The 52219-nt window shown below is 43.0% G+C and overlaps 1 protein-coding gene and 1 pseudogene across 2 annotated transcripts in view; both read left to right on the top strand.

The window, feature by feature from the left end:
* The first annotated feature begins 1932 nt into the window (after positions 1 to 1932).
* LOC310770897 (signal peptide peptidase-like 2A) lies at positions 1933 to 30313 on the top strand (annotated as a pseudogene). The gene is made up of 17 exons: positions 1933 to 2135; positions 3311 to 3421; positions 3766 to 3948; positions 6573 to 6662; positions 6819 to 6952; positions 9325 to 9483; positions 9575 to 9671; positions 10175 to 10276; positions 11928 to 12009; positions 14477 to 14555; positions 15258 to 15314; positions 20880 to 20933; positions 22588 to 22687; positions 23352 to 23432; positions 25786 to 25946; positions 28959 to 28992; positions 29761 to 30313. The product of its transcript is annotated as a signal peptide peptidase-like 2A (transcript).
* Positions 30314 to 32902: 2589 nt separating this feature from the next.
* The window catches only part of LOC310770896 (transient receptor potential cation channel subfamily M member 7-like), a gene marked incomplete at its 3' end in the record, with an annotated part of 25765 nt that continues 6448 nt past the window's right edge, over positions 32903 to 52219 (top strand). Inside the window, exon 1 of the mRNA XM_083663595.1 lies at positions 32903 to 33018. Coding sequence (XP_083519721.1) covers positions 33016 to 33018 — 3 coding nt within the window. The remainder of the gene's footprint in view (positions 33019 to 52219) is intronic.

The raw sequence follows: 52219 nt of genomic DNA, 5'->3' as shown, positions 1-52219 counted from the left end.
GTTAAGAGAGCGAGCTCCGACCCCCAGTAAAACAGCAGGAGTAACGTTAACTCTAGCCCCATAACATGACGCCACTGTACTTACTGTAGCCTACAGCAGTCAGTAAGTACAGTAAGTGGCGTCACGTTAACTCCAGAGTGTCCCTACTTAAGCTTAAGCTTAGTTTTCATTACATGTAGCAGCATTTAAATACAGTACTGCAAAATGCTGCTGATTAAACTGGTAGCTTGTTGGCTACCCCGCTAGCCGGGCGCTTCAGTATGAGTGAGAAACGCTCAGACTCGATAACCTTACCTTTAGTAATTGTATCTTCACTATGGCTCGTTTCATAATGTAGCGTTGTGATAAACCAGGCGGAGTCCGGATATAGTTACCACACTTTATTCCGTAAAACACAGAGGGGAACTACTGTTGGCCGTAGCCCACGCCAAAACAAACCCGAGCAATAATAGTCTCTCTCCAAGAACACACACCCGTCTCCTTCAACTCTCACTGGCACTCTCCCGCTTCCTCATTCAGCACACCAAAACAATCCCTCCCTCTCTCTCTTAGCCAATCCCCGGCGGGCTTCTTCCCGCGACCCGCTCTCATAGGTGCTAACATGACTGACAGGCCTCTCAGCCTCTAGTTTACCGTTAATCCCCGTAACGTTCAAGTCCCTCCAAAACTCGTAATAAAGTGCATGCACAGAACATTGCATTAACGTGTCAGACTTAACCATAGCAGTTATCCCATAACTCAGTCCGTTACAATAACTTCTGTCGCCATTTCAGGACAATGCTAAGTTACCAACGAAAATACATAAATAAAGTAAAAAGTTGCCAACGCCTGCAGCCTGTCCACGCCAAGCAAACACTAGCAGTGCACTCCCACAACAAGAAACCTCGCGCCAAGCGCCACACGGCTTGTTTTGTAACTAGCTACTCCCCTCTGCGTTGTAACAAAATTCTAACAGCTCATTGGTTGATATTTCCATGTGACACACTTTAGGTCATGCGGAAGCAGTTGCGGAAACCATAGATATGGCGGAAACCAGTTCGAGGCATGGCCGCTCTGTCCTGCGTAGCGTACGGGAGCGTCAGCGTACCTGATCTCTCCTTTGACAGAGGAGAGCCCATGCGGAGCCCATGGGGGAGATGCGTTACTGAGGCAGGAAGTCAGAAGAAGACCCGCCCCCGTCTTCCGGTGGCCTGTGCTGCAGTGTTTTCGTTCCCCCACAGAAATGCAACAGTAGGCAGTCGCTACGATTTAGAGAAAAAATAAGAAGCATGGCCATACCAAACGAAGTTTTTTTTTTTTTAGCTAACGTTACCCAGCAAACATCGTCTTGACCGCGACGTCACCAGACGATATAATTGTGGTTTGGCATCTTACTCGCGTCGCCCATGTTTTCTAAACGGAACACAAAATTGAGCGGAATATTTTTCCTGGAGCACAGCACGGTCTTCCGCCCATAGCCGGAAAACTCGGAGTCGGAGCAAGGTTTTTCCATCCAGGCTACGTGAAACAGAAAGCAGTGGGTAACCGTGCATTCCTTTGCACTTGGAATTTTGAAACAAGACCTATGACAGGGAGAAGTGCAATTCAAGACGGAATTCCGAGTGGGAAACTTGGGCAGCAACACTCTGACGTCACAATCAACATGGCGGCGCACAAAGAGACACACACGGTGATAAGTAAGCAGTTACTTTTTCACAAATGTTTCACTTTGTGTTATGAAACAACTTAGTTGCCATTTCGATTCCCATATAGTTGATTTGTGCTTGATCGAAGCATGCACAGCGGTAGCCTTCTAGCGTCCATGTTTGCAGGCATCCACGCAGTTGGAACGCAGAGCGGAACATGGATATTCCGACCCCCGACTTTGAATGGAAGGCAGCAGCATGTGACCATGACGTCCTGTGCCAATACAGGAAGTAGCCGAGCAGCTGCTAGCCCGCTACCGCTACTAGTCATAACAATAATGATTATGATGAGTAACATTAAGTTAATCAACGAGGTGAATTAAACGATTTTGCGTGTCATAAACGTGGATTATTGTTGATGCTGCGCGAATCGGTAAAAAAACGAATGTTACCATTATGGCAAAAGCTGTCATGATCATCATTTTATCAGTCATTTTCTTGTCATCGAAGGTAAGTTGAAAGAGGAATAACGTCAAGTCAAACTCGGTCGACAGGCCTAACGCCTGAGAGTACTAATAGCTAGCTAATGTTAGCTGGTTAACTAGACTTTAAATCCAAATGTTCTGCCTGTTGTCATTTTTGTTTATGTTGTATGCATGGTTTTTTGAGTACGGTTAGTGAAACGTTAGGGTTTCCTGGAAACCTGAAAAAAATCATGGCATTTCAAAATCTTTGTTTTCCAGGCACTTTAAAAGTCATGGAATTAGTCAAATCCTTGAACCCGTAGGGAAAGTAATGGGATTTTGTTGTGACTGCACATGAGTGCTTCTTGTATTTTATGCTATTTTTTTAATGGAAAAATTCACGTTTTGTTTGAATAGCGTCCATGTGAGGCAGTGACTCTAAGCACTAAAATCCAATATAAAGAGGTAGCCCTCAGGCTCTTTCCATGTTCATCTCAAAACTTCACTGTAGTAAGAGCCCTCACACTGAAAGAAAATAAAGTGGTGTGTCCTATTTGTCCAGTGTAGTAATAATTTTAATTTCTATTTATTCAGAGCCACCTCACATTACATGGAAATTCGATTATGGCTCCTGGAAAAGTCATGGAAAAGTAGAAATGTTATCCATGAAAATGTGTGGCAACCCTTAAAGTAGTTTTACATTACATGCCAAACTGAAAACACCATTCACATTCGCATTCAACTTTTCTGACTATTTCAAATTAAACTAACATGGTTTATATGTAGCCTCAACATTCGACTACCAGTCGTAGGAGTGATACAAGTTTATTACTTTCAGGTGAAACAAATGATACATTTTTATCACATACAATTTTACAAGGCTTACAAGGCTTTCACAAGGCTACAAGGAAACATGACATGAAATCGAATACATTATTCACTTAGTACATGTATCTAAGGAAAAACAGCTAATCGGGGACAACAAACGTCTACTGGAAACTTCAATGATGTCATCTTTGTGGCTTCAGTGATTTGAAATATGTGTGAAGTAATTTCTTATCTGCCATATCAGCTTCCCAGCATCAGCTCTTGTTCACACACTTAGCACCCATATAGTCAGATACTTCCACTTTTTTTTTATCTCAGTAGGTTGGCTTACGTTCAAGTGTAAACACTCAATTTCATGTTGACTTTTACAAAATTATATTTGTCATCCAACAGATAAACTGCCAAGAGGCAATCTTGCACATTTCAAATGGAAGTACAAGTATGGAGTACTGCATTGTTCACAATCGCTCCTGGACCCCCCTGAACGAGACTCTGGACACTGCTGTAAGTTGTTCCATAAGCCTTTGGAAGCCTTCACAGTCACCATACTACATAATGCTGTGTTTCATTAAGTAGTTCCACTTCCCCTCAGTCACTTCCCATCAGCCCTTGGTATGTCATAACAGCATAAGTCCATAGACCGTATCTCGCATGGAGGCCACAGGGAAGGTGGGGGGGGGCAGGTGATTGAAATCGAAAGCACCTATTCTTGTAACATAAACAAGCACTATTGTGGGGCCTACTAACATTACTAGTGGTAAATGAAGTGACACTAAGAAAGAAAATTAAGGAAAACCGCTAATTGTATATTTTTTTTAATTGCCCACTTTTGTGTCTATACTTTTCAGGTGCAGTATCCGCTGGTGAATCTGACATCCACTGTGCTGTGTGACAGGTCTGGGGTGAGCCCAGAGGCGGTCAGGGGCAAAGCGCTGGTGGTGATGCGAGGGGGCTGTGATTTCAGCCAGAAAGCACTGGTTGCTCAGGACCTTGGGGCTACAGCTTTGCTCATTGCCAGCAACACAAATTTGGTATTGCATCTACATTTATCTTTCCTATGTTTAGCGATGCAGCATGCAGGAATGTGATTTTCCTTCCCCCCCTTTAGCATCTCAGTTTTTTTTTATACACAACTTGGATTCATTACAGTTGATCACTTTCCTATAGCCATTATGTCCTGCTTTTTGTGTTGCCCTGATCACAACTCGTTTTATAGAGTATCAATATGCACTGATCTAACATGATAGAGCTACAGAGAGAACTGAGGGGGGTGGGGTGGAGGAAATGCCATGCCAGCTGAGTAGACTTAAAAATTCCCCTCCAAATATAGATTTGACTGTATCAGTAAACCAAATCTAACTACATGTCACTCAGTAGAGCGCATACCTCCGCCAATGCTATACAGGTTGACCTTCCACCAGGGAGCAGTGGGCATCAGTTATTTATGACGAATCCAGGATCTTCTTGCTGTGAGGCAGTAGTGCGAGCACTGAATCCAGCACCTTCTTGCTGTGAGGCAGTAGTGCGAGCACTGAATCCAGCACCTTCTTGCTGTGAGGCAGTAGTGCGAGCACTGAATCCAGCACCTTCTTGCTGTGAGGCAGTAGTGCGAGCACTGAATCCAGCACCTTCTTGCTGTGAGGCAGTAGTGCGAGCACTGAATCCAGCACCTTCTTGCTGTGAGGCAGTAATGCGAGCACTGGATCCAGCACCTTCTTGCTGTGAGGCAGTAGTGCGAGCACTGAATCCAGCACCTTCTTGCTGTGAGGCAGTAGTGCGAGCACTGGATCCAGCACCTTCTTGCTGTGAGGCAGTAGTGCGAGCACTGAATCCAGCACCTTCTTGCTGTGAGGCAGTAGTGCGAGCACTGGATCCAGCACCTTCTTGCTGTGAGGCAGTAGTGCGAGCACTGCGCCACTGCCACACGCAGTGACATCACTGACTATCACAACACCACATGGTCAATCAGCTCTATAGCTGTTCAGTGGCGTTGGGGGTCTCTCTTCTACCAATGAACCAAGTTTTGGGAAAAATTGTACAGATGGAACAGGGCAAAAACTTGACCCCCGTCCAACTCTGTTGGTGGAGGTAATGATCTGTTTCAGTTCAGTTATGTTTATAGCCCCTTATCACAAGCATGTCTCAAAGGGCTTTACATACAGGAGCTGCTACTGTACTGTATGTAAGTAGCATCATCACAGTCATACTACATATATCTACACTAGGGCTGGGTCGGTTTGAACATTTTAAAACCGGTTCGATATTGCCGTCTAAACCGGATCGAACCGGTATACCGATTTTTTTTGTAATTAATTTTTTTTTTTTTTTTTTTTTAAGCAGGGCTCCCGAGTGTGGCCCATAACTGTCTGTAGTGCAACTTCAGTCCACCTGATAGCGATAATACACCTCTAAGCTGGTATTGTCAACCAGCAATGATACTGAATAAAAAGAAGCAGGACACCTGTGTAACAAACACACCCTGTATTTATTTCTCATAACTATTCAGCTCAACTTTTCTTCTAAACATCAAAATAATAAATGAAATAAGACTTCTGCCTATAGTGCAACTTGAGAAAAGGCTAATAAAAACACAAGCAGTGCAATCAGAATGGATTGGCTTACAGCTGAGCTGCCTTATAAACTTCAAAACTCACAAATTCACACAATATAGGGCCTAGGCATGGGTCGGTTTGAACATTTTGAAACCGGTTCGATATTCCCCAAAAAAACGTATAAAAGCGGCTGCAGTTGGTGGCGATAATGCACCTCTAAGCTGGTATGCTGCCAACCAGCACGAACACTGAATACAAATAAGCAGAACCTTTTAACTGTAACAACACACTGTTTTTATTTCTCATAACTATTCAGCTTAACTTTTCTTCAAACATCAACATAATAAACAAAATAAGACTTTTGCCTACTAGTGCAACTTGAGAAGAGGCTAATACGAACAATAGTGCAATCAGAATGGACTGGCAAAAAAAAACTAAAACAAAAAGTTTTTTTTTTTTTTTTTTTTTTTAGGTTTTTTCGGTTCGCACGTGATCAAACCGGTTTGGGCTCGTATACCGAACCGGTAAAACCGGAAATCGACCCATGCCTAATCTACACACAACATTGGTTACATACATCATATCATATACTAGACCTTTTTACTAGATGACATTGCAGTATGACACAAACACAGCATTTGGACTGTGGGGAGGAAACCGGAGCAGCCAGAGTAAACCCACGCAAACACGGGTTGAACATGCCAACTCCACACACACACAAAGAACCGCGGTGGAGATTGGAAACACACAGCTTTCTTGCTGTGAGGTTACAGTGCTAAACCACTGAGCCACTGAGTGTCAGCTTTGACTTCTTTGTTTGCCTTTGCTGCCCATGGGCTGTAAAATGGTAAGAATGTATGACTTTGTTAATCTAACAGGTTAATAATACCTGTTAGATTAACAAAGTCATAAATTCTTACCATTTTACAGAGAAACTGGTAGCATGGCAAGCAAGTTAGCTGGCCCAATAGAAGTACCCAAATGGTGCCCATGGAAAGTACCATACATGTACAGTAAATGACAGCAGCTACAGTACACTACAGGCTAAATATGTCGTTTTTTCGCCCAGTTCTAACCTAGGTTTTCTTCACCTTGTTAATCAGATCACTCCAACAGCCAATGAGTCTGAGTATGCCAAAGTCCACATTCCCCTGGCTCTCATGAGGTACAGGGACTTCCTGCATGCACAGCAGGTCAGTCAGCTATTTCTTTACCTCCCTTTGTGCAGATGAGCATGGTCATCATGACTCATGACTCACTGCACTGCTGTGGATAAATACATCCACCAGATGGCAGATATGTTTGAAGAGTGGCTTCTAAATGTACACGTTGCATCTATGTGTCTGCAGGTGTTTGGTGATGGAATGCAAGAGAAGCTGTATGCTCCGCCTCACTCCAACATTGATCCAAGCATCGTAGTCATGCTACTGATCTCCATTTGCACGGTTGCCCTGGGAGGCTACTGGAGCGGGGCGTGTGAGAGGTGAAATATTGCAGCTGGACATCAGAATCAGAATCAGAATCAGAAAGACTTTAATGATCCCCGGGGGGGAAATTGGGACAAGTTACAGTTGCTCGTTCACATAACACACATAGCATAAAATAAAATACACAGTAGTAATGCGATAGTAAAATAAGCAGAATAAAGCTTCTGGCATACTCTTCGCGCACGCGCTGGAGGCGGGGCTCCACGGAGGGCGCGCGCACACTGCGCAGGCCAAAACAGAACATAGTGAGTGCTCCAGAAATGGCGGCGATCAGTGAAAGGCAGTCTGAATGAAATTGAATGTAACGTTCCCAATTCTATATATTCAATTCTAAAAAACGACCCTCAACATTTGGGAAGGCTAAGCCACACAACTAGTTCGTTATAATCGAACATTATGCTTTTGAAGGCGACTGTACGACGGTGAGGACTCAATCACAGCAGATATCCGCTGATAGCCTACCACGGAGATCTCACAGGCACAGGCAGCAAAACCCGACGCGCTGATAGAAAAATCTCCGTGGACGCGCCGCGCTGCGCTCAGGTCTCGCCCCCCGACACGCCCCGTGCGATGACGTCATAATCGTCGCGCGCTCTATGCGCTTGGCTGGGCGCAAAGAGTATGCCAGAAGCTTAAGAAGAAAGAACACAACGAGTACGTCTAACCTACAGTTGTTAACACATTGACTGCCAGCCGTTTTTTTTGCTGTAGGTAGCTTCTGCCAAGCCGTTTTTTGAGGATTATGGCTCATTTTATAAGAGCCGAGGATTCGTTTCAGCTTGGACTTTGTGAACATACAATATCTCAAAAGTACTAATAGAATGTGTACTTTCTCTGTCTAAAAGAGTTAGTTTGTAGAGTTAGTAGTTATGTAAGCATTAGCAGTTGAATACAGCATGGTTTTAGCGTCAGAAAGAATATTCAGAGATAAACGGCTTTTTGTGAAATTGGATAGAACTGTCACTTTAACCATTCATTTTTGGCTCTCTCTCTCTCTCTCTCCCTCCCCCTCTCGCTCTCTCTCTCTCTCTCCCTCCCTCTCGCTCTCCCTCCCTCTCTCTCTCTCTCTCTCTCTCTCTCTCTCTCTCCCTCCCTCTCGAGTTGCTTCAACTCCTCCCTCCGTGGGCGGACAAGCTTGTCACCAGTCAGTGCTTTGCTGCTCTCCTGTGCCTGTCTGGCCTGTCTGCACGGCCGCTGTTTGAGGAAGTCGGGATGGACTCGCTCGTTTGGAGTTTTGGTTGAGAGAAGCTTTTGCGATTCTGGTCATATTTATGCTGCGTGTTTCAAAGTGTGTTCCTCCACCTGTAATCTATTATGTAAATTTGCAATCCCGCATCGCCAGCAATCAGCGCGAAAAGGAAAGCGTTTTCCCCCATCCATTTTTCATGAGGATGGCTGGGGTGAGAATGGCATGACAAGTTAAAAAAATGCTTTCCTTCCTCTAGCCAGGAGAGCACTGTTGCCACTTAGTGGGTCGGTGGAATGGGTTGTAAACGTTCGGTGGCTCCAATAATTATATAAGAGATGTAAAAGGGTTAGATGCACAACCCACCGTCAAAAAAAAAAAATCGATGCCAAAAACGTGTAAACACGTTGTTGGCAGGGAACAGCTGGATTCTGAAAACGTGTTCATACGTTGTTGGCAGTGAATGTGTTAAGAGGACTGAGTTTACCTCCCTGTTTACATTGAGTTCTCCAACCTAACACTATAACAAGTAACAACACTGCTTCTTGTATCACCCACAAATAATCCCAATAATATGTGTGGATACGTTGGACCAGGTGTCTCAAACTATTTTTAATTCACCGGCCACATGCGACCCAATTTGATTTAAAGTGAGCCAGACAAAGAAAATCAATAACCTATAAATGACAATTTCTTTTAGTATAAGGAATTACAGATACATTTTAAGAACACATTTTCACGTAGGGTTATCTCAGCTACCATAAAATGATCAAATCTACTGTCTGTAACTGTACATGACCATTGACAGCAACTGTGCAATTCTCTATAGTCAAGGGTAATGAAAACAGTTGACCATTTATTGATGAATACAGGAAATATAGGCTACTTAATATTTAACTTGCTCCTGAAATCGGGTACCTCTTAGCCTTCACAGGTGTATCACATTGGATTGAAGGACTTCTCAGTGCAATTGTTACACTTTGCAAAGTCATCCTGTGGGCCGGATTGGACCGTGTGACGGGCTGATTCTGGCCCCCGGGCCATATGTTTGACACCCCTGCACTAGACTTACTGTATGTCAGCATAGTGGATGAGTGTTGGCTTTTCATCAGTTTTGCAAACACTGGGCATGAAACGCATTAAAAAAGTGAATAGATGTAATGTTTTTTCTCTTTCTGACAGAGACCAGTTGAGCAGTGGTGCGGCAAGCGGAGGAAAGGGTGAAGTCAAAGCAGACAGCGGAGACATTTCACTTTACTCTCCTCTCAAAGTGGTTATCTTTGTAGCCCTGATGTGTGGGATGCTAGTCCTCATGTAGGTACTTCTTCTACAATGTACTTGGTGAGTGGGACCAAAAACCGCTCTCAGAAATTCTAAAGAAGTAATCATTTCCGGTGTTTTCTTAATGTCTTTGTTTCCCTTTTCCCCCTAGTGTACATCATTATCGCCATCTTCTGCCTGGCCTCCGCCACAGCGCTGTTTAGCTGTCTGGACGCAGTGATGGACAAGATGGGGTGTGGCACTGTGAGGTGTGAGCACAACTCTTTAAAAACATAGTTATACCCACACATAGCTTTGTCACAAGTGCCGGTCCCATATAAAATTGCAGATGGTATATTAGACCCACACACAGTATTATCATTCTACAAAAAACTATTTGAGCATTAATTAATGTTAACATTACAACTTTAATAGATCTCTGTCAGTGCCACCTGATGAAGAATAGCTGCATTAGTAAACGTCTTTATGTAACAAATTTTATTCTGAATCCTTTCCACTGTGTGCTGCTTGGTTACTTTGAAAATGGAAATGGAAAAACTTTTATTGTCTTCTCTCCCTGACCAGAAGTAGCTCTGTAAATAGCTTGCGTTCCCCAGCCAAACGAGACGGCCATTATGGTTACATTGAGAATTGTGGAAGATGTGACTCAAGTTTATGAACCGCTGTCTTCTAACTCCCAATTTACCATGTCTGTCTCTGAATCACACTGTGGTCGGCAAACCTAAACTATTTTTGTCTGTGTCTTGTCTAGTTTCTCTATCCGAAATTCAACCTTCTCTGTGAGATCTCTCATACTGGCTGCAGTGTGCGTTGCCGTAGCTGTGGTCTGGGGAGTCTACAGGAATGAAGATAGGTACTTTCTGGGCACACACACGCACGCGCACACACACACACACACGCGGCGTGCATAGCAGAACAGGAAGTGTTGCTTGGTGAATACTGTCTGGGGTGTTTTAAACACCCAGACCACAGCGGTGCTTTTGCTGTTGCAACACCCAGTTCAGCGCTGCCAACTGACTGTTTGGGTGTCTGTTTGTGAAAATGAAAACATTTAGGCAGCCAGCTGAAAACCCATCTTACTAAGAAAAGTATTTGTGTGATATGTTTGTGTCCTACTACTATGGTACATGTTATATTTAGGACATTATGTCCTGATGGACACAATAGAGACACTGCGTAACGCGTCATCATTCAGAAACCACTCCCAAGACGGGGGAAAACAGAAAGCCCCCCTCCAATCCTGGCGTTCTCCTATGTCACGTGCATGGTTGCGTGTTGCAGAAAAAGATCGTATATACGGAAGATGAACACTCCAACTTACTTCCTTGACAGCTAGATCTACATTTTTCTTCTCGCCAATTCTCAATGGCTTCCTTGTTTTGCTCAGGAGTACAAAAAAACTTCACTTGGCGATTTTTTACATTTGTTGTCTGCGCAGCCCACCACACAACAGCTTTTAGCTATGTTTAATTCAAGGAAAATGACGCTGGTGTGTGGAAATGGACGGAGCCTTTCCCCCGTGATAGGCGTGGCCTATTTCATGCAGTGTCTCTATAGCCGTCATTTATCAAGCCAACATACGACAGAAAACTTTATACAGTACATGTATATACTGTGTATGTGTGTGTGTGTGTGTATATATATGTATTTATATATATATATCAGTGGTTCCCAACCTTAGGGTCGCGACCCTAAGTGGGGTCGCCTGGAATTCAAATAGCTGATTTTTTTTTTTTTTTTTTTTTTTTTACACCACACAATTTAAAACTAGGGAAGATGATTAGGGTCACTTGCGATTATTATTATTTTAGTTCTGATTAGTGAAAGTGATAATCTCTCTAAGGTTTCAGTTTTGTTCTCTACCTATGGCGATGAGTGGTAATTGCAGATGACATCCAAACAGTGTCAATGGGCTCACTATCAGATAAGATAGTGACCTTAATTATTATTCTTTTTTTTTTAGATGAAAATGTTTGAGATTTTAACTTTAAATCAGGATTCTGAGAATGAAGTCAGAATTCAGAAAATAAAGTCAGAATCCTGAGAGTAAAGTCAGAATTCTGAGTGAGGAGGGAAAGAAAGAAAGACAAAACGGGGACTCCTGGCTCCTCTTCTGCTGAGATTTTCAAGAGAGAGCAATCACCGCTTCCGGGTTCATTAAATACCAGCCCGCCCATCATTTCATGAGCCAACCCCTTTCTCTTAATGATAATACATAAACAATCATAGCGTCCTATCTGAGAGGGAGAGTAGCGAAATGTCACACTAGCTTGAATTTATAATTTATGATGAGCAGATCAGATGATGCTTTAAAAAAAAATGCTAAAAAGTTAAAAATCATAATAATCTCACATACTGATCTAAACATTATTGAGCCTACACAATGAGGTTTGCTTGTTTGTTTGTGTGTGTGTGTGTGTGTGTGTGTGTGTGTGTGTGTGTGTGTGTGTGTTTATTTATTGTGGTCCTGATATACTGAGATTGTTTTTGTTTTGTAATTGTAGATGGATCTGGATCTTGCAGGACCTCCTCGGCGTTGCCTTCTGCCTCAACTTCATGAAGACCATCTCACTGTCCAATTTCAAGGTACGTTTAAACTGACACCTGATGCTTCACTCCTCCCCCTCTCCTCCCATGTCTTCAACCCATCTTCTCCCTCTTGCTCCAACATGCTTTATCGCTGAAGTGAAAGAAAAATATCCTATTTCCTATCACAGAATCCATTGTCATTCACTGGATCACAGGAATATTTTGTTCCATCTATTGTCAGGGTACATTGGCTCTGACCCTAGTTACAATGTTGCTAAAATAGGGATTAGAGCTTATTTTACTGTTGTAGAATCTCAATTCTAAATGGCTCTGGATAAAAGTGTCATCTTAATGTCTAAAATGCAAAATGTCAAAACCCCACTATAATACACTAGTCCGGAGTTCCTTGCATCACAGAGACAAATCCCTGTACATTTACTGTCATGCGATTCTGATAAAACCCTTGTCAATTAATAATAATAATAATAATTATTATTATTATTATTATTATTATTATTATTCATTTATTTTATAAAGCGCTTTTCCATTGAAAAGCGCTTTATAAAATAAATTATTATTTATTTTGGGCATTATTATTATAATGCCCAAAGACACTGACACAGTATGAGTACCGTACATAGAAAACAAGATAACAACAGGCAACAGATACAACTATTTTCTTTTGGCCAAACTACACCCGCTAGCTGCTAGCTAGTCACAACAAAGTCTGTGCATTATCTTGAGTTTTTCAAATTTATTTTTTTGTGTGCTTCGAGCACTACAAGCCGAGTGCCATCCAGTTCCATTGTATTCAAGAGAAGGCAGGTATCTCTACTGCCGATATCTCCAAAACTCAGGCAACTATCCCAAAACGATATACCGTAGATGGATAAATAGCACTACAGATGAGAAAATATGTATTGGATTTTAGAGTGAGCTGTCCCTTTAATGATGGAGCTGACATGGGGATCAAATGAGAGGGTGGGGTCCAGGATGAAGCCAAGGTTGCGAGCCGGGGGGGGTGGGTGATGGTTGTGTTGTCAATGGTGAGTGAGATGGGTCCGGTTTTGCTGAGTGTACATTTGGTGCTGATGAGAAGAAGTTCTGTCTTGTCACTGTTGAGTTTGAGGAAGTTGTGCGTCAGCCAGGTTTTTATTGTGGGAATGCAGGTTTCGATGTGGGTGAGGGCTGGGTTTTCTGACTGGATTTTGTGCTGATGTAGATCTGGGTCTCATCGGCGTAGCAGTGGAAGTCCAGGTTGAATTTGTGGATGATGTGACCGAGGGGGAGTATGTAACAGATGAAGAGCAGGGGGCTGACGACTGAGCCTTGGGGGACCCCCTGCGTGACAGAGGAGAAGGTGGAGGTGTGACCGGAGAGGGAGATGAACTGTTGTCTATCAGTGAGGTAGGAGGTGAGCCAGTCCAGTACGGTGCCCTCAACACCCAGTTGGCGCAGCCTTTGGAGGAGGATGGAATGACAATGTATCAAAGGCTGCGCTGAGATCTAGGAGTGTCAGGATGTTGAGGGCACCTGAGTCTGCAGAGATGACAAGATCGTTGATGACTTTGACCAGGGCAGTTTCGGTGCTGTGAAATGGACGGAAGCCGGACTTAAACGGTTTGTAGAGGTTATTGGACTGGAGATGGGAGTGGAGTTGGGTGGCGACAATGCGTTCTAGGGTTTTGGAGAGGAAAGGTAGGTTGGAGAGGTTGGGTGGGTTGAGAGTGGGCTTTTTGAGAATGGGGCTGACAGCGGCAAGTTTGTAGATAGAGGGAACGTGATCTTGGGATAGTGGCTGATTGAAGAGGGCGGTGAGGTGGGGGATGATGACAGGGAGGCAGGCCTTCGTCAGAGTGGTGGGGAGGGGGTCCAGGGAGCAGGTGGTTGTCTTGGAGGCAGTGATGAGGGAGGAGTCGGCGGGGGAGAAAGCAGTGAGAGAAGAGGAGTTGGCGATGGAGGCAGTCAATGAACTGTTGATTTGGGAGATTTTATTATTGAAAGAGTGGAGAACGGAGTTGCAGAGATCAGGGGAGGAAAGTGTGTTTTGTCCGGGGGTTGGTGTAATTTCTTGACAGTAGAGAAGAGAGTGCGGGCGTTTCGGTTGGTGCTGTTGATGAGGGTGGAGAAGTGGGTGGATTTGGCAGCTTGGAGTGCATCACGGTAGGAGGAGATGTGTTGTTTGTAGGATTCAGTGTGGACGGTGATTTTTTTCTTTCCAGTTGACGGCCGGTCTGTTTCATGGTGCAGAGTTCAGGAGTGTACCAGGGGGGAGGAAGTGGTGAATGAGACTGTAGAGGTTTTCAAGGGGGCCAGTTTGTCAAGGGAGTCGGAGAGAATAGAGTTGAGCAAGATGGCATGGTCGTCAGGAGAGGAGGGGGCAGAGTCAGGGGGGAGGGCAGAGTATATGGACTGGGAGAATATAAAAATATTTGAAGCCATGTTGTTTTTTTCTTAGGTCTGTAATTGGTAGTGCTGATATAACTCACTCGTATAACCTGTGTCTTTCATCATTGCCTCACAGATTTGTGTGATTCTGCTGAGCCTCCTGCTTGTGTACGACGTTTTCTTTGTTTGTTTTCATCACTCCTTTCTTCACCAAGGTATGAAATGCTCCAATGATGAATCCATAACAAAATCAGCCATATTCTGTATTGTCTTTACCCACTAAGCTTACAGGGGCAGCAGGTTGGGGATGTCACACACTAAGCTTACAGGGGCAGCAGGTTGGGGATGTCACACACTAAGCTTACAGGGGCAGCAGGTTGGGGATGTCACACACTAAGCTTACAGGGGCAGCAGGTTGGGGATGTCACACTAAGCTTACAAGGGCAGCAGGTTGGGGATGTCACACTAAGCTTACAGGGGCAGCAGGTTGGGGATGTCACACTAAGCTTACAGGGGCAGCAGGTTGGGGATGTCACACTAAGCTTACAGGGGCAGCAGGTTGGGGATGTCACACACTAAGCTTACAGGGGCAGCAGGTTGGGGATGTCACACACTCAACTCTCAATGTAAAAAGATGACTGTTTTCCTGCCTTTTCCCAACAATATTTGTTATCCCAAATTTTAAAGTCATCTTGCAGCCAGGTGACGGACAGACTAGAGATTTAAAAAGAGCATGTGATTGTGATGTAATGATTTTGTATTACTTGTACATAATAATAAAACCATTTGTGCAAAAATGATGATATACAAATGGCAGTGTAACAGCTACAGATTAAAACCTACATTGTGCTGTTGGAAAGAAACTCCTCGTATCAAAAAAAAGAAGAAGCTGCATGCTCTCTGTGTCTGTCTCTCAGAATGGAGTGAGCATCATGGTGCAGGTTGCTTTGGGCCCTGATGCATCTGGAGAGAAGGTAAGTCGTCACTCCCCCTGCATTGCTTCCTGTTTTGAAAGGGAACTCCACCAACATTGTCTTATTGATTCTGTAAAAGTGGGTGTGTCTTATATTGATTCTGTAAAAGTGGGTGTGTCTTATATTGATTCTGTAAAAGTGGGTGTCCCCCCCCCCCCCCCATTTTTTTTTTACTGCCTCCATGGCTTTTCAGTTGTATGTACTTACATTTAACATTCAGAATTATGAAGAAGTGAAACTAGACGCATTATATTATTATATTATTATTATTATTATTATTATAATATTTATTGGGTAATATGAAGTTATCTTTGAACCACCACAGGTCTTGTAATTTGATTTGTAATCTTTAGTTTTATCTTTAGTGAAACATCCTCACGTTCCCCCACAACTGGTGTCCTTCCGACCTAACATCCGGTCCCTCACACGACCCAGATTTCCAATGAGGTCATGGCCACCATGCCTCCTCATAATGAATTCTGCTCACTCCCTGTCAATGAGGCTACAGACAGGCTGTGCTCCTCACTAGCCTCCTCTCTCAACAATCTCTGCCCTCTAACATCCAAACTAGGGATGTCAACGGTTAACCGTTAATCGATTAACCGTCGCTAACGTCGTTGTACGGTTATTGCTGTCGGTCTATCAGTTAATATTAACACGTTCACTGCCACTGACGTATTAATACGTCAAAAAAAATCCAGCGGTTCACTGCCATTGACGTATTAATACGTCAAAAAAATCGATTTTTTTTTTTTTTGACGGTGGGATGTGCATCTAACCCTTTTACATCTCTTATATAAGTATTGTACATGTACAACGTGTACAACCCATTCCACCGACCCACTAAGTGGCGACAAGGAAGGAGGAAGGCAAGCAAAAAGCAGTGTGACGAAGCCATTCTCATGAAAATGGATTGGCGAAAACGCTTTCGTTTTCGCGCTGATTGCTGGCAGTGCGGGATTGCAAATTTGCATAATAGATCACGGATGGAACACACTTTGAAACACGCAGCATAAATATGACCAGAATCGCAAAAGCTTCTCTCAACCAAAACTCCAAGAAGCGAGCGAGTCCATCCAGACTTCCTCAAACAGCGGCCGCGCAGACAGGCACAGCAGCAGCAAAGCAATGAGACTGGTGACGCGAGGTTACAGCAGCAGCAACGAGCTTGTGACACGGCCGCTGCGGCCAAGAGGACACACACGGAGGAGTTGGAAGCAACTCTCCCTCTCGCTCTCTCCCTCTCTCTCTCTCTCTCTCTCGCTCTCTCTCCCTCCCTCCCTCCCTCTCTCTCTCTCTCTCTCTCTCTCTCCCTCTCCCCCTCTCACTAGGATTAAACCTAGTGCGTCTCCCTCCCCAGAGGGAGGGAGAGAGAGAGAGAGGGAGGGAGAGCGAGAGGGAGAGAGAGAGAGAGAGAGAGAGAGGGAGGGAGAGCGAGAGGGAGGGAGAGAGAGAGCGAGAGGGGGAGGGAGAGAGAGAGAGAGAGCCAAAAATGAATGGTTAAAGTGACTGTTCTATCGAATTTCACAAAAAGCCGTTTATCTCTGAATATTTTTTCTGACGCTGAAACCATGCTGTATTCAACTGCTAATGCTTACATAACTACTAACTCTACAAACTAACTCTTTTAGATAGAGAAAGCACACATTCTATTAGTTCTTTTGAGATATTGTGTGTTCACAAAATCTTAGCAGAAAAGAATCCTCGGGTCTTGAAAGATGAGCCAGAATCCTCAAAAAACCCCTCTGGCAGAAGCTAACTACAGTAAAAAAAAAAAAAACGTCTGGCAGTGAATGTGTTAAAAAAAAAAAAAAAAATATATATATATATATATATATATATATATATTTTTTTAAACTGCTGTGAAAAACTAATTTTGTTCAATTGTTTGCAGCAAATCGAAATAGGCTATATTTTGGTAAGTTTTTATGCTGCAAAAGACAGTAGGCCTAATGTGAAAAAATCAAAAGAAATAACAGATTGTTGTTGTAATGTTTACATAAACAGGAAATAAAGCTCTCAAAAATATATTTCCTTGTCATCCATATAAGAGCCAGAATGATTTTGGAATGATTACCTGATCAAAATGTGGCAATAAACTTATAAATTTCAGCAAAGCCAACAAAAAATAAAGGCATAATTCTAACACAAAAAGCATTAACATTTCAGCATCTAAATAGACACGCCTTGTTTGGGCATGAGCTCATTGAGTAAATAGACATTTTTTTTTAATATTAAAAAATTATGAATTAACCGATAGGTTAATCGATTATTAGCGTCGGTTAATCGAAAGTGAAATTAACCGAAAATTGACATCCCTAATCCAAACCTTCTCGCAATGACCGACCCCCCCCAGTCCATGGCTCACTGAAGTCATCCGAGAGCAAAGCGCAGGGCTCAGAGCAGCAGAGAGAAAATGGTGAAAATCTAGAGACCCCACTGACCTCAGTGATGATCAGTTTCTCCTTGCATCATTCTCCTCCAGAACAGCTAAGACCACTTACTATCAGAACCCACTGCACTCAAGCAAGCGTGGGTCACTCCGCTGCTCAAAAAAACTACACTCAACCCTGCCCAGGTTGAAAACTACAGACCAGTTTCACTCTTACCCTTCCTATCAAAAATGCTTGAGCATACAGTCTCTGAATTCCTTTCTGAGAACAATCTGCATGACCCAAATCAGTCTGGCTTTAAGCTTGGTCACTCTACGGAGACTGCACTCCTGTCAGTAATGGAGTCTGTGCGTTTGGCTAGAGCTGCTTGTCAGTCCTCGGCTCTATCGCTACTAAGATCTGTCAGCTGCCTTTGACACAGTTAACCACCAAATCCTCCACTCCACACTCACTGAGCTTGGTATCTCAGGACCTGCCCTCTGCTGGTTCAGGTCCTACCTCTCAGGGAGATCTTTCAGAGTGTCTTAGAGGGGGGAAGTGTCCAAGCTGCATGACTTATCCACAGGGGTGCCTCAAGGGTCAGTGCTTGGTCCCCTTCTCTTCTCAATCTACACCACCTTACTTGGTGCAATCATCCACTCCCATGGTTTCTCATATCACTGTTGTGCTGACGATACCCAGCTCTTCCTATCATTCCCACCTGAAGATCACACGGTCTCAGCGCGGATCTCATCATGCCTTGCAGATATCTCTGCCTGGATGTAAGAATGCCACCCTCAGCTTAGGTTAGGTTTTATTTGGTGATTAAAAAGGGCACATCTTGCCAACACACAATACAAGAGAAATTTAAAATAAAAGAATCACCGAGGATGAAAACACGATAAAGCCCAAAGGCTTATTTCCATTGTGGTCCTCATACATTAACTCATTGAGTGCCAGCCACTTTTGGAAAACAGATGCTCCCAGTGCCAGCCCTTTCAGAGCGTTTTCAGTGATTTCTCGAGGCCCACAGAATATTGTGTGATATTACTATGTAAACACCGAACACGCCCAAATAACGATGAGAGTCTATTGTATCATCAGCAAAAAAAAGTTTATTGATATCATTTTCCGTTCTTTAGTTATCAGCCGGAGAAGATAGGTTGTTTTCAGCAAAAACAGACGTTTCAAACTAGAAGCTGAGATAATCAGCCTTTTGTGAAATGAAGCATTTCAAGCACATCACTGACTCTGAAGCTAATATTTTCTGATGTAGTGACACCTCAAAAATAATTTCCTTCAATAAAACAGCGAAAACAAAGGAATTTTGTTTGGCAAAATAATATTTTTTAGCTGCAACCAGCAGCGCCGGCCCCTGCTGCGCAGACCCTACACCTTCTTGCTGGTCTTGATTTACTGCTGGTGGGCATCAGATATTCTAGCTTGTGTTTGCCAACCAATCTGTCCATCGAGCCTGCTGTCTGGGTCAGTGTTGTATGCTGCCCTGCGTGCCCCACCCCTCTCAACTGCAAACTCCTCCTCCGTGGGTGTGTCTCTGGTGGCTCTGGTGGCTCTCTGCTGCGTTTGCTCTGCACTGAAAACCCAGCTTTTTCACAGCGTTCCGCCGTTTTTGTCGCCCGCTCCCAGCGCTTCCAACTGAGAATAATAACAACTCCACAACTAATCATGTGGAGGAGCTATCGCAGCGGAGACGGAGGGGCTCAATTGTGGCAGCAGATTGGCTGCTGCAGGCACAGCTAACGTTATGCTTCATGCATATCGATGCATACCGATGCGGTTTCCGTGTCCCCACGGCTTCTTCTGTTTTTTTCCTCACCTTTCTCTAATCTGGAGAGCACTGTCGCCACCTAATGGGTCCGTAAAATAGCTTTTACACATTCAACATCCCCCATACTTTCACAGGAGATGCATCAGGCTTTGATCCACGTCCCACTGTCAAAAAACGCAATTGACGACTTTAGTCGTCATTGGCACTCTACGTTACTATTTGAATTGACGACTATAGTCGTCATTGGCACTCAATGAGTTAAGAACACCAGACGCATTATAAAAAGAAAAAGTAACGAAACACATCAACAGGCAAAGAGACAGCGACACACAATACAGAACTGATGAATGAGGGGCATGAATGATGAAGGAAAAAAATCCTCTGCACTCTGTGCTGCCTGGTGGCACCTGGGTCTATTCAGACTCAAGCTTGGCCTCATGGCACCTACTCATGTTGTTGTCTTCTGACTAGATCATTGCTTGTGTTGTATAAAGCTCAGATGTACGCAGATTAGAGCTGGGTATTGGTTCAAATTTCAAGAATCGATTCGATTCCGATTCACAAGGTTGCGAATCGATTAATTTCGATTCGATTCGATTCCGATTCGATCGATTTCAATATGTTTCAAAATGTTTTTTGATCTGTACCCTGAATTACATGTCCAGTTATGTAACACAGGGGTTCCCAACCAGCCAAGTAGATACACGGGGAAAAAAGTTGCAGACCTGTTGTCAATTTTAATGGTTTTAGTTACACATATATTTACTCACCAGGTGGTGACAAAGGGTAAATAACAGCCTTTTCATCTGTCAATAAAGACACTTTCACAATTATGCACAGTGATTTGATTTTAGCCTATATAATTTCTAAAAGTAGATATTAATGATCAAACATTTCCATTCATGTAGCCTACAGTACCGTATTTATGTTTTTGTTTCAACTACAAACATAAATAAACGTCAACTTGAAACAATGTTTCAACTACCACACACACAAACACGTTTATTAATTAATTTTTTTTTTTTTTAAATAAAAATAAAAATCGATCTCTGGACATATAAATCGATAATCGAGGATTAAAATAAAAATCGATCAAAAATCGGAGAATCGATTTTTTGAACCCAGCCCTAACGCAGATGTATAAAAGCGTCTGCTAAGTGAAATTGTAACATTGTAGTTATCAAGAAACAACCTTGGTTTCTTGGAAAGTACTGGAAAATTGACTATTTTGCAGATTAACAACCTAAAAGCCAACTTTGGTGTAATTCCCTGTCATGTTTGCACTGGCTTTATTAACAACCTGGCTGATGTGAACTGCTGTGTAGTATTTGCTGTTGATTCCCTGAGCTGACTGACAGACAGATTGACTAACTGTGCGTTGGGGTTGGGTGGGCTCTGTCATAGACGCAAGGTAACATGGTGGAGGTCCCCGCTGAACCCCAGGCTCCCTCTGAGAAAGTAAGGCCTACCTTGTTACCCATCCACTCCATTTTGTACATCCCTGGGTGGGTGGGAACCATCTCCAACTTGAAAAAGGATGAGGGAAAGATTTGTGATGTACTTTTCTTTTGTCTTTTATATTCTACCTTATAGGCTATAGATACACACAGATGTAGACACGTAACGCGCTGGCAGTTTATCTTAATATTTGGTTCTTTCTGAACATGTTATAATTCGTTGACAGCAGACATAATAAAACTTAAAAAAATTAACACGAAATACAGTTGAGACTAATACAAATGCCAAATAGGAGTTTAGATTAGAACTGTCAATTACAAAATTTGTACTTTGAATGAGAAATAAAAAAATCTATGAGTAGGGGACAGTTGTGTTTTTCTCTGATATGGGTATCGACCTCCCCTGATAGCAATGTGAACACAGGCACTGAAGCAAGGGAAAGAAACGACCCAAGACAGTCCTTAGATTCTCACATGATTATCAGGAGGGAGCTCAGCTCATATCCTTTCTCATCTTTCTTCCATGTGTTTGAGAGCTTGTGGGATGTAGTGTCTTGGATTGTGATTCTTTTTTTATTTGGTACCATTTCTTACTTTGGCAACTTGGTAACTGTTTGTCTTTTCTGTCTTCAGGCCTGTCTTTGAATTTGAAATAAACAAATAATAATCACTCCCTGTACCCTATGAAACCAATCAAATCAAATCTAAAGAAGAAATCAGAACTTTAGATCAGTGACAGTAACGTAGCCAGGCGATTAGAGAGCATAGCCCTACCTCTCTCATTCGTTGATCATCTCCAGCAGGCTGTTTCTGATTAACTTCTTATTAACTTTGCCTCAGCTGATTTAGTCTCATACAAGTTCCCATCAAGACAGTTCAACATGCAGCTGAAATAAGAACCAAAGAAAAGTAACAAACATGGCAAGAGATTCCAAGAATCTACTCAATATATCCAAATCTGTATCCACCAAACATTGTTTGCTACGTCTCTTTTGAGAGTCTTTCATATGAAGTATAGAGATTGAACTCTACCACAGTTGCAGTGGTGCTATCTTATGTAGACTGAACAGCACTGCAGTTTTCGCTGTCTCTGCTGTCAGATTCTCCCTGATTGAGTGAATTTAACACAAAGCACAATACGCTCAGATATCATCGTTTGATGTCATTTTAACCAAGTGAAAATGTTTCATTTTATCAGCAGGATTTGTCATTCAAAGTGCAAGTCAATTAAAAGTCAGGCAGCATAAACCCAGCTGTCATTCAGTTCCATGTGCTGATATCATCAGTAGCTTTCAAAGGAACCATTTTCTACTGATTCTAAGGTGGATACAGTATATCGTTTAATTGGGCCCACAAATGAATGTGGCTTAAATATGCACATCTCAAACAAACTTCTGTGAACTAATGGTCCATTTGCTTAATAGCAAACCATGTCCCATCAGCAGCCCAAGAGATTCAGCTCAGCAGGTCATACAAATGCTCCATATTGAGGAACCACTGGCTGAAGGATACATGTTGATGTTACAGGTTGTGAAACGGGACAGACTGAGATTCAAAATGTCACTACGGATGTCATGGTTCACCTCACCTGCCTGTTTAAATAATAGTTAAGAAATGGATCTGATGGGTTGACTCTTGGTGACGTTCCTCCTCAGCTGCCGGTGGTGATGCGTGTCCCACGGTTCTCAGCCTGGGCTCAGAACCTGTGTGGGATGCAGTTCTCCATTCTGGGCTACGGAGACATCATTGTTCCAGGTGAGCTGAATACCACACACCATCAATGCTAACTTCCACAGTTCAAAATACACAGGCAGACTAGGATAGTAAGCAAGACCACATTGACAGCAAGGTCAGTGTTTGATTTATTTCCATTGGTTCGTTATGACTAATTGGTTGGTAAATATTTTGTATATTTTGAACACAAGCAACGGTGGCAACTGTTGTCCAAGTCCTCACAACAAGGAAGAGAACACATGAAACTATACAGTTGAACCCTGCTCCTCCTCAGTTCCTCAACTGCATAGACAAGTTTTCAGATTGTTTACTAAAGAACTAGATGCAGAATGAATACACTCTCATAGAAATGTAGTGTGCCCATATGTAGCCTTCACCAGTGAAGCCTTATGTGTTTATCAAACTTGTGGGTGTGGCTGTGTTCAAAGATGATGGGATCTCATGCAAGACGACCCAACTTCAACTCAGTTCCTGTCATTTTGCCCATGGTTTTCCACGGACTTAAAGCTAATTTATACTAACTGCGGAGTGTCTGGTGTTCGCGGAGCGGAGGCTCTGTGCAGCGAGCACGGCGCTCCGCACAGGCTCTGCGGAGGAACTGCACGGAGCTCCGCGCTCCTCTCAAAAAATGTAAATTTTAACGTGATGGGAAACTTCATCCTCTGCCTCCTCATTGGTCCAACAGGTCTGCTAGTGGCCTACTGCAGCAAGTTTGATGTGTGGATCAACAGCACCAAGAAGGTCTACTTCGTCAGCTCCTGCATAGGTAGCTCACAGCACAACTACACTGCTACTAGTCTCGGCTCCCAGACGTTTGGTGAGCTGTGCCACCAAACGTCTGGGAATTTCACTGTCAGAAACTGTCTGTCCGAGCCCGGCGAGAACCGCCGGCAGCAGACACGCCTACATTTATTATTAGAATTTTATTTGGTAGCGGAAATGCCATTTATCATAGTCCTAACACAGAGCATGAAGCTGATATGCTCCAAACAAAATTTATAGCTGTGGTTTATTTTACAATCATTTTTCCTACCCGGAAGTGGTCCGCTTGCTACTGTGAGTCATCAGCAGGCTCTGTAACATTAGCCTGGGAAGTCGGGTTTATCGCTGGGGGAAAGACCTCTAGCCGCCGGGGCCGGATGAAACACGTCCTATTAACAGGTTATGTTTGTTTCTACGTGATTAATATGTTTCTCCGCAAATGCGACGATGTTTTGCGAGACACCGGTTCTGCATGATAACTGCCCCCAGAAAGCAGGCCCGCCCACAACACTCATGATTGGTTCTCCGATGCAAGGCTTCCAACAGCGCCACCTAACGTTATGCAAATATTTAAATAGTACCGTAAATTCCGGACTATAAGCCACGGCTTTTTTCCCGTTTTTTGGCCTTTTTTGGCCCCTGCGGCTTATATAACGGTGCGGCTTATCTATGGATTTTTTCCAAAAAAAAAAAAAATCTCTCTTTTTTAGCACTCTTTCTAACTATAAATCCACTTCTGTTTTAATTTCCTCTCTTGCCCTCTTTTAACAACATAACATAACATAACATAACACAACACAGGTAAGCAGAAAGAAAAAGACGAAGCAATCACGCCATGAATGAGGAAATGACTCACCTGCTGGAGGCTGGAGATACACGGCTTGGGCTAAACTTTTACTCCGTGAAACACTATCGATTAAGTCCGACATCGCTCAGAGGTTTTGAGCAGCTTGAAAACAAGTTTGAAAACGTGCAGAAGTCCATCCACTCACTCACTAAAGAAACTAAGGCAACCGTGAACATGAGTGAGTTTATAATGCGGAAAAGCGCATCCGCGCACTGGAGGACAAAAACAACACAGTGAGTCCGAAAATGGATAAAATGCAAAATCGAAACCCTGCACACGCAGGTTGATGACTTAATCAGCAGGAGTAAAAGAAATAACATTCGCCTGATCAATGTAAAAGAGGGAGCTGAGATTGGTGACATGGACGCTTTAGTGGCAAAATCCTGTGTTACATCCTGGACCTGAAGGAAGGCGAGAAACCACCAGAGGTGGACAGGGCACACCGGGCGCCTCGGCCACGTCCAGACCCCGGCCTGCCACCTAGGGCCATCTTCATCTGCCTACTCCGCTGGCCCGACCGTCAACTCATCCTCCAGGCTGCGGGGAAGAAGCCCCTCACCTGGGAGGGTACGCGCTTTTTCGTCCGGCAGGACCTCTCCGCGTTGGTGCAACAGAAACGCGCAACATACAACAGCATCATCGAAAAGGTTAAAGTCAATGGATATCGCTTTGGCGTACTGTACCCAGCGAGACTCGTCATAACCATTGATGGACAGCGGCGGAACAAGAGCTCAAAGTGAAACTGCCGAATATCTTTTGAGTTGGACTGGTCAATAGTACTGTGAGTAACTAAAATAAAAAAATAAAAAACGGAATTCTCTCTTCTTTAGCACTCTTTCTAACTATAAATCCACTTCTGTTTTAATTTCCTCTCTTGCCCTCTTTTCACCACACCGCGGACACTGTGTGCACTGTAAAAAAAACAAAAAATACCATTAAAACACCCGCGGTCTGGGGATTAGTGACCTGACTTTTGTTTTGTTGAAATGTTAATAAATGGGAGCTTCCCCAAACAGCCATCTCTTTCCCGACAATCCCCTCTGTGCACGAAGCCTTACATATGGTAATTAAACATCAAAACACCCGCGGCTTATAGACCGGTGCGGCTTATATAAGAAAAAAATAGTCACCTTTGAAGGTGCGGCTTATAGACCGGTGCGCCTTATAGTCCGGAATTTACGGTAATATTCTCAGTCTTACAGGAGTGAAACGGATTAAGACTGAGGGCTGAGTCTACACTGCTACCAAGTTCATTTACATGCACATCAGCAACAAGCAGGGGGAATCCCCCCCTACTCCCCTTGGGTTTCCTCCAGATAGGAAAGAATATAATTGGAAATGCAGACATTCCCTTTGTTGACCACAAGGTGTCCCTCACTCCAGTAATTTACTCGCACATCTTCACTGGATTCAAGTTCAATGAGTCTACCACTATGTGTTGCATGGTTTAACTTGTCCCGTCTCCGTGTGCGTGTGCGTGCGTGTGTGTCCTGTGCACCTCTCCCTGTAGCCTACCTGTTGGGAATGATAGTGACATTTGCTGTGATGCTGTTGTCCGGGATGGGCCAGCCTGCCCTGCTCTACCTGGTGCCCTTCACCCTGATAACCTCCGCCCTGGTGGCTGCGTGCAGGGGAGAGATGAAGCAGTTCTGGGCAGGGACCCCCTATGAGGTGAGAGGACCAGGAAGCGGGTTACCCGGGAATCCAGGCAGAGTTCATCGCTTTGTTGCGTTCAGTCATGTGTGGAAATGATATGAACGCAGGTGTTGTCCCCCACCAGTGATATGGTTGAGATTGCCAAGTGTACATGAAATATGAGTGAAATTGTATAAGCATTTTTGTATGAGTCTATGAAAGGACAGATTGACCATATAGTTCTGTTGCCTACTCTCCTCAGAATTGGGCTTAAAACTTATATCTCGAAATGTACTCACTGTAATTGTTTTTACTCAATACCGTACTGTTGTAGAATGGAAATTGACAGCCAAAAGGTAAACAGTGAACCACTTGGAGAAAACCACTTGAGATCAAAGATGGAGCCAGGAGTCAGAAGTCGTCTTAAATGATGTATTAACATACCGTAAATTCCGGACTATAAGCCGCACCGGTGTATAAGCCGCACCTGCAAAGTTGACTGTTTTTTACATATATAAGCCGCACGGGACTATAAGCCGCGGGTGTTTTAATGTTTTTTTTTTTTTTTTTTTATTGTGTTTTTTTTTTTTTTGTGTGTTTTAATGTTTAATTACCATATGTAAGGGTTCATGCACAGAGGGGATTGTCGGGAAAGAGATGGCTGTTTGAGGAAGCTCCCATTTATTAACATTTCAACAAAACAACATAACACAACACCACCTGTGTTTCTTTTTTACAGTGCACACAGTGTCATACAGTGTGGTGAAAAGAGGGCAAGAGAGGAAATTAAAACAGAAGTGGATTTATAGTTAGAAAGAGTGCTAAAAAAGAGAGATTTTTTTTTTTATTATTATTTTTTTTTTGAAAAAATCCATAGATAAGCCGCAGGGGCCAAAAAAGCCCAAAAAACGGGAAAAAAGCCGCGGCTTATAGTCCGGAATTTACGGTAGATCTTGGCCAAGAGATGCACTCTTGTATATTCACGAATGGATACACAGGCTTACAATGCAATGAACAGAAAGTCAAAGATACTTATAGGACACACATCAGATTACATCTGTCTTGATGCACATTTGAAGGCTACTCTGCAGACTCAACCTATCTGGTATGCTGGCTCTGTAGAGGGCACAATGACACAGCGACAGGGCACAGTGTGAGATAGAGAGGAGCTGCAAATGTAAGCTACGGTTATCTGAATATAGCGTCTGTCTATGCGTGTACAATAACAATGTGTAACTTAAATGAAAATGTATATGAATACATTAACTAGTGATTGTCCAAATAAGGGCTAACGTGATTAAAATTTTACCTATCAAGTACCATATATGAGAACTACAATACAGAATAAATTCCATCCGTACTTTACACAATGTACACTACAATACAATTTATAACAAGACTAGGGAACCTATATAGGCGGAATGTGTGTGATTATACTTCTAGTAGTTGTGCTGGGGGATCGATTCACTTAAGTACTGCAATTTTGTTATTTGCAGTTTTTCCCCCCGATCTTTTATCCCAAAATCGATAATCGCAAAAAAGGAAAGAAAAAAGGCAAGCCTAGTTAAGCTGGATCCAGACTTCTGCCACTCTGTTGTGCAAGTTCACATAAGAGCTAGCGCAAAGTTCAGTTCACAGTAGGGCTGCACGATATGAGGAAAAGCTGCATGGTGCGATAACACTGTTCAATATTGCGATGACGATATGACCTGCGATAAATAAAAAATGCTATAAACAAAAATATTAATGGGTAGGGGTGCTCCGATCCGGCTAAGCCACGATCCGATCCAATTCCGATTCCTGGGGTCACGATCCGATTCCAGAATCGATTCTCGATTCCAGAATCTAGAATCGATTCTCAATTATGTAGTTTTATATTGCAATAACACACAAAGGTATATCTAAGACAAAAAATGACAAATGTATTAATGCTGAACTTCAAATTCAACTTCTCAAGTATTACAGTGAGGGCCTAAATTCATTTTGCAATATGAGTGTGTTAATTTAAGCATACGTATCAGTAAGTGGCACGGGATTCTCAAAGCCTGTGTTGAGGGTCATACGAACAAAAATGCACTCTTGAAGCTAAAAAAAATCCAAAACCAACAAGTTAATTATTTACATTTTTACTTCAATGTAGTCATTTCTTACACATGAGATTACTTTTAGCCTTTTAGTCATAACGATTATTGAAAGATATTCCATATTCCAGACTGAAATGCTATAACAGAAGTGGAGTATTGGCCAGAATGACATGAATATTTGGACACTTATTCAGCGGGTATCTTGCATGTTGCGTTCAGGTGCACTGTAAAAAAATGATGAAAATACGATTAATCATGCAGCCCTAGTTCACAGTTTTAATTTTTAAGTAAACGGCAGGATGAATCTGGAAGGGGAAAGTGAAAAGGCAGCGCTTGCCCCTCCCTCATTACCACCACTGAGCAAGGCCCTTAACCACAACTGCTTCAGTGGAGCTGCTCAGTTGCAGAAAATCTGACTGTGGTTGTACTGGTCAGCTTCCAGGTGTGAATGTGTGTGTGTGAATGTGAACAGGGTGCTCCTGAAAAAGAGAGCATTGCTCTCAGTGAGACTCCCCCTCTATCAATAAAAAGGTACAAAATAATACATTCAGTCCCAAAGATAACAGTTTATTTTGTCCTCTTTTTTTAAGAAGCTGCTCCGAGCTATTCTTTTTCGCGCAAATCAATCAATCAACAAGTGAAACCAAAACTGGAGAGATGCCTGGAATCTTGTGCCGCTGGGCTTTTCCACTAGGTATATAGATGTCTGCCCACTGCAACTTTGCCGATTTTTAGTTGGATACTAGACCCATCCTGGCAGTGAGTACGGGTCAGGAAACCTCACCCCACTGAAAGAGTTAGCTTATTTGTGTAAGATAACCTGTCTGTTGCTGGCAAACCTCTGATTTCAAGACATCTCCGAACCATAGAAAGTTCTTCAGGCATAGTTCTGTGGGTGTGTGTCCGTGTGTGAGAGAGAGCAGGAATGAGATATGATATTCTGACCTGGCTTCATCTTCACCAGGTCTTGGACTCATCCAGGGAGCCTTTGCTGCCAGGTGTGCTTCCCTCCACCCCCCACTTCCACCTGTGTCTCTCCTGCAGTCCTACAGTGTTGCTTAATGCACTGCCGCCCTTCTTCTCACCTCCTTTTTTGAATCCCCTTGTCTTTTTCTGTTGACACTCCTGATTTCCAGGGTCAATACCATATTCAAAGAATACCATATTCAAAGATACAGTGAAAAGAACTCAGGACAACTGAGTTGTACTGTCAAGTGTGTGCAAACAAAAACCACTTGCATAGGTTAATATTGTAGCATTAATTGACCACTAGGTGTCGCCAGACCATTGAAAATAATAATTCACTTGCCCTGCATCCCATCTGTCTTGAACTTTTCAGCCACAAAGTGGACTTAACCGTTAAAGCCAGGGCCCTGGAATACCAGCTCTGTTCACCATTAACATTATCTCTTTATTTCTGCAGTTTTGTTTTATTTTCTGTCTGTGTTGTCGTTCTCTGCTTTCTCCACTCATTCATCTTTTCCCACCAACCAGAATTAATACTCTTATGACTCCATCCTTCATGATGTTAGAGCTCTCTGCATGCCGTTGCTTGGAGCTAACCTGGGAGAGCTGTGGAATGGATTTGGGTTGCGTTACTTCTGCTGTTTTTGGCTAAATGATCTGTCGATTGTCCTGCTCATCCACATAATACTACATAAGTGTGAATTCCATTTAAGTGACAGTGTATATGTCTCTTTATTAGTATTGAATGAACATGAATCTTTCTATGTTTTCTATGTTTCTTGTCTTTTATTTTTCCTTAGAGGGAAGAGCTGATGGCTCCATAGGAGGAGAAAGGTGCTGACTTACACTGACGAGCAAGGAACCACCTGCTGGATTCTTTTTGATTTGACTTTTTTTTACAATTGATTGTGAACATTTGTGAGGCAAGGGGAAATACTTTTTTGATCCACAGTGTTTTTTTTTAGAACAGTATGCTCTCATTTGGTTCATTGTGACTGACAGGCAGCCGTCATAAATACTGTGTAGAATGGACAGAGAAGATGCTTTAATAGTTAGAAAGGCTTGCTTGTGGCTGAAAATACAGCGTGTTCAATTTGGTTAGGTTCAGGTTCCGAAAGCTGTACTGATTTTGCCTATACACGATGCCTTGGTGATGATTGCATACAACTATATGAGGACGCACTTTATAATATATTAGCTTGGCGGTTATTTTATGGGTGGGGTGGGGGTCGAGTTATTAATGACTTGTAGCCAGATTATGATAACTTTTTGATACTGTTTTGGGGTTTCTGTGTAACCTATTTGTATAATCGAATCGTGATTTCTTTCATTGCCTTATATTAAATGAACAACTTATTTCTGTTTTTATTGTGAGGTTTTTGCATTTTATGTGCATCAATGTGCATCTATTGAAGCTCCGTTATCGCCAGGGGCGGACTGGGATCATAATTCAGGCCGGGCATTAGATACCAAGCAGGCCAGGCCGATACGGGCCGACGCGTGTGCCGGCGTCCGAAGGGCGCCGGCGGAAAATTTGGGGTGTTTGAAGCTCAATTTGGGGCGTTTGAAGCCCAATTTGGGCCGTTTGAAGCCAGATTTGGGTCGTTTAAAGCCAGATTTGGGCTGTTTGAAGCCCGATTTGGGCCGTTTGAAGCCCAATTTGGGCCATTTGAAGCCCAATTTGGGCCAAGTCCAATTTTACAATGAGATGCACCCACTTTAAACCTGAATAAAGTAATAAAACCACTAGTAAACCAGTAGGCGGCGCCTGACCTGCTGTTCACTGAGTGGCCTGGCCTGGCCTGCAAAAAAAAAAAATTTTTTTTTTTTTTTGGCAGGCCAGGCCAGGCCAGGCCACCGGGCATTTGCCCGACGTGCCCGATTATGCAGTCCGCCACTGGTTATCGCCACAGTCAGACACTATTGAATATTGTCTGACTGTCTTGAATCTAGCTGTAGATAACAACAGCACACAATTGTAGAGAACTGGTGATTTGTTTTGTGTGCAAAACCATTCCATAAAGCTATTGTAAAAACTGTCAGTGAGGTTTTAAAAATGAGTAATGGGGCATTATGAAGTAGTTAAAGGCCAGGTTGATCCAAGCTTTAATTTAAAAAATAAAATGGGGCTGAGATGACATCCATCTCTGAATAAAAGCCTAGTCATCACACTTTTTGGAGAAAGGGCAGAGAATTTGACTCAAGGGTACAAAGAGTTAAAGTTTCAAGATGAGTGCTTAAGGTTATGGGTGGGGTGTATACTAAATGGGCTTGTGATTAAGCCAGTATTTGCTTAAGAGTCAGGGAGGGAATTGTCCCTTCATTAAAAGGCCTAAGATCTTAAGTATTGGAATATTATAACTATTCTAAATTGTTACTCTTCCCCCCCTATAGGTGCCTTAGATACAGAGCAGAGGTGACCTTGACAGACATTTATTTCCCTGTGGCCATAGTAAGCATTTTAGTTTGGGAATAGGTGGATTTTTAAGAGGTTAAGTGTATTTCCTACCATACAAATTCTCCTTGCTCCCTCTCACTAACCTTTTAAAATGCCAAGTGAAATATGGAGTGGAATTAGTCTCCTCTCTTCCTGGGGAGTGGTAGGTTATCAGTGGAGTGACCATAGTAGTATGGCTTTTCATCTCATAATGCATCGCTATTATAGTCCTGTATTATTCCAACAATATGGGGACTAATAGTTTTTGTTGTGAAGTTTGCTGTATCCTTCTAAATCTATTATTGGACTACTGCTCTTTTGTTACAGATGTGGAAGAAAGCAGCAGACTGGATGGATTGGATAATATTGATTGATTGAATCTATTTTCTTTCATTCCAGACTAGCCTAATATCAGACTGTCAACTCAGTTACACTTGTGTTACAGAAAGTAGCCAAAACTTGAAGGTCTGGACCCAGGAAAGACACCACTCGCCCCTTTTGGAATGACTTGTAGCCTACATTTTATCACTCACTCATTCAGTCCTATGAAATCACATGACATGACTGCAGTTATTAAAGACAGACGTAAGGTGTAACAGACAGAATGGGCAGTATTTTAAATACATGTATTTAAAATACATTTGTGTATTTTGTCATTTGTATTTGGCTGGACCGAGAAAAATAAGATGTCATTTGTATCAAAATACTTTCAGACCTTGTATTTTGTGTATTTTAAATACATAAAATACTTTTTTGTCATTTTATTATCAAGTTGAAAACAAAGTGGAAAAACAAACGTGACATGTCACTTCTACTCCACCTCTGATTGGCTTACCCTCAGAACAACATCAACCACAAATCAGAGGCAGAGTAGGGTGGGTCTTGAGTCAGAATTCACATAAATTCTAAACTAATAATGAAGCCTCGTATCATCATCAGTATATCCCCAACATAAATGGGAGCTTGGGCTCTGTCCCACTGTGACATCATCAGTGATGTCATAAATCCCACTGTGACATCATCAGTGATGTCATAATTCCCACTCTGACAATAATCTGGGATGTCATAAATCCCACTGTGACATCATCAGTGATGTCATAAATCCCACTGATGACGTCATCGGTGATGTCATAAATCTGACTTCATTCACTTCTATTTTGTACAATATTTGTGTTGTGATACATTTTTTTACCAAGTATTTGTAATTTGTATCAACATACTTTTTGATGTATTTTCGCCCATCTCTGGTAACAGCATCATACTGTCAACAAGTAGCCTACGTTGCTATCACTGTAAAGCACAGTTCTCTTGGTATATCACACGAGAGAGAGATAAAAAAAGTAATTTTAGTAGTTGTTTGTATGCATTACAAAACGCACATGTGGTCCATAGCTCCGCCTCGGTCATGTGACCGTGTGCTGGCTGACTCAGCCGGCTCGTCAAGCAGCGTCAGTCTGGAGTCGCACAATTATGAAAAAGCAACCTTCCGCTGGAGCTGCAGCCGAGGCAGATCTCTCCAACGTCAACCGGGCTTTCCTTCCAAGGCTCACCGAGAACACCGCCGATAGATGGCTAGAAGCCACGACACAGCTCTTCCTGAGTCTCAACGGTGAAGAGAATGGTATGTGGTCGTCCAGGATGCCTTCCTGTGCTTTCGTATTCTTGTCAAATTGCACTGCTTGGGATCGTCGTGACCGATCGGGGGTTTTGAGTGGCAGGTACCCCCATGCATGCTTTCTGCCTACCTGCCTGGCTGGCTGTCAGACACCCAACCGATCTGTGTGGGTGACTGTCTGTCCAGCTAAGATACTGCTACACATGTGTAGTTATTAGTAACATTAACGTGCCCAAGGTGACACTGTCTAGCAGCAACAAAACCAAACAAATCACACATTGGTGTAACGTTAGCAGCAGGCTAAATAGCTAGCTTGCTAACGCTAAATGCTATAGGCACTTGACCCTGGCTAACTAGCTAGGATAACGTTAGCTAGTAGCTGGCTATCTGGTTATGGTGGCAGCTATTTTACCAACATTTTAGCCCAAAACGAAGCCACTGTCTTCCAGATATACTGCCATATTGAATAGGAAGTGAAGTGCAGTTCACGCCAACTGACACTTGTTTAGGACACATTTATGCCAGCTGTCTAGATGTCGGACAAGCCACACGCTGTCTTTGCCCCTAACAAGTCAATGCCACGATGGATGGCTGCCAAGTCCATTAACTGAATGTGACAGCCTTTTTATTCTGCTAGTGTCTTTTCCCCCACACTTTTCCGTGGTGGCATAGACTACTATATACGCCCATTAGTGGCTATTTGCTGTGCAAACTGTGTCAGGCCTACATATCGCTGCACATGTTAAACTAAGTTTAAAGGTAACCTTAGTCATTCACCCTCTTCTTCTTTGTGACAAGCATGGGCCCCTCTTTATTTTCCCAGATGTATTGGATGGCACATAGCTGTGAGTGAATGGAGAGACATGATGGCATGTAGCAAAGGCTGTGTGCCAGATTCAAACCTGTTGCATGCAGGTGGGTCATCTGCTGACCCACCAAAACACACTGGTCTTTGGTCTGCATGCAAAACGGTCTGATTCCCCCCCCACAGCAGTGAGTACTGAGTAGCCTGAGTCGATCACATGTGGCAGCTTACCCCTGATCAGGGGCTGAGGTGAGGGGTGCTGCTGCCCCGGGACTGGACAGAGAGAGCAGGAATGTGAGGAAATGTATGTGATTGTGAACTGTTGCTCTTTTACTAAGAATCGTTAGATTAGTCAACTGATTTGAGTCATCGACATTTGTGTTTTCTTGTGTTCAGACATAGGTTTATAGATGTTATTTATTTACCTTGACAGTTTCGACGAGTCAACTCTCGTCTTCTTCAGAAGCAGTCGCACTGACAGCTGGGTATGATTTGAGTCATCATTGTTGTTGGGTAATTGTACCAGCCCACACTAATAGGTTATTATTGTAAACCACAGTTTCATGGCAGATGGATGAACTGGTGGTCACTCTGTGGTTAGTCTCGCTGGCCAGCCTCCCCTCCCTACCGTGAGATGAGTCTGGCCCTGCAGGTCTCCATAGTGGGATTGCGATGGGCGGCGCTTGGCAGCAGTGCCCTTGGAAAATGGTTTTCAACAATCCAACTTGCCATTTTCAGCATGGTTTCTGCCGTTAGCTTGCTAGCTAGTTAGCTTCTTTGTTTTCACCGAGGCGACAGGGCACTATTTACAGCGACACACAGGGAGGAGGGAGCGGAAGCCGCTCTGATTGACATGGTTGGAGCCAATGACAGAGCTTGTAATAAGCCGGGAGTGGACATCCGGCAGCGTCTGAAACAGTCGCTCCGGAGCAGCTGTAGAGCAAGGGAGGGCTTATGCCACTAGCAAATTGTCTTGGCATCAATGTGTCGCACTCCAGCATAGACTCTTGCATGAAGTGTGTGTGTGGCCCTTCTCTGTGTTTAAGTGTGTGTAGAGCGACTCTGCCATGAGCTCTCTATCTCACGCACTCATCTACTCTCACCACACACATGGGCCCAGTCGAAGATGACTGATTAAGCTTTTCCAATGGCTCTGGACTGGGTCAAAAAAATCTGTCGTGTCGGTTTGTTGACTTTATCAATGGAGTGCCCCCCCCTCCCCCCATCATTTTCATCCAGCTGACTCCACCACTCCTCCGCACCACCTAGAGCTGTGGCTCCTGGTTTGTGTGGAGCTCAGTCACATGGCTGAATGATGTGCGTGCCGGCCGGATTACCCAAAGAGCACTGGAGGGAATAGTGACTTAAGATATCTAATTCTGCTATTATTATGTAATCTCAGCCTTTTTGAGAGACCTTTGCATGTTTAGACTTCTATAGTCGTCCCCCTCAATATGATTCAAGCAGAGAGGTTTAGAAGCACTAATGTGGGTCCGTCCCTGCTGCTATCTCCTATCCCATAACTGGTTTACCCTGTGTTTACTTAGGCTCACATAACTATGAGCACCAGATGTTAGGGGGGAGAAGGTGTCCTGTACTGTACTACTGTAGCTAGCTATACAGCTATACTACTGTAGCTAGCTATACAGCTATACTACTGTAGCTGTACTACTGTAGCTATACAGCTATACTACTGTAGCTGTACTACTGTAGCTAGCTATACAGCTATACTACTGTAGCTAGCTATACAGCTATACTACTGTAGCTAGCTATACTACTGTAGCTAGCTATACAGCTATACTACTGTAGCTGGACTACTGTAGCTATACAGCTATACTACTGTAGCTAGCTATACAGCTATACTACTGTAGCTAGCTATACAGCTATACTACTGTAGCTGTACTACTGTAGCTATACAGCTATACTACTGTAGCTAGCTATACAGCTATACTACTGTAGCTAGCTATACAGCTATACTACTGTAGCTAGCTATACAGCTGTACTACTGTAGCTAGCTATACAGCTGTACTACTGTAGCTAGCTATACAGCTGTACTACTGTAGCTAGCTATACAGCTGTACTACTGTAGCTGTACTACTGTAGCTAGCTATACAGCTGTACTACTGTAGCTGTACTACTGTAGCTAGCTATACAGCTGTACTACTGTAGCTAGCTATACAGCTGTACTACTGCAGCTGTACAGCTTCCAGGAGGAAGAATTCAGGGTGGAATGCTCGCGTTGTATTGGTCCATGCTGCCAGAGCAGAGCCATGTCCAGAGGCACAACTGGAGAGCGATCACACTGTGGTCTCATGACAACATGAACTGAGTTGATCTCCCATGTGTCGGCTTGCAGGCATCCAGCCCTACTTAAAGGCTATAGTGAAAAGGTTTTCCTTTATTTAATGAAGTGAAAACATTCATACAGTATAACCTAAGTCTAGTTTGTGTAAATTGTAAGATGTAGCAAGGATTGCAAATCTATTAGGCCTGTCTGTGTCAAAATAGGGCTGTCGCTGTCCCAAATACCATATTTGTTGTTAAAGTTGTTACTGATTAAGGAAGACTGAATCCACCACTTGCCAATCACTGGTCAAGTGAACGGTTCACTTCCGACCCCAGCTGGCTGAGGGAAAGTTTCCCAGAGACCCAGGGAGAGATCTGCAGCATGCAGTAACGTAGTGTAGCAGCGTAAGAACTCTCATGGGTCTGGCGTTGAGATGAACGCTGTGTAGTGGCTCGGATATCAGACAACAGCAGCGCTGTGACTGGCACACAGCAGGCAACACACTACAGCCAGGGGCGGATTTAGAGAAATATTCATGGGGTGGCATGAAGATTTAAAGGGGTGTCAGAAATATAAATTGCTGATTTAATCACATATATCAATATTTGCTTGGAAAAGCCCCAAACTGAAGATATTTTAACTCAAAAACATTGTATTGCTTTGGCACGAATAGACATTTCTAAGGTGGCATTAGAAATAATTGAATGAATTGTAACTTAATCATCTGTGTATAAAATCCACTGTATAAAAAAAGCTGACTGGCCTTACCACAACATTTTTCACTTTTAGACCAGCAGGGGCGACCAAAGCTATGCAATGACTGTTGCAATAGAGCTCAAGAGTCATGTGACTTTTCTTGTCCCAGAAGCAAATTCCCCATTCTCTCCATAGACATTTAGAAAAATCCTTATACAACGAGTTTTCAGGCTGAATCAAGCCAACCAGTCTTCCAGAGAATCGTGAGTGACCAAACATTTTACTTTCAGCAAAAAACAAAAAATAAATGTGTGTGTGTGGAGGGGTGAGGGAGGGAGATCGATTTTTTTTTCCCCCCCTGCAGTTATTTTTTGTTTTTGTGGAAAGTGAAATGTTTTATGGTCACTCACGATGCTCTGGAAGACTGGTTGGCTTGGTTCAAGCCTTAAAACCTGTTATATAAGGATTCTTCTAAATGTCTATGGAGAAAATAAATGGGGAATTCACTTCTGGGGCAAGAAAAGTCACATGAATGTTGAGCTCTTACTATAGGTTGTATTTGTCAGCTGATTGTACCCCTATCAGCTGTCTCTTCTTAATTTTTACACGTCTCTCCTACAAGAGTCAAAGTGAATTTACTACATTTTTCCTTCAATAGTAATCATCATTATTATCATTGGGTGTTCAACTTAACACTGACTGTTGTGTGTTGTGTTTTCACTTACTGTCTGTTTCAACCTCCTGCCCCCAATATGTTCCAAACAAGTTTATGAAATAAGATTCAAAGTGAGGATCAGTCAGTGATTATCTAATTATCAAGACAAGCTTTCTTTAACGGTTTAATCATTTTGTTGAGCCTTAATAGGTAGACTCGCTCTTTGACTGCATATTTGAGCATGCATGACGTAAGGGATAATGTATTGTGAGCCGGTGATTACTGGCGAAATAATGACCGACAGGTGAATGATTGAGCCCGACGCGCAGCGGAGGGCTTAATCATTCACCTGAAGGTCATTATTTACAGTAATCACCGGCTCACTATACATTATCCCGCTTAGAACACGGCCTACAACTAAATTATTTCAGTAATCTGACAAAAATAATTATTCAAATAGATTTTTTAATAGCGTTTTCAACGACAAAGCAGTTTCATTCGTAATTGGCACACATAAGACACCACAGCTGCAACTGGTTGGCCTAATTAGTAGTGTCTGCAGACAAAATGCTCTTATCAACTGATTAATCCAGGTGTGGCAGAGCAGCGGTCGGTTGTCGAGAAATAATGACCGGTGAATCTTGTTGATTGACCAATCAGAATTGAGTATTCAAGAGAGCCGTGTTCTAAACACCTTTAATCAATACTAGTAGCAAGCCGCTGCCTTCTGCATGCAGTGTTTGTTTGCTATGCTAAGTAACGTTAGCTAGTAGTGGGGATACCACCATCGTCGATGATGTAAACAAACACAACGCGCTGCACCACACGTGTGGCTGAAGACTCGCTGAAACACTAGTATACAAACACCGCAAACCATGGACTGTAGTGTGCACTTTTCTTTCTTCATAGATTAGCAGTAGGTATTACCTCATTCTTTCACTGTGAAGAAGACTGATTACTTCTCTAGCCGCAAAACACACCAGTCGCAAATGAACACACGCAGACAGTCAGCTGCTGAGGGGAGGTACCAGTGGGAGGTACTACGTAGCTCGTGCTGCATTCACTTGCTGTGGGAAATCAGAGCTCTGCTGTTGTAATGTCCGACGAGCAAGTACTTTTGCGTTGGAATTTGCTTGTCCACAACTGGGGTGGCAACAGGGGTGGCAAGGCCTCTTTTAGGGGTGGCAGCTGCCACCCCATGCCACCCCTGTAGATCCGCCCCTGACTACAGCCAATGAAGCATCGACTGCTGATTTGAACGTCGGTTACCATGGCAATGATTGAAGCTTCGAAGTGTCGATTTTTTGGGGTCAGCCCCACAAAATAGCTCTCGCTAGTGTGTGAATTATTCTCTGCGAAGGAAACCATGTAAAGGCCTTCTTTGACAACGTTATTTTTAGCGCGCTTCTTTAGATCCAAGTGCTGGACATTGACGTTGTACTACGTCAACTTATTTTTGGGACTGCTTTTATGATACATTAAAGAACAGTGCTGACACATCTACTGGAATTTTATAGCACTCTTGTTGTCTGTCATTTTTTGCAGTTGTAAACCGTGTAGATTAGTTGTATTCCAGACTCTGTAGTTTCTTTATGGGACCTGGCTGCAAGTACCTTACTGAACTGATGTTCCTTAATTTCCTTTAGGGCCTATGGGATGTTCAGCAGCAGCACTCCAGTCCTTTTCCAATGCAATCTTTTCACCTGCTGTTCCAGCACAACCTTGCATCACATGACACACATCCACGCCTGGGAGCTGCACTGTACAGGGTTAGGGTTAGGACTGGAGCTGCACTGGGTTAGGGTTAGGGTTAGGAGCTGCACTGTACACCTACAGTTTCCCACTGATGTATTTGATTGTAGAGATACACAAGGGAGAGAAGGTTATGGCATGGAACAGGACTAGAGTAGGACTCTGACCTATACTGTACCATTAGGAGTGGGCTATACAGAGGTCAAAAACACTTTTTTGGTCATTTTTATTAGGTCTCAGTTGTTGTTTTTTTCCATTTGACCTATCTCAACATGAAATGACAAAAATTTTGGCCTGGGGTCCAAGCAAAAAGTGTGCAGGGCACAAATCCTAGATGACCACCGTTTTCCCTGAAAAATCACATTTTTAGCCATAACTTTGTCATTTTTGGGTCTTTTTACTTGTTTTACGGGTCAAGCAATCTATTTATGGATCTAGAAATAGTTACAAACCATCAGATATTGAGTTAATACCTTTTTTGACCAAATCTACCTATCTTTTCACCTTAATTAGCATATTTCACTAAACATATGTTCAATTTCAGGGGCATTGCTTAAAACATAACAGTTTTCTCCTATAAAGTCCCAGGCTCTTGAAACTGCCACAGGCACAATCTGCTGCCCGATAGTGTCCTGGATGTCATCAGTGCCATGTGGTCCCTGCCAAATTTAATCTCCGGTACCAACGCACATCAGGTGAACTACACGGAAGGTTCCGTCCCCATTATCATCCAGGTAAAACCCAATATACCCTCATCCCAAATGACAGCAAGTGATTGGTTGGGCTGGAGCATAGGTTCTTCCTGAGAGATCCCCTCTGCCTTTCTGGCTCCTCCTCCTCACAAGGAAATACCACCTCAGCTTGGTAATCATCCCCGAGGAGCACAATTAGGTTCTCAATCATCTCTTTCTCTGATAACTCTCTGGTATTGGATCTCTTGCCTCAAGTAAGCCTTCAGCTCAGGTGACTTCATAAGGACAAGTGCCTTCACTTCATTGAGTAGTGACAGATGTAATAGGGCCTATTACATCTATTAAATAGGCCCTCCATGTTCTTTGCACTTCACAAGAAGTTTTCAACAAAATCATTGGCCCTCACTTTCTTGTGCAGGTTCTCTCTCAACCTGTTTCTTCTTCTCTTTCTGTTTGTTACTCCATGTCACCTCCATTGCATCTAGGTGTTTAAGGACAGCTGTGGTTGACTGCTCAACTTCACTGCCATGTCTATCTGTTAGCATAACAGATAGACATGGCAGTGAAGATCTTTGATCCCCTTTGCCTTGAACATCCTATTTGAGTGTTGGGCTGACTGGGCAGCAAGATATCCACACTTGGCCAAGTACGTATCTCTCTGCATTCAGGTTGTTTGTGGGCAGGTGTTTCCGTTGGTCTGCAGTCAGTGTATAGAGAGGAGTTGCTCATGCAGCATCAGGATCAACATCCTAATACTCATGTTTGCAATCCAATTCTACTCCTTTCGCGGCCTGGACACACATCTCTCCAAGAAGAAGGTGATCGAGATCATTTTGTGGAGCATTGTCTTCCATTTTTACATGTGTCCACTCTACATGATAACTAAGGCTCTCAGCTGTCAGCAAGGTCACTGCAGAGCTTGGGAAGCATGTCAACCAGGCAAATCCTGGCTTGCTATCTCAACGCAGTTGAGGAAGGGCATTGTCACCCTGTACGTAGAATTAGCAAGTGCTTTGAATCCTGCTATTATGAAGTTATTCTCAAGGTAAATGTTGCATGCAACAAGAAGATTATTTAGCAGTGTCTCAAGTAGCTGTTTGATGTAGGGAATGCAATCATAGACTGCACCTGCCTCGTATCCAAGTCTAGTAAAGCATCTCTCTTTGTAGAGGCTACTTCCTCTAGAATCACGTCAAACTGTTGTGCTAGGGTTGTGCTGTTGTCTACCCATCTCCCTCATGTGATTACAGTAATGTTGACTTATGACAGCGGATGGCCTATTTCACAATCAAATTCACCATACAGTATTTTGTAGTGAAATAAGTTAAATGTTGTGAAATGTTGGTAATAATTAGCAGTGTAGGGTTGCTATTAATATTATTATGGTATGTCAAATTTAACCTGTTGTCTGTTTTTTCTATAATTTACCAATAAATATTAGGACTACGGGCATGGTTCAAAATTGAGGTAAAGAAGGGTAAATTTGGTCAAAAGTATGTATTAACTCAACATATGATGGTTTGTGACTACTTCTAGATGCATAAATATATTGCTTGACCCCCAAAACATAGGGTTAGACACCACAACCAAGTAAAAAGACCCAGAAATGACAAAGTTATGGCTAACAATGCGATTTTTCAGGGAAAAGGGTGGTCATCTTGGATTTGTGCCCTGCACACTTTTTTCTTGGACCTGAAGCCAAAAACTTTGTCATTTCCTGTTGAGATAGGGCAAATGGAATACAAAAAAAATGAGACCTAAGCAAAACAAAAAATGACCCATTTATAGCCCACTCCTAGTACCATGGAGGATGCCCCCATAGGTTGAGGCCACGTCTCGTCATAGACGCTGGTTTAGCTGGCTCAGCCTGGCTGGGGGCGTGGTCAGGGTGGGGTAAAAACCCCCGTTCTATCCATTCAGCAAAGTTAGAATTTAGCTGATAGCCCAGCCCAGGCAGACACTATCTGGGATTTAACCACCGCAGTAAACGCACATCTGAGCAGACGTCTTGTGTTCTGCTCTAGAACCCCCAAACCTGTAGTTTAGAGCCGCAGCACCGTCTTTTGGTGAGTCAGCCCATGAGATATATGGGCGGTTTTACCCCACTCGCGCACCAGCCGTTAAACATTTTGTGGGCATTCCCAGACATGCGGACTGTCTCTATGCCCTACGTCTTTATTCGTGCTCACCTGCTCATAATTCATCCTGATGCCATTGGCTGATTTGATGTGTTCAAGAAACAAGCCTGTATCAGAAAGGCACACAACTAGAATGTTACATTACATCTATTGAAACCCACATTTCAAAGCAAATTTTCTCAGAAGTCAAACCTTACTTTTTTGTAGAATATAGAGCAAGGCCTAATCTAGTGAAATGTGTGGTCAATGTGTGTTAATTAAACATATTTGACATTACATTGCTTGGAATTGGAGAGAGGCTTTGACAACATAACAAAACTACTAGTACCCTTTGTAGGGGTGACCCCAAATAGCGGCCTGATTCGACTGCCAATCTCGCAGTCGAAATGTGGTTTTGAAACAAGGGTCATTCCATTCCAGCTATATGGGGTTGCTCAATGTCTGATTTTACATAGAATTGGTTGGTTTCTCCCAATAGATCGTGATATAGCCTATTTTGATATAAGTATCACTGTTAATACCATAAAACCAAGTCCCAATTAAACAAACAAATCAATGCTCATGCCAATGGATTTTCTGATTGCCACATAGTCTTATAGAAAATGAAATTAATAAAATGAATAGTCAAATATTCATATTGAACAGCCAAATCCGATTTGACTGACAGAATTCTGAAACGCTCCCTAACCCTTTGTGACAAAACTCTGTAAGTAAATAAATAAATAAAATAATGGACGTGCATTTTAATCTTCCTGATGCATTGCACCAGACCACTCCTCTAGAGGTTGTGTTAGACTTTTTCGTTGTCTGTCATTTTGAGAGACACGGGGTTGTATAAATTCTGTCATTTCTATTATTACCTGACCCGTGTTAAGATGATAGATTTTTCTGTCATTTGTTAAAAGACGGAAAATATTCGGTTAACGTGACCACTGCTTACTTCTCACACTAAAGTGCTGACCCCATGGCCTCCACAGTCTTTCTAATGTGCAAGCCAATTGCCAAGCTAGATGTTATCTCATCACTTATTGCGTCAGACTGGGTTGGGGAGCGGGGGGGTGACGGGGGGGGGGGGGGGGGGGGGGGGATGATGACAGGTTGACCAGCCAGCCTTGTTATATGTTGGGAATAAGGAAAGGAAGAGCTCAGTGGAAGGGCAAGTCCTTGTGTGTGTGTGTGTGTGTGTGTGTGTGTGTGTGTGTGTGTGTGTGTCGAGAGTTGAGGCTAAGGCAACTACGGTACAAAGATTGTCTGCTCATGTAAACACATTCACTCATACATCTTACTCTTACTTGTGCTCACACACGTGTGTCACACCCTGTGGTTGCCGGTAAACAACCTGCCTAGCATCATTGATTGTTGATCCAAGAGAGATGGAAAGGTGGAATGTATTATATCCTACAGGAACAGAACGGCCATAAAATTGCATTGAGTTCAGAGAGAGAAACCAGAGAGGAAGAGGGAGGGAGGGAGGGAGGGAGGGAGGAAGTGAGAGAGAGTGTGTTTTTGGCAGGGGCTCTAAAGAGCTAGTAGTCTTTTGTTAGCTGACATTCTCAGGTACCATGGTTACAGGTTAGCAGAGCACAGTCCTGTTATAATATGCTCCTTAACACTTTGTTACATTCTGCTTGATCTAAATGAGAGAAGCTAGTTAGCAAAGGCGTTCATCCATAGCCTAGCAAGCTACTGTATGTAGGCCTCAAAGTGTGTGGCCAGGAGTGGACAAGGCAATTTCATCCAGAAATTAGCTTCATCCATAGCCTAGCAAGCTACTGTATGTAGGCCTCAAAGTGTGTGGCCAGGAGTGGACAAGGCAATTTCATCCAGAAATTAGCTTCTGGATGTTTGCTTGTGGCACACAACGACCTTTGCCATGCATCATTTTTAGCCGATTGTAAATTAGTTTCTCTATTGAAAGCATACTCCATCCAGACAAAATATCACATTGTTATTGTTTTGACAGATATGGCAATTTCACTCTGATTTGTTAAATATTGTTTGTAGATTTGTACGTACATTTTGAACCTATTTAAAACACTTTGGGCGCTATCGTTTGCGCAGCCGTTTGCGCACCTCTTTGCTATCTTCCCTGCATCTTAAAGTCGAGGTGAACCGGAACGGAATGCCCTAGCATGAGCGTCGGAGACTGAAAACAAATTGAGAGGCAGACCATATACGTGTCGATGATTTGATTTGACAATTCTGTCGACTGGCTTTGGCATTGGTCAATCGTGGCGTGTTCCACCCCCAAATCGAGTGGGATTCAGCGTGTTGTCGTGCTATGTGAGTGGGATCCGCGGAGTACCAGGCAGCCCCCTGCTTCGTGCGAGCGGACAATCCGATGCATGGGTGCTGCCCGCCCGCCTGGAATCTCCACGGGGCGACCCCTGACAACCACGCTCTCAAGCGCGCGCCATTTACGCTATTTCTGTAAGTACGATATTTCTGGAATGCGCGTTTTAACGAGCCAGTTACATTTCTTTGCATTCTTAGAGATTATAGTTTTTGTTTTTTGTTCATGTTTCTAACAATTGGCCATGTTAGTAGTTAGTTTATGGGATAGGAATTCTGCCAGATGACAGGCACTAGGCGCCATTTTCTACTTCATTTGGAAGAGAAAATTATCCTGAAATGAAAATTTTATTGACAGCTGCATGTCGTGATATGATTTTTTGAAATGGGGTAGAAATTTGATAGTACTAGGTGACGTCAGCAAACTGTACATTACTGTTAGGGGTGGGAATCACCAGATGCCCACGATACGATACTGAAACGATACTTGAGTCACGATACGATAGTATTGCGATACTGCGATATTTTCGATATTGCGATATATCGATATTGCGATATATTGAATATTGCGATATTTCGATATATTGTGATTTCTTACATTTTCAACTGCAAATGATGTCCCCAAAGGAAAACTTTGTCATCATCTGATTTATATAAGAACAATTTTTCAGTCTGTATATCTGACTTCAACCATTTTATTGCAGCAACATTGTCAAGTAGACATACCAACAACTTTCATAAAGTCATGTCATAGTTGCATGCACCTGACAAACTGAACTGTTTGTTACAGTCTACTTACAGTCCACCTTAACTGGATGTGTGTGTGGACTACTGTACTTATGTAGTTTTTGCAACTTCACTTCACTTACACAAAACATCTTGTGCAGCCCATTCAGTAACTGGGGAATTTGTAAATTACTGTTATGACAAAACTGTTACTGTTAAAACAAAATGAAAATATGCTACCGTTTGTTTACTGCTGGCCTTGGAACCAAAGTTTATACGGTAGTAGCCCGGTGGCCTGGCATGGCCTGCAAATTTTTTTTTTTTTTGTTTGTTTTTTGCAATATCGATACTTGGCGTCCAAATATCGATACAATATCGTCAGGCAAAATATCGCGATACTGTGGTGTATCGATTTTTTCCCCCACCCCTAATTACTGTTATCAATGAAATCTTGAAAAATGAACTTTTGATATGAAAAAGTGTGGAAAAACTAAAGAAATTAGATTTTTGTGGATTTTGTTTTGCATACATTATTAAAAAGGTGCACTGAATACCCAGGTATTTGAACTAAAAGAAAAGAAAAGTCATTTTTGGCTTCAGCTCGACTTTAAGCTATCGTCTGCCTCCACCATCCAGTTTTGCGTTGGAATCTAAGCGCAGACACAGGTGTAGGCGTGGCCCAGGCGTGTGGGTGCTTAATACTGGCCTTTGCGCGCCTCAAATGCTATCGTCTGCCTCCCGCAAGTGCCATTTTGCACTCTGGCCAAGATACCAGCGCCAGGTTGCCTAAAAATTAAATTGACGATTTATTCTCCCAAAACTCGATTTTCGATTTTGATTTTGATTTTTTTTATACTATTATACTTTAAACATTTGTTGCCTTGCAGAGCTCTTTTTTTCCTCTAATTTTCATAAGTGACAAATTACGCTTTTACTCTGAAGGCAGAACAACCCAACTTCCTGTTTTAGCTTAACTTGCTATGCACATCTTCCTGGCTTGCTAACTGCAGTCACTTGACACTGGTGGATTTGCGCTTTTGGAGGTGAGTCCTAACGTTACTCGGTGGCCTCACGTGTTGTTATGTGAACTAATGGCAACATTTCAGCGTCCAGTGATAACGTCTTTGTTCGTGCGCGCGCGCGTGTGTGTTGTGGTAATCGTTATCTTGCACAGCCCGCCCCGCAGTGCAACACGCTGCTCAGTGCTCACACACTGTGCTTTTTGGAGGGGTTGAAATAAGTTAATTGCTGCTGTCTTTAGTAGCCAGCAGTGGTCACAGCCTGCCAGAGAGACTTTACAGCGGGGAGAAAAGACTAGTGTCATGTACGCGTGCTGAGAGCCGCCCCACCATATGGATTTTATGATTTTCATTTTTTTAACATCGTCCTAATTAATTCGATTACGATTCAAAATTGATTTATCGAACAGCCCTAGTTCCGAGCGTTAACACAAGTTTTGGCGTCGCCCATGCCAAACCAGGCATTCCGTCGCAATGTGTTAGGAAAAATGTCCTTGGGTGCTCTCAATTTAACGCCACCTAATAGCAGGTCTTAGCCCACTGTGCCTGAGCGCACACAGTATTCTCCGTGCAGTGCGGGAAATCTTCGCTTGGATACATTACGCACAGCATGGATGTCCCTCTCTCTCCAACACGCACACACTCTTCCCTCTTCAGAATGTCACGTTGATTTTCAACTACATTGCAGAAAAAACACACACCTTGATTAAAAAATGTGAATCCGTTCATCATGGTTTTTATTAGGCTACATAATTCCCGACCATACATGCCTGTGGTTTTAGGTGTATAACAGTAGATTACTTTTGAGAAAGTTGTGCTGGCCAGTACAGTACAGTAACCTCTTTCCCTGCAATTGCACGCATGCAAGACTAGCTTCTCCACAGTGCGGATGGCGTGACCGCAGTCAATAGCTTAACCAGAGTGGACAATTCTGATACAGGCTATTGAAATTGGCTAGAATTAAATTCTCACACATCCCTACCCTATTAAAGAAACAAATTTGTACATGTGTATGTAGCCTATATAAACGAAACGTCTAATTACAGTAAGCGCACGCTTTGGGACATAATAACACCATGGGGATATCCACTGCGTACGTGCGCGGCAGCCCTTTGATGTGTTTCAAATAGAATATCGTTTATCTACTATTATCTACTATTATTGAATCAAAACTAGTTCAGCCTTGTTTATTTTGTCCACTTGCCCAGAATTGACTTACCCCAGATGGATTACTGTCATAGCATTGTGCTTTAGGAAACTATTGGTCTGCTGGTCATGTATCAAGTCTGCCTTTCTTATCTCTAATTCCCCTTGCCCTATGTCTCAGTAAAAGCACCCTGCACTCAGCGTTTTGGAAGCTGCGTCTCCATCACAGACGTGATGCTGTGGCTTAGACATGATCACACATGTGAACACTTTGCGTATAAACACGCCTATATGGAGGTTTGCACCGAGATGACGCGAAGCATAGCGGGCCGACATTCCCCACCTATTAGGGCTTTACTAGGGGTGGGGGGGGGGAAATCGATACACCATAGTATCGCGATACTTTGCCTGACGATATTGTATCGATATTTGGACGCCAGGTATCGATATAAAAAAAAAAAAAAAAAAAAATTGCAGGCCATGCCATGCCAGGCCACCGGGCATCTGCCCGAAGTGCCTGATGTTGCAGTCCGCGCCTGCAGTGGCGTATTGAGTCCAGAGAAGCTTAATAATGTAGCCTACGTGTGGGGCAAAAACAAAACAAATGTTTTACTGCATGTTTTACTTCCGGTGAGGTCAAGGAAAAGGAGTTAGACAATATATCGAAATATCGCAATATTCAATATATCGCAATAATAGAATATCGCAATACTAGAATATCGCAATACTAGAATATCGCAATACTATCGTATCGAGACTCAAGTATCGTTTTAGTATCGTATCGTGGGCATCTGGTGATTCCCACCCCTAGGCTTCACGCGGCGCTATTCGGGCACAAAACGGGCGCTAACGCAAAATGACCGCCTTTGCGACCATAGAGCCCTTTGGATGTATACTGGCATCCGCAGGGCTAACCTTTTATTCTGGGCTTATTGTTATACGAACTAGCATAACCACATTGCATAATGTGGTCTCCTATTGGATCTTCCACTGATCACTAATTCCCTTGTATCATATATTGCCGATTCATTTATTTGTGTTGTGAAATTACAACATCCAGGCAAAAATGTTGGACACATGAAAATGTTTTTTAGTAAGGTGGGGAAACTGGCACCAGCCAGCTGCTACCAAATCAGAACAAGTGTGTAGCAATTGGTTTTCTCTCTCAGCCAGCTTGACGGGTACCGAGCTCCGCTCTATAAAGAGCTGTCTGCTCTATAAAGCTCTATCTAACTTTCTGAAGATGCTTGGTCTTACACAGTAAGTAATAAGTGAAGCCACAAGAATCAGTGAGCATAGTCAAACCGCTATATAGACCTCATTATGGTGTCGAATTAATCTAAAAATTCTAAAAGTGGTGTCATCGTGTATGGAATCATTGACCATTTATTAACATACTATACAAGGAAAGTCAGGAGGTCCCCTGTAAACTGCCATAATTCTGTTAAAAGCAAAAGCCTTAGAAGTTATAATATGGATAACATCCAATGTTTCCCCCAGAAAATTTGTCAGGCCTGGAGGGATTTCGAAACGTCCGCCGACCGCAACGGTGGGGGCCCTCGCTGAGCGACGCTAAACTTTGAGCTAACCTGTTCGCATCTATGTTCGCAATGGCATCCCAAGTATCATCATACTATTATGGGATGCGATGCGAACAGTTGTATTATGGGATGTTGACACGTTTTGGAACAGTGCCAGACGCTGGCACGATGCTCCTGAAAGCAAAATGCGTATTGTTTTGAATCATTTGGCATCTTCTATTACTGTCAACACTGTCAACACTAGTATTGTTGTATTGTAATAATATGCCATAAAGGTTTATTGACATTTTGGGGAGAGCGGGGGGGTCATCATCAGTGGGATTTATGACATTACTGATGATGTCATCAGCGGTACAGACAGAACCCTAGCTCCCATTTATATACTGATGATAATGATGTTTTTATTACCATGGAAACCAGTCTCTGACTTTACTGTGTTTTTATAAATGGTGTTTCCGAGATGCATGTCCTCTGTTCCACGTGTTTAAATTGTTACATCAAATAAAATCAATCAATCAATCAATCAATCAGTCCCTTTATATTCTAAAAAGCTATTTGGCTGGTTGTGTCGTGACAGAGAGTGTGTGTGTGTGTGTTAGGGCTGTGAATCTTCACTGGCCTCACGATTCGATTCGATTACGATTCAGAGGGCTACGATTCGATTCGAGTACGATTATCGATGCATCTCGATGCATTAACACGTTCACTGCCAATGACGAGTTGAGTCGTCAAAAAAAATCCAACGGTTGACTGCCAATGACGAGTTGAGTCGTCAAAAAAAAAAAAAAAAAATTGACGGTGGGACGTGGATCAACGCCCCCCACGTCTCCTATAGAAATATTGGAGCCACCGAACGTGTACAACCCATTCCACCGACCCACTAAGTGGCGACAGTGCTCTCCAGACTAGAAAAAGCTGAGCCAAAACTGCAGGGGAACACGCGAGGAAACCATTCTCTCATACTGTAAAATGGATTGGCGAAAACGCTTTCGCTTTCGCGCATTATCGTGCTGGGAGCTGGCGGTGGGGGATTGCAAATTTGCATAATAGCTTATGGGTGAAACACACTTTGAAACACCAGCAGAAAGCGCAGAATCGCACGCAGCTTCATTCCAGCTGAGCTCAACCGAAAACCCAGAAATGAACGAGCCTCATTCTCATACTGTAGGCGAAAACGCTTTCACGCTGGTGCACACGGGCGCACAACGGTGGGGGGTTCCAAAAATAGACTGGGTGGAAAACACACTTTGAAACACGCAGCATAAAGCCTAGAATCGCACAAAGCTTCATCAAAGCTCTCAAACCCAAGAAACGAGTGAGCCCCATCCACACTCGCCGACGAGGGGGCCGCCAGGAAGGGAGGCTGCTCACTGCTCAGACATGCAGTAGAAACTCGCTTGTGACAAACGCTGCTGAAAGCCACCAGACACGCCCACGGAGGGAGGAGTTTGAAGGAGAGGGCGTTCAGAACTATATTGTTTAGATGTCTGATCTCTCACTGATGCCAAAAATAAATGGTTAAAGTGACTGTTCTGCCTGTTTGATTGAATTTCACAAAACTGCGATTATCTCAGCTTTCAGTCTCAGACGCTGAAACCATGCTGTACTCAACGGCTAATATCTACATAACTACTAACTCTACAAACTAACTCTTTTAGACAGAGAAAGCACACATTCTATTAGTACTTTTGTGAACTTTGTGTTCACAAAGTCCAAGCAGAAAATAATCCTCGGCTCTTGTAAAATGAGCCAGAATCCTCAAAAAAACCCTCTGGCAGAAGCTACTTACAGTAAAAAAAAAACGGCTGGCAGTGAATGTGTTAAATCGATGCATCACTTTTTTCCACAATACATGATTTATTTTTTCTCACTTTCTTTTTTCTCACTGTGTGACTACTTTTAAAATAAAAGTGCAATTGGAATTGCATTGTATTATGATGATAATTAAAATAAACAACTGCATGTACTTCCATTATATTTTATTTGATTATTATTATTATTTATTTATTTTTATTTTTTTATTTTTTTAATAATCGGTTTTTGACATTTGTGAATCGATGCAGAATCGTGCACGTCCGCATCGCGATGCATCCTATAATCGATTATTTTTGACACCCCTAGTGTGTGTGTGTGTGTGTGTGTGTGTGTGTGTGTGTGTGTGTGGTGTCATGACTGTGCCCAGTGGAGACAAAGGTTAGTTTCTTGTCCTGCCTTTGCTCTGTCTTACCTGTTTAAAAAAAGGGTTCCAAAATAATAGAGCCCTTTGGAAGCGTAAATGTGGGGCCTACTGGGAAGAGGGGGGGGGGGGGGGGGTGCATGGTGGGAGAGCTTTTGTGTGTATGAATCACAGTTGGTGGTGTGTCTTCAGTAGACAATAACTAGTTATATATCATTGAGGCCTCTCCCCATCCGCTAATCCTCTCCCACACCTCCCTCTTCTCTCTCCCCGGCCTAAGTATCATTTCTTGGTTGTCTCAGACACATTCATCAGCCCCCTGAGTGGCTTCTTACAGATTAACAGTGGATGGAGTTTGGAGGCTGCAACCTCCTACTGATCACTCAGCTTTTAACCTGGGGCTGTCTCTGAATGTACCAGCGCTGCTGTAGACTTTGAGACCTGTGTGGAAATCGCAAGAAGATCTACAGACAGAGAGAGAGAGAGAGAGAGAAAGAGAAGTACTGGTATTGTGTGTGTCAGAGAGAGAGAGACTTGTGGCTGATGATCCACTGGTCAAGAGAGGCTGCGGTGACTGTGATTTGTCCAGGAGATGCATGAAGTCGCCTTGGCATGTTCCTGTACAAAGCCCTTAAACATGGAGATGAAGAGGAGGACATCGAGGTACAAACCCACACTTGTTGTGGTTGGTGATGGAACTTTGGGTGCTAGGATTCTGGATGCTAGAGATAGGATTCTGGACATAGGATTCTGGATGCTAGAGATATAATTCTGGACACTGTGCGGATGGAACTTTGGGTGATGGAGAAATAATATTGGCCACTATTCCTCCAGCCTAATTAAAGAGCAGTTTATAGTACAGTGATTTATGATCGCCCGACGAACATCGCTGACCGTCAATTATTATTGTCCAATGGACATCAATGCTATAATATCATGTCCAATGGACATCAACATCGACGATGGAATATGAATATGGTAGGTCGCAACCATCATAAATCGCTGTACTATAAACTGCCCTTCTTCACTTGTGTCTCCATCCACACTATATTCCATTCATTTCCATGCAAACCTTGGCTCTGGTTATTTTCCCTCTAGCCCGAGCAGAAAACGGCTAACTACAGTCTAGCTGGTCCCTAACATTTCAATCCCTGGTTGTTGTAATACCATTGTTATTGAACTACATGAATAGTTGGAAGGCTTTGGTGTAAAGTAGGCTACTGTATTGGGTAATCTTCTTGGGTACTGGTGGGGTAGTGTGGAGCGCTTTTCAGGTTTCCCT

This window comes from Poromitra crassiceps (genome assembly GCF_964638095.1).
Source record: "Poromitra crassiceps genome assembly, contig: HAP1_SCAFFOLD_257, whole genome shotgun sequence".
Taxonomy (NCBI): domain Eukaryota; kingdom Metazoa; phylum Chordata; class Actinopteri; order Beryciformes; family Melamphaidae; genus Poromitra; species Poromitra crassiceps.
Note: the sequence above shows the minus strand (reverse complement) of the source record. Positions and strands in the feature narration are given on the sequence as shown.